Source organism: Canis lupus, chromosome 17, assembly GCF_048164855.1.
Source record: "Canis lupus baileyi chromosome 17, mCanLup2.hap1, whole genome shotgun sequence".
Taxonomy (NCBI): Eukaryota; Metazoa; Chordata; class Mammalia; order Carnivora; family Canidae; genus Canis; species Canis lupus.
The window spans coordinates 23,436,630-23,508,718 of NC_132854.1; the positions used below are offsets into that span (position 1 = coordinate 23,436,630).

At 33.7% G+C, this 72,089-nt stretch overlaps 1 long non-coding RNA gene across 2 annotated transcripts; it reads right to left on the reverse strand.

Annotated features, from left to right (window-relative positions):
- Positions 1–17,064: 17,064 nt before the first annotated feature.
- LOC140608327 (uncharacterized) lies at positions 17,065–47,739 on the reverse strand. Of its 2 annotated transcripts, XR_012010342.1 has the most exons (6): positions 47,427–47,739; positions 45,787–45,864; positions 33,553–33,666; positions 26,572–26,724; positions 17,859–18,220; positions 17,065–17,205 (listed from the first exon to the last, which is right to left on the reverse strand). It is a non-coding gene; the product is annotated as an uncharacterized lncRNA (long non-coding RNA). The 2 variants fall into 2 exon arrangements; XR_012010343.1 differs by lacking the exon at positions 45,787–45,864.
- Between the last annotated feature and the right edge of the window lie 24,350 nt (positions 47,740–72,089).

A 72,089-nucleotide genomic window follows, 5' to 3' on the forward strand; every position in this document is an offset into this window, starting at 1 on the left:
TCAATTTGTTTACTATGTTTAAGAGTCTCTTATGGTTTGTCTCCCTCTGTGATTTTGTTTTATTTTTCCTCCCTTCCTCTATGTTCCTCTGTTTTGTTTCTTAAATTCCACATATGAGTGATATATCATATAGTTGTCTTTCTCTGACTGACTTATTTCACTTAGCATAATACCCTCTAGTTCCATCCAGGTTGTTGCAAATGGCAAGTTTTAATTTTTTGATGGCTGAGTAATATTCCATTATATATATATATATATATATATATATATATATATATATATATATGCCATCTTTATCCATTCATCTGTTGATGGATATCTCGGCTCTTTCCATAGTTTGGCTATTGCTATTGTGGACATTGTTGTTATAAACATTGGGGCGCAAGTGCCCCTTCGGATCACTACATTTGTATCTTTGGGGTAAATACCTAGTAGTGCAATTGCTGGGTCATAGGGTGGCTCTATTTTAAACTTCTTGAGGAACTTCCATACTGTTTTCCTTTTTTTCTTTTAAGATTTTATTTATTTATTCATGAGAGACACACAGAGAGAGAGGCAGAGACACAGGCAGAGGGAGAAGCAGGCTCCATGCAGGGATCCTGATATGGTACTCGATCCCAGTACTCCAGGATCATGCCCTGGGCCAAAGCAGGCGCTAAACCACTGAGCCACCCGGAGATCCCCTCCATACTGTTTTCCAAAGTAACTGTACCAGCTTGCATTCCCCCCAGCAGTGTAAAAGGGTTCTCCTTTCTCCACATCCTCAACAATATTTGTTGTTTCCTGACTTGTTAATTTTAGCTATTCTGACAAGTACGAGGTGGTATCTCATTGTTGTTTTGATTTGTATTCCCTGATGCTGAGTGATATTTAGCATTTTTCATGTGTCTGTTGGCCATTTGTAAGTCTTTGGAGAAAGATCTGTTCATGTCTTTCACTCATTTCTTGACTGGATTATTTGTTCTTTGGTTGTTGAGTTTGATAAATTCTTTATAGATTTTGGATACTAACCTTTTATCTGATACAAAATTTGCAAAAATCTTCTCCCATTCTATAGGTTGTCTTTTGTTTTTGTTGACTGTTTCCTTTGCTATGCAAAAGCTTTTTATCTTGATGAAGTCTCAATAGCTCATTTTTGTTTTTGCTTCCCTTGCTTTTGTAGACATATCTAGCCAGAAGTTGCTGTGTCTATACCTCCCAGAGTAGTCTATACATTCAATGTAAGCCCTATCAAAATACCATCAACATTTTTCACAGAGCTGGAACAAATAATCCTAAAATTTGTATGGAACTAGAAGAGATCCCAAATAACCAAAGGAAAGTTGAAAATGAAACCAAAGCTGGTGGCATCACAATTCCTGACTTCAAGCTCTATTTCAAAGCTGTAGTCATCAAGACAGTATAGTTAGTATTGGCACAAAACCAGACACATATCAACGGAACAGAATAGAGAACCCAGAAATGGACCCTCAACTCTATGGTCAACTGTCTTCAACAAAGCAGGAAAAAATATCCCATGGAAAAAAAGACAATCTCTCCAATAAATGGTGTTGGGGAAATTGGACAGTCACATGCAGAAGAATGAAAATGTATGGTTTTCTAAGACCATACATTATTACTTTTAAATTTAGTCGCCTTAAAATAGATATTTTTCTTAGGCATGTGTGTCTTTTCTGGCTAACAAATCACTTTTAAAATACTTTCAGATTTTCCTTCTTCTAATTGCCTTCCATATCACCAATATACCATGAGGCTGTTTGGTAGCTGTTTGGTAGCAGTTCAGTTTAAATAGTAAATGACATATTTGTGAATTCTTCACATTGGTTTTAAAGGCATTGAAGTTATGGATTAGTTGCATATTGTTTGCTCACTTGTCCATTTTTCTTTATTTGACCTAGAGTCAGTATCAAATTTTGACTTTCAGAAAAATGTGTGTTTTCATTCAATTCAATTATATTGGTTACATATTTGAATGACTATTTTATCTGTTTCATTGCAATGAAAACTATTATCCTTATTATCATATAATATCTTGATGGCTCAGAATAAGATAGGTTTCATTCTATAAATTTATATTTTACATTATAGACAAGTATGATTCTTTTGTACAAAATAAAATATTGAAAAAGATTTAATTTTAATTTCCATGTGAGCTGCTGAAAATGTTATTCTAAAAATATTACTATGGTATCCTTTTTCTTGGAGACTCATTATTAAAATTTTCAAGTCTGCAGTGACTATGATGATATTAACAAATGATTCATTTATTTGTAAAATAACAAGACTGGGAAAAAATAAATAATACAAGAAAAGAAGAACTCAGAGAGTCAACATTTTTATTCATCATAATTATAGTAATGCAACTGTCATGAATTGTGCTTCTTAAATGTGCATTTTTGATCACAATTCTCCAATCCTGACATCTATGCATGTGGAAATATTCTCCCTTTTTTGTATAATTTAAGCTTTATTGTTGATTGTAGTTTTGGCCACCATCTATTAGCCCTAACCTCTGTAACTCTACTGGAAAACACACACACACACACCCACACACACACACAAAAACAATTACATAGACATTTTCATTTCAAAACAATTACTCTGTCTACCTAGAGTAATTATTATATTTTGTAATATTTGATGAATTATTAAGTAATAAATATAAGATGGAAATATGATTTTTAAAAATGTTTCATATATCTGCATCTCTCTATATATTTTTTACTCCTAGAACACTATCTACACATGTTTTATTTAAATGTAAATGGTTTTATCATTCCCTTGGAAAAAAAATCACAGAGATTTATTCTTGGTATATATAATTGATCATTTTAGAATCTAAAATGTATATATTCTAGAAAATCGTGCCAAATTTTATACTGGTTGGTATTTGTTGTTCATTTTTAAAGCAATGTAATTTCAAATTCTGTTCAGGGATTACTTCTAGCAACTGTTTTAGCTGTGTTGCCCTGATATGGCTTCCAAAGAAATAGAAACTTTGTTTTCCTCCTGATTCCCCCATGGAGTCTATGGCACACAACATGAGCCCTATAATCTGCTATAAAGCAATATTGTATAAATGATGTTTACCTGCATACATTTTTTATGGCCATTTGGAGGCTTCGATTCTGCAGGGAACCTATTTCCCTTTTACCCTGGGATCCTTTCTCATCACGATTAAACAAAGGCCGTCTCACTAACACAGCTGAGATAAAAGGATTTGTTGGGCCTCTATAACATCAGGCAGGTGATGACAGATTCCCATCTATTTCAGGAACGAACTTCAAACTAGCCACAGGTGATTTCCTTTCTAAGCTGAATGGCACAGCAGACATTATATTTCCCACCACAGCAATTTCTAGCTTATTATTTAGCTCCATGACAGAAAAACAAGTAAAAACTCAAGATTTTAAAATATGATCTGACACATTTAAAAAAAGGAAATTCATGTAGTGCTCTTTAATCTTCAAAGAGTGTTTCAACAAGGATGTCAACCTATAATATTAATTTTGCAAAGACAATTCAATTGCTTGTTCATCTGTATTATAAAAATATAAAAGGATAGATAAGGTAGGTGACACAGATCACAGATGGATGGATGGATAGATGATAGATGCAAAGCTAAGTGGGTATAATATGAGAAAGATGAATTTCTAAACTTTATTAAAATATGAATGTACTTATTATGAACATAGCAAAGAATAGTAACTTTTAAAATGAACTTATGTAGAACTTAATAAGTCTTATGTGTATTCAAGTTCCCAAGAGAATGTAAAAGAAGCAATTATATTTCAGAATTCATTCCATGATAATCACTGTAAAACTTCACTAGATTCACAATGTGTGGATATACTTCTGTTTTTTTGGATTCACTCTGGCATTTGCTCTGTTTCATAGCTTTTTGAGGTAGGAGCAAACAGAGGGTAAAGATGTTAAACAACTGGCTAAAGGTTGCAGAGCTGAAATATTTGATTTGTAATAAAACATCATTTTGTTTCCTTATGAACAAGAGCATCACTTATGATTTATATCATGGCAGCTCCCTGGCTGGATTATTTACATAATAAATTAGTTTTAAAATTCTTGTATTATTTCTGGCAATATACAGTTTTTGTCCTCAGATTCTGCCTATTAAAATATTAATTCTAACATAATAATAGTCATTACATAATCAGTAAATTTGAGAAACATTATAGTAAGGAAATTTAAGCATATCTATTTGTTACCAGAATTACATGAAATATTCCATTTCTAACATGTATTGTGATTCACAAAGAAGGGCATGCACTCTCCAAAAATTTGACCATGGCAACAGTTCTTTTGTTGTTTCAATAAAACAGATTATTTTCTTGAAGATCTAAACAGTTTAATAACCTTATAAAATATTTTCTAAGATATTGGTAAAATAGTAGAAGGATGTAGGAGGACTCTCTCTCTATGTCACTTAACTTAGCCTAAAGTATGGCCACATATATTACACAAAGCTAAGCAAGTGTTCACTTAGTACGTACTTACCATGAGAAATGTAGATCAATATAATGAACTAGTGGGGGGGGGAATCTATCACTAAATGAGAAGAATGAATTAAAGGGACTTTCTCTAAAAGGTATATTAATTAATATATCCTATTATGCCTTATTCTTGAAGATGACATGATAAGATGTATTATTCAATTCTCACATACTTCTATGTTATAGTGAAACAAGTAGCCTGAACATACTGTGATAATAAATGCCAAGGATTATTATATCCAATTCTGAAACTACAAGTTCCAGAAGTTGTTTACTTATTTGGACATTCACCCACTTAATCATTTATCTAGTGAATATTTTTGGTCATTTATGCTATAGTCTAGTCCTGTACAATGATGCAAATATGAGAGATGAGCAATTAATTAGAATAATAATTCAAAACCGAAATTTTAGTCTTATAATTAACAGTTCTATTCATACAATCATTACTACTACTGATGATTAAAATAATGATTACCAGGGCGCCCCAGTGGCTCTGTTGGTTAAGCATCTGCCTTCAGCTCAGGTCATGATCCTGGAGTCCCAGGATTGAGCCCCACTTTGGACTTCCTGCTCAGCAGGGAGTCTGCTTCTGTCTGCCTGCCACCCCTCTCATGCACTCTCTCTCTCTCTCTCTCTCTTGCTTTCATTCTCTTTCTCCCTCTATCTCTCAAATACATAAAATAAAATAGTCTTAAAATAAAATAATGGTTACCATTTACTTAGGACTTACTACATTAAAATAACTCAAAGAGAAGTACTACTACATCAGTGTTCTTGTTAACATTTTCTCTAAAAGACTTCTTAATAATTTTCTCTTTGTAATTTTAACTTAGCAAACATTTTTAATGGTATTAAGTTTGTTATTACATTCAGAAATAGAGAATGACAAGTTAAAATTCCTGCTTTACTAGCAACAGTAACATTAAAAATTTTTAATTGGAGCTTTAAATATGTGCAGTATCAGTAAAATGTCTTAGCAATTTAATACCCTTCATCATCCTTAGAAATATTAACAAGTTCCTAAGAAAATAATGAATAATGGATAAAAAAGCAAGAGTATAGACATGTCATCCATGTCATCCATACATGTTATTCTGAACACCAGGGTTAATATGTCAAAAATTATATAATAATCTATCATCAGAATGTATCCTCTTGACCTATCTTAGATGAAGTCTTCCTTCAATATGTTAAAATAAACTAACAAAAAGGGAAATCACCTAACTTACAAAAAATAACTTGTTACTCAATCATTAGTGTTGTTCATTTTTTTTGATAATATATCAACATTTAAAATTCTTTCTGTGACTACTTTTAACTCCCCAGAACACAGCACCACAAAAAGGTTAGAAGCATTCCTTATTTGTAAAGACAGGGTATAAGCTACAATTTATGGCAGCTAAATGTAGAAAAGAAATGGGTAGGAGAGTTTCTGGCAGATAATTATTGAGTATATAACATAATATATACTATATATGTATTATATATACTTATAATAAAAATATACATATGTATTTGAAATCCTGGAAATTTATTTCCCTAATTCTTTCCATTGCCAAATAATCATTAAAAAGTTTTCATGTACCTGAGGAGTAGCTCTTATTTTGAAGGAAGCAGTTATCTTTAGTCCTCAGTACACTTTTGTGAGTAAATGAAATTATGTCCATGTATATAGATTAAACAACAACAATGGGTTATAGAGGCTAAGTAATCTACCAAGGTCATAAAACTAATGAGTGACTGACTTGGGATCTGTGCCAATGTAGTCTAATGTCAGGCTTGTGTTCATACCACTACGTGTGTTGGGACAAAATGTGCCTGAACCATCATCATATTATGGTTCACAATGAAAAACACACTTTATTTTAGAAAGAAACTGAATTTTTGCAGGACATCGAAAGAAGTACATTTTGGAAGAGGATGAGATAACTTATTTCATTAATTATTAGATCTAAATTATTCCACATTTTAACATCTAAAACCTAGATGTATATTGCAATTGACAGTATTATACAGTCTAATTTGTAGAGTCTTTTCTTCTCTGGGATACAGAGTGCACATGTATTTTTCAACTGATGACATAAAGTCTAAAGAACAATGAAAACAGCTAAGTCAATCAGAGAAAAACAAATGCCATGTGATTTCACTCATATATGAAAAATAAGAAATGAAACAGATGAACATAGCTGGCAAAGAAAAAAGAGAGGTAAACCATAAAACAGACTCAACTAGAGAGAACACACTCAGGGTTGCTGGAGGGGAGGAAGGTGAGGAGATGGGTTAAATGGGTGATGGGTATTAAAGAGGATACCTGTTATGGTGAGCATTAGTTAAGTATTGTACGTAAGTGATGAATCACTGAAGTTTACTGCTAAAACCAATATTACACGGTATGTTAACTAAGTGGAAATTAAATGAAAACTTGAAACAATAAACAAGCAAACAAACTATAAATATTATACAATATAAATGCAGGGAGCTTGCATGAGATGCTGTGAGGTTTATTAGAAGTAAAAATTAAGAGTAAAAATAAGTAAAAATAAATATTAGAAGTAAAAATAGAAGTAAAATATATAAAAATAAAACTTTATTTTGGTCCTTGTGAATATGTATAAAATCTTATGTGCTATTAAATATAATATAATCTCTAAATTTTATCAACTTGTTAATTAAGTGGTACAGATAATTAGATGATAATTATTTATAATTATTAATACTTCTGAAAAAGGACATAAGTATTTTGTCTTTGTACACTGTTTATATTTTCAAAACTTAAGAAATATAAAAATGAAAAGAAATCTAGATAATCTTTCATATTTGGATGCTTGGATTTTTTAATTCTTCAGTTTTAGTTCTTGTAAAATTAACATGCAGTCTTATGTTAGTTTCAAGAGTGCTGCACTCAAGAGTGCTGCACTCAGGCTCATATTGTGTTTTGGCTGTTCTACGCTTCAGGCCAGTCATCTGCAGAGGTTTTCCTTGCCTGATATGGGCAGTGTTTGTTCCCTGGCATGAACGTGGCAAGTTTTAACTAGGTGTGCTATAGTCTGCTTATGAAATGAGACCTAACACCAACTCCACCAGATGTGAGGCCCTTCAAAACTCTCTGGTGGGGAGACATGCAGTGAGTGGGTGCTGATCTTCTGGGGGAGGGACCCACTGCTCCCTAGCTCCATCCTTGTTGTTGCAAATAGCAAGATTTCATTCTTTTTTATGGTTGAATAATATTCTACTCTATACATACACCACCTCTTGCTTATCCATTCTTTTATGGTTGGGCACTTGGGCTGTTGCAATAATTTGGTTATTGTAAATAAAGACGCTGCAAACAAGAGAGGGCTGTATGTGTGAATTAGTGTTTTTGTATGTGGGGAGAGGGTAAATATCCAGTAGTCCAATTACTGAATCATAAGGTAGTTTCATTTTTAACTTTTTGAAGAAACACTATACTGTCTTCCTTGGTGGCTGCAAAAGTTTGCACTACTACCAAAAGTCCACAAGCCTTCCTATTTCTCCACATTCTCTCCAACATTTGTTTTCAGATTAAACACACACACACACACACACACACACACACACAAATAGCCCCCAACTGAACACATTTATACTCTTTGGCAAATCTATCTATCATCTATCTATCTATCTATCTATCTATCTATCTATCTATCTATCGAGAGATAAGTTGATTTTAAGACACATTAGCCCATAAATTACTGTGTATAGCACCTAGAGGAAGAGGATGTCATCTGTTTAAGTGGAAATAAAATGAAGACACTGTGATATTTAAAGATCTAAAATCCTGACTTTTCAGGTCCAATTATTTTTTCTTTAGTAATAACATCCACTACAATTAAATATTTGTATAAATATGTCATTTAATTTTATTTCCTATTGTTAATATTAGATTTCTGAAAGACAATATTAAGGATTTTATAAATTTTTATTTTATAGTAATTCATATTTTTAATTTCATGAAGTGAACAGGTTTTTGTTTTCTTGTCATACTATTGACACATATTCCTTCATTTTTAAATTACAAATGTTGCCCATAACCAATAAATATACTTAGAAAAATTATATAAAATTACAAAATAGTAAATGTTAATCACATTACCTGAAGACAATCTCTGCATAAAATTTGCCATATATCTTTCTAGATCCTTTTTTTTTTTTACTGTCAGAGAATCAACGTTAATTTCTAAATGGTGTTGATTTCTAAACTACATCCTGCTGAGGATCTGAGCTACCTTTACTAAGTTTCTCAGAAAAGTAATTATAACTTCCTTAAGCATAAAACTAAGATATACGCTTCAAAAGAAAATTTGGAAAGGGGAAAATAAAATGTGTCTAAAATAAATGTGAAAAATTAGCCTTTTGAATTTATTTCATTACAAAAATGCTATATGAGTGATATCATACATATAGAATTACATTTTCTATACCATTACAAAATCTTGTTGCCATTTATCCATGAATATTAATAATAAAATATTTTCAGGGCTCATGTTTCACTAAAAACAGTCATGAACCTACTTACCCTATTTTTTAAATTTTGAATTAAAAATTATGTTTTTAAATTTCTGGGTTGCCCCCCCCCCCATTTGTGCTTGATAGATATTGACAAATTTCCATTAAGTTCAGGAAGGGTTTTTGTTTTTGTTTTTGTTTTTTTTCCCAGAAAGACATACTAGTGTCCATTTACCTTTAATTTTGTAAAAATTTTAAATGCTTATTAGACAGGTTAAAAAAAGAAATGAAAATTAAAATTTAATGAAAAGGAAAAAAATAGAGCAAAGCAATAAAAACAAAAGCTGGTTCTTGGAAAAGACCAATGAAATCAATAAATTTCTAGCTGAGCTATGAAAAGAGAGTGATCACAAACTACTAATATCAGGAATGAAAGAAGAGTCATCATTAAAGATCCAATAAAAATTAAAGGGAAAATAAAGGAATACTATGAACAACACTATGCTCAAAAATTGCATAATCTAGATGAAATGAACAATTCATTGAGAGATACAACCTACCAAAACTCACTCAAGAAACTGACAGTATGAATAGGCCTTCATTTATTAAAAAAAAAAAAAAGAATAATCAATAATACCCTTCCAAATAAGAAAGTACCTGGCTCAGAATGGGTAACTGTTAAACTGTCCAAAACACTTAAGGTATAAATTTTACCAATTCTCCACAATCTCTTTCAGAAAATAGAAGCAGGAAGAATACTTCCTAACTCATTCTATGAGGCCAGCAATAATCTAATACCAAAACCGGACAAATATATTATAAGAAAAGAAAACTACAGACCAGCATCTCTCATGAACATAGATGAAAAAATCCTCAACAAACTGTCAGCAAATCAAATTCAAAAAGCATATAAGAAATTATACACCACAAACTAGCAGTTTATATCCTAGGTATGCAAAGCTAGTTCAACATTTAAAAATTAATTAATGTAATCCATTCCATCAACAGACTAAAAAAGAAATATCACATGACTCTATCAATAGATGGAGAGAAAGCACTTGAAAAAATTCAATACCCGCTCATGATATAAATTCTCAGTAAACTAGTAATAATGGGGGTATTTCCTCATGTTGAGAAAGCCTATCTACAAAAAAAAAAAAAAAAAAAAAAAGGTAACCTACAGCTAGTGTCGTACTTAATGGGGAGAAACTATAAGTTTTCCCACTATAATCAGGTAGACGGTAAGGTAACTTCTTGAAAGGTGACATAAAACGGTCCTTGCTCATCAATGATGTAATTGTAGACTTAGAAAATCTGACAGGATCAATAAAAATAATTGTAACTAATAAGTGATTAAAGCAAGTTTATGTGGTGTGCTTGGGTGGCTCATTAGTTAAGCATCCAACTCTTGATTTCAACTTAGGTCATGATCTCAGGGTGGTGAGATAGATCCCCATGTCAAGCATGGAGCCTGCCTGGGATTCTCTCTCTCTCCCTCTCTGCCTCTCCCCTCCTGGCTGGCACTCTCACTTGCTCTTTCTCTCTTTCTCAAATAAATAAATAAAATTAAAAAAAAAATCAAAGAAACCAATTGTGTGAGATATAAGATTAAGTTATGAAAGTCAATTCCTGTCCTATATACAAAGAGTGAACAAGTAGAATTTGAAACATAAAGCAATTCTATTTGCACCCCGCCCCCCAAATGAAAGTAGTTAGGTATAAATCTTACAAAATACATATGAGATCCATATAAAGAAAACCACAGAACTCTGATGAATAAAATCAAATAACAAATGGAGAGATATTTCAAGTTTGTGGACAGAAAGACATAATATTGTCAATATGTCAGGTTTTTTTTTTTCCATATTGATCTATAGATTCAATGCAAACTCAGTCAAAATCCCAGCAAGTTAGTTTGTAGACATTGACAAATTGTTTCTAAAGATTATGGGTAGAGGCAAAAGACTCAGAATGGCTAGGGTATTATTGAAGGAGAAGAAAAAGGTTGCTGGACTGATGCTACCGAACTTGAAGACTTACTATAAATCTATACCAAACAAAACAGTGTGTTATTGACAAAATGATACACAAATCAATGGAACAAAATAGAAAGTGCTGAAATATACACCCATGAATATAGCCAACTGATCTTTGACAGAGGAAGAAAGACAATGCAATGGAACACAATCTCTTCAACAAATGGCCTGAAACAAGTGGACATCCATATATTAAAAAAAAAAATTATATATAGAACTTACACACTTCACAAAAATTTACTCAAAAGAGATCAAAGACTGACATGTAAAATGCAAAAGTGCAAATCTCCTTGAAGATAACATAGGATAAAATCTAGATTGGGTATTGTGATACTTTTATAGATATGATAACAAAGGTACAATCCATAAAATAACTGATAAACTAGACTTTACTGAAACTAAAAACCTCAGGGGCCCCTGGGTGACTCAGTTGGTTAAGCATCTGCCTTGGGCTCAGATCATGATCTCAGAGTCCTGGGATTGAGCCCCATCAGGCTCTCTGCTCATCAGGGAGTCAGCTTCTCCCTCCATGCTCTCCTTCTCTCTCTCTCTCTCTCTCTCTCTCTGTCTCAAATAAATAAATAAAATCTTTTTTTAAAAAAAAGGGATGCCTGGGTGGCCCAGAAGTTGAGCATCTGCCTTTGGCTCAGGGCATGATCTCAGGGTGAGGGATCGAGTCCCACATCAGGCTACCTGAGAGAAGTCTGCTTCTCTCTCAGCCTATGTCTCTGCCTCTCTCTCTCTCTGTATCTCATGAATAAATAAATAAAATCTTTAAAAGAAAAACTAAAAGCCCCATTAATTTTAAAACTTCTCTGTGAAAGGTAGTATCAACAAAATGAGAAGACAGGCCATATTGTGGAAGAAAATATTTGCAAAAGACACATCTGATAAAGGACTGTTATCAAAATATACAAAGGATTCTTGAAACTTAACAAAAAGAAAACAATCTCATGAAAAAAATGGGTCAAAGACCTTACAGATGCCTCACTAAAGAAGATATACAGATGGCAAATAAGCACATGAAAAGATACGCCACATCTTAATGCATCAGGGAAATGCAAATTAAAACAATGAGATGCCACTACACAGCTATTAAAGTTGCTAAAATCCGGCGTATTGTCAACACCAAATACTGATGTGGATGTATTAAAACAGAAAATCTTGAAATCTGCTAGTAGGAATGTAAAATGTTATAGCCACTTTGTAAAATAGTTTGGTGGTTTCTTAGAAAATAAAACAAGCTCAGCACATGATCCAGCAATCACACTCTTTGGTATTTATCCACAGGAGCTGAAAACTTGTATATACACAAAAACTTGCATGTGGATGTTTATGGCAGCTTTTTCATAACTGCCAAAACTTGAAAGTAAGCATGATGTCCTTTGGTTGGTGAATGGCTAAATAAACTCTGGTACATTCAAACAATGGATTACTATTTAACACTTAAAAAATAGTCTATCAATTCATGAAAAGACATGGAGAAAATAAATGCATATTAATAAGTGGGAGAAATGAATGTGAAAAGGCTATTTATTGCATGATTCTAACTGTATGACATTCTGGAAAGGGAAAAACTACAGGGACAATAAAAATATCAGTAGTTGAAGTGTATGGGTGGCTTAGTCGGTTAAATGTCTGACTTCAACTCAAGTCATGATCTCAGTTCCTGGGATTGACACCAGTGTCATGCTCCCCACAGGAGTCTGCTTGTACCTCTCTCTCTACCTCTCCTGTCTGCTTGTGCATGCTGTCTTGCAAATAAATACATAAAATCTTTATACAAACACATACACACACACACACACACACACCCACATATACCTACCAGTGGTTGCTAGAGGTTGGGTATGGGAGGGAAGAGACAAATAGGCAGAACACAAGCAAACAGGGTAGTGAATTTCTTTCTTATTTAATGTTATAATGATAGATATATGTCATTATAAATTTGCTTCAACTCACAGCATGTACAATACCAAGACTGAAACCTAAAGTAAACCATAAACTTTGGGTGATTATTATGTATCAATGTAGGTTTATCCATGCTAATAAATGTATCACTCTAGTGAGTGATGTTGATAATGGGGGAGGCTATGCAGGTGTGGAGCAAGAGGTATATGGGAAATCTCTACCTTCCTTTCGATTTCTTTTTTCTATAAACAAAACTGCTCTTAAACATAGTCTTTAAAAGAGAAAAAAAAATTCAACCAACTTCAAATTCACAGCAACAGTTTGGCTGTTCCTACATGCCAGTTTATGAATAACATCTTTAGTTTCAGAAAACTTCCAAGAATTTAAGTAGTGAAATTTTCTCAAAACAAAAACGAACTTTGAGTTTCTTCAATCTCTTCCATTAATCTAGCAGTTTTTGACTGGTTTGCTCCTTTCTTGATTCTTAATATGAAAATTTTGAAGTGTTATAAAGTTCTAAGGTTGCATCCTTTGGGGGAATTCCTTTAAATTATGTATTTATAATTCAAATAATAAGTGTTTTTTCAAATATTGTATATATTTATTTGGAGTTTTTAAATATGGATTTTTTTTCTAAAAACATTAAAATTTTACCATATCTGAACAATGAGAGTTCTCAGAGGAAATCAGTAATTATTGAAGACCCTATGCTGTTACAAATATAATTGCTTGTCATTATTTGTTGTGTCTATAAACAAAATCCAGTGCATTTAAATGTCATCAAAACAACGAATAAACATTAACTCCCTAGTATATTCCAGATCCTGATTACTCTATCAGATAGTATCTGAAAATCCTTGGATCTCAATCTAGTTTTTGTTTGTTTTTACCACAGGTGAGTGGTGCTTTGCTAGAACGTAGAAGACACATTTTTATAAAAAAACTTTTAATATCCCATGAAATGGAGTGGGAAATTCAAATAGTTTTATAAATAGAATGTATAACCTTAGGCTTCCTCTTTGACTTTCAAGATATGTCTCCATACATATTTACATGTCTCTGCTGTTCTGGTCAGGCTAATTCTGGTCAAACTTTCTGAGAAACACTGCCAAAAATAGCTAACCAATTCCCCAAAGTAAACTTCAAAAAGCAAATTCCAAAATAGTTCCAGAGTTTCATATTTAATCTCCTGAATTTCTTTCAAAATTTTCAGCTTCTAGTTTATATTTGCTTATCTTCCTTTGTGACATTCAATTATATTTTGTATTATCATCTTTTGCCATGGTCCTAGCATTTCTTTTGACTGAAGTCTTAATCTTATCTGAAATCATGATTTTACTTTGAATTGTATTTTCAGTTTATGAATATTATTCTCTCAAGAAGACTTGGTCTTGCTTTTATTTTTTAAGAGGGGTCAGCACCTCTTTACTTCCCCACAATTACTAATCAGGTCAATGTGTTAGATCACACAATACTTTCTAAATCATAAATATATGCTTCAATATATTTGATTTATGTAGAATAATCAATTTAAAATATAATTATTCTCTCCTACTATTAAATTAATTAAACAAGGTGACCATTAGGGTGAAGTATTTTTAATGCCCTAGCAGCCTATGTAAAGCAAACCAAAATCTAAGCCTGTAAATGACTCAAGGTTACAAAATCAAAATCCAAGGACAACCAATCACTGACAAACAAATAGGCTTTAAGCTATAGACAACTGGCAATTTCCTTACTTTGTTTTTGCCTTTTTTCTAAGTTACTTCCAGTGGAGTGCTCCTAACCACTTCTAGTTTGTCACTGCCCTATATGGTATTATAATAATGATTAGAGGGTTTAAAATAGTCTGAAGGGAGAATGAGAATCTCTATTTCCAGAAACTTCTGTATATATTAATAATAACAAACCAAATGAAAAAGCAGTCTATTTTGAGCTTACTCTAACAAAAGAGTCATCTGTCATATGTATGTTGACAGAGACTCAAAGCCAGTCAGAGGAGTGGAGAGGCTTCCCAGTAGAAGGAAAGAAATGCTACAAGTATGTCCTATTTGAAGGCCACTGGCTTGGGAAAGCTGGAGCTAACTAGAAGCAGGAATTCTATATGATTGGTTAGGGATACATATTTCTCTAGCTCTGGTTAATCCTAAACTGGAAGTGGGGACAAATTTAGGGTAACTATTAGTTATGAATAAATCCTGACCATTTTGAACCAAGTGTTACAGAAGTTATTGTTTGGCTTTCTGGACTGTCACTAAAGATAGCAAGCTGACTTCTGCAAGTCAAACGAATAGCAGACTGGCTTTCTGGGTTCTTTATTACAGATAAAGGAGTTTGTTTTCCTGGCAAGTTGCTGTAGGCTGTGGGTCAAAGTTCTGCTTTTACATGTGATGTGGCCATTGTCCATTGTGTATTCAGTCTCTTAATTCAATTACATGAGATACAACTAGATAAGTAAAGTGTACTTCATTGCACCAAGGAAGCCATAAGACCCATCTTGCTTAATTTCAATGCTGAAATAAAGCTATTTTTTTGGTTATAAACCTTTCCTTATTTTCATATTACTAAATTAACATCATATTATTATTAATTTTTTAGTATGTGCTGATCAATCTGGTAATACAAATTGCACAAACACACCCCACACACAAAAATATATGCTAAAAGATAAAGAAAGGGAAGGAAAATAGTTTATTCTCTAACATAGTAAAAAGAAAGGTAGTTTTTTGAAAAATCTTGTGAAAATTTATTTTTTAACTTTTTATTTAAATTCCAGTTAGTTGACATACAGTGTAATGTTAGTGTCAGGTGTAATATAGTGATTCAACATTTCTGTAAAACACCCTGTGCTCATTACAAGTGTCCTCCTTAACCCCCATCATTTTTTAACCCATTCCCCCACTGATCTTTCCTCTGGTAACCATAAGTTTGTTCTAAGAATCTGTTTCTTGGTTTGCTTCCCTCTCTTTCTTTTCTCCCTTTGTTCATTTTTTAAAATTATTATTATTAAATCACACACAAGATGGGTGTCTGGGTGGTTCAGTCCACCAAACGTTTGACTCTTGGTTTGGGGTCAGGTCATGATCTCAGGGTTCTCAGATCGAGCCCTGCATTTGAGCTGCTTTGGGAGCTCCTTTGCAAGCTCTAATTGGGATCCTCCAATGAATATGGAGCCTGCTTGAGATTCTCTCCCTCTCTCTATTTCTCTCTCTCTCTCCTTCCTGCTTGCTCACTCTCTCAATCTCAAAAAAAATAATATAAAAAATAAATTCCATATATGAGTGAATCATATGGTATTTGTCTTTGACAGGCTTATTTTGTTTGGCATAATATTCTCTATTCTCCATTCATGTCATTACAAATAGCAAGATTTCATTCTGTTTTTATAGCTGAGCAATACTGCATTATATATTAAATCTATCCAGTTTTGTTCATTATATCTATCTATCTATCTAGACAATTTCGTTCATTTTTTGAAGATTGCTTTGTCTATTCGAGGTCTTTTGTGTTTCCATACAAATTTTAGGATTGTTTGTTATAGCTGTGTGAAAAATGATGGTAGTGTTTTGATAGGGATTGCATTAAATGTATAGATTGCTTTAGGTAGTACAGATATTTTAGCAATACCTGTTCTTCCAGTCCGTGAGCATGGGATGTTTTTCCATTTCTTTGTGTTGTCTTCCATTCCTTTCATAAGCATTCTACAGTTTTCAGCATACAAATCGTTTACCTCTTTGGTTAGGTTTATTCCTAGGAATCTTATGATATTTAGTGCAATTTATAAATGGGATTCATTCTTTCATTTCTCTTCCTGGTGCTTCATTATTGGTATATAGAAATGCAACAGGGGTTCCTGGGTGGCTCAGTCAAGTAAATATCCAACTCTTGATTTTGGCTCAGGTTCCTGATCTCTGGGTCATGAGATCAAGCCCCATATCAGGCTCTGAGCTCAGAGTGAAGTCTGCTGAGATTCTCTCTCTCCTTCTGCCTCTGTACCTCCCTTTCTTTGAGTACACTCTCCCTTTCTCTCGAAATAAATAAAATCTTTTTTTTTCAAAAAAGAAACAAAACAGATTTTTGTACCTTGATTTTGTATTCTGCAACTTTATTGAATTCCTTTATTAATTCTAGCAGTTTTTCAGTGGAGTATTTTAGGTTTTCTTTTTTTCTCTCTCCTGTTGGGTTATCTATATAAAGTATCATGTCATCTGCAAATAGTAAGTTTCTTTCTTCTTTGCCCATTTGGATGCCTTTTATTTCTTTTTGCTATCTGATTGCTGTGGATAGAAGAGATTTTAAATAGGGAACAGAGTCACTTCTTTTAGGATTTATTTCAGGACTTCACATGTTCTACTACTAAAACCATAAGATTTGTTGATTATGTTATGCTATTGTTTAATTGAATAGCTATCACATGATCCCTGAAAAGTAATTCATCAGAATATTAATAAATATATGAATTCATAGTCAATCTTATAATGGCAAAATTTAGCAACCTATCTAAACTAACCAAGTGAAAATCTATTTTTAATCTTACATAAGTACTCTGAATACAGTAAATCAGTCTACAAAGAGATTCAATAAGACATCAAAAGATGAATTTGGAAGTACATGAATTTGGAAGTCCTAAGTTTGATCTATGACATCACAATTTATTAAATTGATGAATTTGCATCAGTTATTTTAATCTGAAATCTTCATTTTTAAAAGTTGCAGAATGATAATGACTTGTCTACTCAATGTATTTTTCTTAACAAGAATCAAATGAGATCATGCACATTTAAGTAATTAAGTAAATGATCTACATTAAGGAATCTTGACATGCTATCCAATGTAGGGTTTTAAAACTCTATTTAGCAGAAAGATGAGCTCATCCAAGGCTAAAGACTGGGAATGACAAAATTATAAAAAAATGTATTTAAATATATACCTGGTTATTTAAATCATGTTTCACTAAAGAATGTACTGTTGTTTATATATTTTTTGAGAGTTCTTTTATGTAATATTTCTTCTTTTGGGACATTTGATTAATATAAAATTCACACCAGGCTCTTCATGACCTATTTAGTGCTCCTTGCAACTTTTTAGTATTATTTTCCCATAAATACACAAAACATCCAGTTATATCAGTTCTTAATATTTTAAAACAATTATCCAGGGATGCCTGTGTGGATCAGTTGGTTAAGCTTTTGCCTTTGGCTCAGGTCATAAACCCAGAGTCCTTGCACAGTGATGGGTCGGTCTTCTCCCTCTCTCTCTTCCTGCCACTGCCCCTGCTTGTACTCTCTCCTTCTGTTAAATACATAAATAAAATATTTAAAACAAAAAAAATTATTAATATTAGTTAATATTTTAAAGTACTTATATTTGAAAGTGTTACATAACTGTAATTTTGTAGCTAATCTTAAGGTATATTTATGAGCAGCCTCATTACTTTTTAGTACATTTGTTCTGTACTTTTCCTTAAACCTCGTTTAGGAGATTTATTGCCGTCTGTATTAACTTATTAATAAATAATACAAATGAAATCCTTGAATTATTAATTACCTGACATCAATATTTTGCATTGTCACTATTCTTACTGAAAGAGAGAGAGAGAGAGAGCACCTGCACCCCGGGGAGAGCGAGCCACACCCCGCAGCCAAGCTCCCTAAAGGGCTGCAGCACGGCCCCGCGGCCCGGGAGAAGCTCAGAGGCAGCTCCGGCAGCGGCTCCGCCCGGAGGGGGCTGCGGGGCGGGAGCGCGAATCCAACAGCGCAGGCCCAGGAGCATGCGGTGCCGGGGACACAGCCAAAGATCTGGCCTCCCCTGGGACAGGCAGAGGCCAGGAGGGCGCAGGACAGCAAGGACGCTCCTGCCTCCGGGCGGCCCGGGCTGCGCAGATCAGCGGTCCCGCCCCCGGAGCCTCCAGGCCCTGCAGACCGAGAGCTCCCGAGTTACTGCGGGAGCTGACTCGAGGGCTGGAGAGCTGGCCCCGCCACTGCGGTTGTTCCTCCTGGGGCCTCACGGGGTAAACAACCCCCACGGAGCCTTACGGTGGCCTCACCGGATAAACAGCTAAACAACTTTCACGGAGCCCTGCACCAGGCTGGAGGCTGAGCAGCTCCCCCAAGTGCTCACACTTGAGAATCAGCACAACAGGCCCCTCCCCCAGAAAACCAGCTAGATGGACAGGGGAAAAAAAATTATTGACCAAGCAACACTGGGAAAGTTCCAGGGGAGGTCGAGGGATTTACAGTATACAGAATCAGAGGATACTCCCCCTTGTTTTCTGTTTTCTGTTTGCTCCCCCCCTTTTTTTCTTTTCTTCTCTCTCTCTCTTTTTTGTTCTTTCTTTTTTTTTTTCTTTTTCTTTTCTCCTTTCCCTTCTCTCTTTTTCTCCTTTTCCCAATACAACTTATTTTTGGCCACTCTGCGCTGAGCAAAATGACTAGAAGGAAAAACCTCAAAAGAAAGAATCAGAAACAGTCCTCTCTCCCACAGAGTTACAAAATCTGGATTACAATTCAATGTCAGAAAGCCAATTCACAAGCACTATTATACAGCTACTGGTGGCTCTAGAAAAAAGCATAAAGGACTCAAGAGACTTCATGACTGCAGAATTTATATCTAATCAGGCAGAAATTAAAAATGAATTAAAAGAGGTGCAATCCTAACTAGAGGTCCTAACGACAAGGGTTAAAGAGGTGGAAGAACTAGTGAGTGACATAGAAGACAACTTGATGGCAAAGAGGAAACTGAGGAAAAAAGAGACAAACAATTAAAAGATCAAGAGGATAGATTAAGGGAAATAAGTGACAGCCTGAGGAAGAAAAACCTACGTTTAATTGGGGTTTCTGAGGGCGCCAACAGGGACAGAGGTCCAGAATATGTATTTGAACAAATTATAGTTGAAAACTTTCCAAATCTGGGAAGGGAAAAAGGCATTCAGATCGAGGAAATAGAGAGATCCCCCCACCCTAAAATCAATAAAAACCGTTCAACACCTCAACACTTAATAGTGAAGCTTGCAAATTCTAAAGATAAAGAGAAGATCCTTAAAGCAGCAAGAGACAAGAGATCCATAACTTATATGGGGAGAAATATCAGATTAACAGCAGACCTCTCCATAGAGACCTGGCAGACCAGAAAGGACTGGCAGGATATATTCAGGGTCTTAAATGAGAAGAACATGCAGCCAAGAATACTTTGTCCAGCAAGGCTCTCATTCAGAAGAGAAGGTGAGATAAAGAGCTTCCAAGATAGGCAGGAACTGAAAGAATATGTGACCACCAAACCAGATCTGCAAGAAATTTAATGGGGACTCTTAAAATTCCTCTTTAAGAGGAAGTCCAATGGAACAATCCACAAAACAGGGATTGAATAGGTATCATGCTGACACTAAACTCATATCTTTCAATAGTAACTCTGAACGTGAACGGGCTTAATGACCCCATCAAGAGGCACAGGGTTTCAGACTGGATAAAAAAGCAGGACCCATTTATTTGCTGTCTACAAGAGACTCATTTTAGACATAAGGACACCTACAGCCTGAAAATAATAGGTTGGAGAACTATTTACCATTCAAAGGGTCCTCAAAAGAAAGCAGGGGTAGCCATCCTTATATAGATAAACTAAAGTTTATCCCGAAGACTGTAGTGAGAGATGAAGAGGGACACTATATCATACTTACAGGATCTATCCAAGAAGAGGACTTAACAATCATCAATATATATGCCCCGAATGTGGGAGCTGCCAAATATATCAATCAATTAATAACCAAAGGTAAGACATACTTAGATAATAATACACTTATACTTGGTAACTTTAATCTAGTGCTTTCTACACTCGATAGGTCTTCTAAGCACAACATCTCCAAAGAAACAAGAGCTTTAAATGATACACTGGACCAGATGGATTTCACAGATATCTACAGAACTTTACATCGAAACTCAACTGAATACACATTCTTCTCAAGTGCACATGGAACTTTCTCAAGAATAGACCATAAACTGGGTCACAAATCAGGAATAGCTGATACCAAAAGATTGGGATCATCCTCTGTGTATTTTCAGACCATAATGCTTTGAAATTAGAACTAAATCACAAGAAGAAGTTTGGAAGGATTTCAAACACGTGGAGGTTAAGGACCATCCTGCTAAAAGATGAAAGGGTCAACCAGGAAATTAGAGAAGAACTAAGAAGATGCATGGAAAATAATGAGAATGAAGATACAACCATCCAAAATCTTTGGGATACAGCAAAGGAGTCCTGAGGGGGAAATACATCACAATACAAGCATCCATCCAAAAACTGGAAAGAACTCAAATACAAAAGCTAACCTTGCACCTAAAGGAGATGGATAAAAAACAGCAAATAGATCCTACACCAGCAGCAGAAGAGAGTTAATAAAGATTTGAGCAGAATTCAACGAAATCGAGACCAGAAGAACTGTGGAACAGATCAACAGAACCAGGAGTTTATTCTTTGAAAGAATTAATTAGATAGATAAACCATTAGCCAGCCTTATTAAAAAGAAGAGAGAAAAGACTCATATTAATAAAATCATGAATGAGAAAGGAGAGATCACTATCAACACCAAGGAAATACAAACGATTTTAAAAATATATTATGAACAGCTATACGCCAATAAATTAGGCAATTTAGAAGAAATGGATGCATTTTTGGAAAACCACAAACTATCAAAACTGGAACAGGAAGAAATAGAATACCTGAACAGGTCAATAACCAGAGAGGAAATTGAAGTAGTCATCAAAAACCTCCCAAGACACAAAAGTTCAGAACCAGATGGCTTCCCTGGGAAATTCTCTCAAACGTTTAAAGAAGAAATCATACCTATTCTACTAAAGCTGTTCGGAAAGATAGAAAGAGATGGAAGACTTCCAAACTCATTCTGTGAGACAGAATCACCTTAATTCCAAAACCAAAGACCCCACCAAAAAGGAGAATTATAGACCAATATCCCTGATGAACATGGATGCAAAAATTCTCAATAAGATACTAGCCAATAGGATACAACAATACATTAAGAAGATTATTTACTATGACCACATGGGATTTATTCCCGGGATGCAAGGCTGGTTCAACACTCATAAAACAATCAATGTGATTCATCATATCAGCAAGAGCAAAACTAAGAACCATATGATCCTCCCATTAGATGCAGAGAAAGCATTTGACAAAATACAGCATCCATTCCTGATCAAAACTCTTCAGAGTGTAGGGATAGAGGGAACATGCCTCAGCATCTTAAAAGCCATCTACGAAAAGCCCACAGCAAATATCATTCTCAATGGGGAAGCACTGGGAGCCTTTCCCCGAAGATCATGAATAAGACAGGGATGTCCACTCTCACCACTGCTATTCAACATAGTACTAGAAGTCCTAGCCTCAGCAATCAGACAACAAAAAGAAATAAAAGGCATTCAAATTGGCAAAGAAGAAGTCAAACTCTCCCTCTTTGCTGATGACATGATACCCTACATAGAAAACCCAAAAGCCTCCACCCCAAGATTGCTAGAACTCATACAACAATTTGGCAGTGTGGCAGGATACAAAATCAATGCCCAGAAGTCAGTGGCATTTTTATACACTAACAATGATACTGAAGAAAGAGAAATTAAGGAGTCAATCCCATTTACAATTGCACCCAAAAGCATAAGATACCTAGGAATAAACCTAACCAAAGAGGTAAAGAATCTATACCCTAAAAACTACAGAACACTTCTGAAAGAAATTGAGGAAGACACAAAGAGATGGAAAAATATTCCATGCTCATGGATTGGAAGAATTAATATTGTGGAAACGTCAATGTTACCCAGGACAATTTACGCATTTAATGCAATCCCTATCAAAATACCATGGACTTTCTTCAGAGAGTTGGTACAAATTATATTAAGATTTGTGTGGAATCAGAAAAGACCCCGAATAGCTGGGGAATATTAAAAAAGAAAACCATAGCTGGGGGCATCAGAATGCCAGATTTCACGTTGTATTACAAAGCTGTGGTCATCAAGACAGTGTGGTACTGGCACAGAAACAGACACATAGATCAATGGAACAGAATAGAGAATCCAGAAGTGGACCCTGAACTTTATGGTCAACTAATATTCGACAAAGGAGGAAAGACTTTCCCCTGGAAAAAAGACAGTATCTTCAATAAATGGTGCTGGGAAAATTGGACATCCACATGCAGAAGAATGAAACTAGATCATTCTCTGACACCATACACAAAGATAAACTCAAAATGGATGAAAGATCTAAATGTGAGACTAGATTCCATCAAAATCCTAGAGGAGAACACAGGCAACACCCTTTTTGAACTTGGCCATAGTAACTTCTTACAAGGTATATCCATGAAGGCAAGAGAAACAAAAGCAAAAAATGAACTATTGGGACTTCATCAAGATAAGAAGCTTCTGCACAACAAAAGATACAGTCAGCAAAACTAAAAGACAACCTACAAAATGGGAGAAGATATTTGCAAATGGTCTATCAGATAAAGGGCTAGTATTCAAGATCTATAAAGAATTTATTAAACTCAACGGCAAAGAAACAAACAATCCAATCATGAAATGGGCAAAAAGACATGAACGGAAATCTCACAGAGGAAGACATAGACATGGCCAACATGCATATGAGGAAATGCTCTGCATCACTTGTCATCAGGGAAATACAAATCAAAACCACAATGAGATACCACCTCACACCAGTGAGAATGGGGAACATTAACAAGGCAGGAAACCACAAATGTTTGAGAGGATGTGGAGAAAGGGGAACCCTCCTGCACTGTTGGTGGGAATGGGTACTGGTGTAGCCACTCTGGAAAACTGTGTGGAGGTTCCTCACAGAGTTAAGAATAGACCTGCCCTACGACCCAGCAATTGCACTGCTGGGGATTTACCCCAAAGATACAGTTGCAATGAAACGCCGGGACACCTGCACCCCAATGCTTATGGCAGCAATATCCACAATAGCTAAACTGTGGAAGGAGCCTCGGTGTCCATTGAAAGATGAGTGGATAAAGAAGCTGTGGTCTATGTATACAATGGAATATTACTCAGCCATTGGAAATGACAAAAACCCACCATTTGCTTTGATGTGGATGGAACTGGAGGGTATTAGGCTGAGTGAAATAAGTCAATCACAGAAGGACAAACATCATATGGTCTCATTCATTTGGGGAATATAAAAAATAGTGAAAGGGAACAAAGTGGAAAGGTGAAAAAATGAGTGGGGAATGCCAGAAAGGGAGACAGAACATGAGAGACTCCTAACTCTAGGAAATGAACTAGGGGTGGAGGTAGGGGAGGTGGGCGGGGGGTGGGGGTGACTGGGTAACGGGCACTGAGGGGGACACTCTATGGGATGAGCACTGGGTCTTTTTGTATATGTTGGCAAATTGAACACCAGTAAAAAATAAATTTACAAAAAAATATATATTTACAAGAATAAAACATTTGGGCTCTGGAAGGATGAGGAGATGTCTATACAGATCTCTTTCCAAGGTTTTGCTGCCTACCTACAGGAAGAGTGTTCAGAAGGCAGCCTCCAAATGTCAGCTCTTTCAGGGACTTCATCAGCTGTAGAAAGTCATCTTTCCCAAGGGACTGCCCCTCCTGGTCATCTTTCGACCAAGTTATGATTGTAAGTACTGATCAATTTCAGCTCAACTCTGTCAATTCCAAAGGGAAAATCTGTTTCAGAGCTTCCCACTGAAATAGCTAATCTTTGTCTGATCTGCATCTGAGTTCAAATTTTACTCTGTCCAAGACTACCTCATTCTTTTCATGGGTAACATTCCCTACTAAGTAACTGAAATCTGGACATCTACCTTGACATTTGTATTCATAGACCTGCTACTTTTTCTCCAGGTGATAAGATTTCTGAGCTTAATAATTCAGGGGCAGGCTGACTTTGAAGGCCTCCTTAGTAGTGGTAAGTGGAGCATCTACTACCCATGGCACACTATGGTGAAAGAGTGATGAAGGAAGGGACTGCACCAGTCTGTGTGAGATAGTTATACTAAGTGGAGGCATGTGTGTTATTCCCGAGCCATGGATCTAGAGTGGAAAACTGGAGTCTCTTACACCTGTTCTGAAGCTATTTTAGGATCTTCCCCCAAAGATTGACTGCCCAGATTCCTCTTAGTCTTCTGAGTTTGCAGACACTGGCCTATACCTTTATTTTATTTATTTATTTATTTTTTGGCCTATACCTTTATATTCACAGTTAGTATTTCCTTATCCTGGAAGAAAATTCAGAAGCTTTTTCTTCACAAGAGAACATGTGCTGCTCTTAGAAACAGCTCCCATCTCCCCTCTTAGGCCACTAAGGCTTATCTCACATGGAACTGCACGATACTTAAGCTGAGGATGCTCTGGTTGGTAAGAGAGGAAAAGGCTTTATCCAACAAGACCCACAAGATCTAGCCAGGATGAACTGGAAGAAGGTGGGACATTAGCTATGAGACCTGATTCTGAAGATTTTTAACAAAAAGGTTGATTAGATAAAATTGGATAAAGAAAAATGTGTTGACTTGAGAATATTCTCCCAAGTCACAGCCTTTAACCCCATGATGAACCACAAGAGAAACCTACTGGAAATGAAAGCATCCCAGGCCAAATGTAGTGAAGATGAAGTGCTTAAATTGCCATTAAAATGGTGAAACACTAGACTGTGTGACAGAGAAATAGGCACTTACTTGCCGGATACAGTATGTATGACTAGAAGACCCATCAGAGATTATGTTCCATTGGAAGACTGAGAGAATAAGCCACCTACCATAGGCTGTAAGAGATTTGGAGGGGCATTAAGAAGTTATTGGGGGCTCTTCTCCACAGATTAATATTGACAGCAGAAGAGACCTTAACAGAGTGGGGTGTTTTGCTAGCACATACCTGTTAGTACCACAAAAGAAGAGAGGCTGAAGAATGGCACTTAACTGAGAGTAGGAATCTCAACTTTCAGAATGACTACCAAGATTATATGTGAATATGTTATTAAATAATAAAATAATTATAATTGTAAGATTATAATAAAAACTAATTTAAGTAAAGTGACAACTTATTGGTCAATATAACTAAAAAAAAAAAATCCAAGGGAATAACATATTTCTGCTTCTGCCACCACTGGATCGAGGACAAAATTATTTTTATGGGTCTCATCTGCTTTCTTCATCACTGGCTCTCCTATTCTTTGTATTGGCAAAACCAGGAGACAGATGATCCCTTCTGGCAATGATTATCATCAGCTCCACAAATGCCTCCCATTCTCTTTGGAACACCAACAGAAAATGGAACACATTGCCAGGCTGCCCCAACAATATACTAGTGTTGAATCTCCTTTGCCGTTAGTTCTTGCTTCAGGTTCATGTCTATTCATGAACACTCACTATCACCAGTGTAAGGTAAGGTACCATTTGGCTAGTTCTCAGTCAAATGACCAGCCTTAGAGGCTAGCCTAAGAGTTGCTTTTTCCAAAACACAGAGACTAAGGGAAGAATAGAAGTTTCGCCTCAGCAGTTTTTGATACTAGAAATATCAGGCAGGCAAAAAAGAAAAAAAAAATTACAAGAACATTCAAATGCTTTTTTAAAGAGTTATGGCAGCTTAAAACAGCAAATACAATGTCACTATACCTACACTATTAAAAATAGGGTGTCAGGGCAGCTCCGGTGGCACAGCGGTTTAGCGCCGCCTGCAGCCCGAGGTGTGATCCTGGAGACACGGGATCAAGTCCCACGTTGGGCTCCCTGCGTGGAGCCTGCTTCTCTCTCTGCCTCTCTCTCTCTCTCTCTATGAATAAATAAATAAAAATATTTAAAAAATAGGGTGTCAGCACCAACAAAAATGAGTAGTTGACTGTGTAAACCAGGTCTTTTTATCTACAATTACATGTGAAAGAGCAAATTGTAGAAATATATCATTTAAATTTTGCATAATTCTGTGTTCTATAACTTTAAATGATATTTTGAATCTAAAATACATTTGTTTCACAGCTTGCTTGAAATTATTAAATTATTTACAATATATTATTTTAGTATTAGATGATACATATTAAAATAATTAAGAAGAAACAATTATATTTACACTGACATGATTATTTTTGAATGTTTCATTTCAGCCTATAAACTGATTTAAAAATGGCTCTATTGCCAACACACATATTCACAAAAAAATTCACATTTCAGTATGTTGTTTTATAAATAATTTCATTTCATTCTAATCATTTTATAATTCTTGTTTAAAGAGAACATCTTTTATGTAATGAAATTGTTGTCCTTTTAATTACAACCAAGACATTATGTTAACTAAGGATAGCAATAAAATAGAAATCCAAGGTTTCATCATACTTTTCTCAACTTTTTTTGGTTGTGTTTAATATTCTAGAGCACAACTTATTAAACTATTTTATCATTATCACTTTTATGAGAAAAAATATGCTTTATTATCCAATATGTTCAAAACAAGTTAGTATAAATATAACAATAATTAGAATAGTGGTACTTATAGAATTTTTCCCAAGTTTGTCATATTTATATAACTTACTGGGAGAAAACTGAGCATATGTTGTGTTCTCATAAACAAAGCAATTCTGGAAGAAATTGACACTTTAGGGGAGAGCACAAGTACTCACAGGTTTTAAGTGCTATGTTTAAAATCCGGGTATAATTATAAAAGTTGAAGAAATAAAATGATGAGAAACTTCATAGATCTAGAATAAAGTATGTCTAAACTAATTAAAACACAAGTATTATAGAAAATTGCATAAATTAGGGGTTCCTGGGTGGCTTAGTTGTTTAAGTATCTGTCTTTGGCTCAGATCGTGATCATGTAGTACTGGGATCGAGCCCCACTTTGGGCTCTGTGCTGAGTGGGGAGCCTGCTTCTCCTTCTTCCTCTGACCTTCTCCATTCATATGCTCTCTCTCTCTCTCTCTCTCTCTCTCTCTCTTTCACTGTCTCTCAAATAAATAATATCTCTTAAAAAAAGAAAACTGCATAAATTACCACTACATATTTACATAATACAAATATTCTCTATTTTTTCAATGATAATAATGAAAAGAAAATACCATATTATGGATTTACATAGGACAAAAAGCTATCTGGCAAATATTTATTTCTTTACATTTTAAAATGTCAACTGTTTAAGGTTGCCTTCATCTATGAAAATTAGAAACATGAAACAGAGTGATGACAAAAGAAAATGAAAGCTTGAAATTTTATTTATTTTATTTTATACTATGAATTTTCTAAAATGGATTGAAAATAGATGTTGTTTCAGTCAAATTGTATATCTTTCAAATTTCATTAGAATACAGTCTTCAAAAAAAAGATGCATTCCTTCTTTTAAAAAAATATGCTGGTATAAAATACTAAGTTGCTCCAAGAACTAAATCAGTAATAATAAATCTCTCTCTATAGTAATTTTTAAACTTAACCTGAGGATAATAGCTAAGATCTTTCTTGAACATTATAACCTTTTTATTTAAATAAACTGTGGTTTACTCTATTGTGTTCTAGATTTCCAAAAGACATGAATGTTTCTCACAGCTGAAGAATATAATTTTTTTAATGAGATAGGCTTGTTATACATACATACAAACAACTTTTTTTTTAAAGATCTTATTCATTAATTTAGAGACAGACAGAGAGATCATGCAAGTGGAGTGAGGGGGAGAGAGAGAATCTCAAGCAGAATCCACGCTGAGGGCAAAGCCTGATGAGGGGTTCCATCTCACATCCTTGAGATCATGACCTGAGCAGAAACTGAGTCAGCTGCTTAACCAACTGAGCTACCCAGGTGCCCCTAAGGCTATACATACAAACAACCTTATACAAAACTTGAAATTCTTCATGAAAAAACAAAAAGTCTTTGTTTAACATGATTTGACCACTCCAAAGCCCTAACATTTTGGAATAATCAACCATAAAGCAAGAGCATAATAAATATCTAATAAAGTAAGAAGTCAATTAACAGTAAAGCAGCATTTTTCAAAATTATTAACCAGAGTTCTTTAGTTATAAGCACCAAAAATCAATTATGCATAATTAAATAATAAAAATCAAATTTTTGTAAGAGTTAGCAAGCAGTACACAACATTTCCTGAGAATTGGGAGAATGAATTTTAGAAATAGTTCAGAATCTAGGGTAACAAGCAATGGAAACTGCAGATAGCTAGGTAGATAGATAGATAGATAGGCAGACAGATAGTTTATATAGATATAATAATTTTGACAGTTTTCTTCTTAGCTCTGACATCAATCTGTTCATTTAAAATTTTAAATGATTAAGTTATTGTCTAACTTAGGTCACATCCCTTCATTTAGGTTAAGTGGGCATTTGTCATTTTTTCCTGCCCAGGATTTAATTGAGTCCTCAAATGGCACCCTGATTACTATTTGAAGTATTTTCTCTCTGCATTAAACATTGTCTTTAAACAAGGGCAACCCTAGATGATCTCCTATTAAAATGGCATGCTTAGCTGGTCAGACACCTTGCAGTACTTTGAATCATGAAGGAATGACAAAGAGGAGAAATCATGACTGTAGTCATGTATTACAGCAGAAAAATTTTTGAGTCATAAGAAATTTGGTCATTAAAAAGAACGGCTGATCTTCTCATACTATCAAATGACTTAAGAGCAAGAGAGTAACAAAAGACACACGTATTATATACTATACATATAAGTTAATGTGTATTTGTGCTTATATTTATATATTTATATTCGTTTACTTTGAGTAATTTATTTATTTATGGATTCCTAAATTTTGAAAAAACATGAACATGTTTTGGTCCAAAGGACTGCCATCTATTATTCGGTCCCTATTCCACCAAACCCATTTTATGTGCAACTTTTGGCTGCCTTTGCTTTTTTAATTTTTTCCACAGATTACACAATTATGAGATAGGATAATGACAAGTCCTTGGAGAAATGTGAACTAAAATGAACTCCTGAAGATGAAGCATTTGGGGTGGCTAACCAACAGTATTTCACTTAATAACATTTTATTTGTTTTTATTGAATCTCTTCAAATTTGCTGATCAATTAAGCAAAGCTTAAAAATAACTAAATATTTTCCTCACTCCATAATTATCAGAAAGAGTCAGATGAACCAAACCTAATAAGCTAAATATTTTTAACTGGGACATAAAGATACAGGGAATGATTGAAGAGCTAGGATACCATAAAGGGCATGCTAAGTCATGTGCTTTTACACTTTATAAAAGCTTCCCAGACATCTAACACTCCTTCAGTTCTATATTCCTAAACCTGGCTCTCAAAATTCCATGGACACTTGATATCCTCTCCTCCCAGTAATCTCTATAAATTTCCTTTTTGCACATTTTAGAAAGTGTCTATTTCTTGCTAAAAAAAAATATTTGTTTTGTAAACTACATATATGATTTAAATCTTGTATTCAAAATATATAAGTAACTTAAAACTCAACAATAAGAAAACAACATATCATCAAATAAAATATACAAATAGTAAATATGCATATGTAAAGAAGTTCAACACTGTGTATCATTAGAGAACTGCAAATAAAATGAATACCACTATATACCTATTATAATCACTGAAATCCAAAACACTGACAAGAGGAGCAAGAGGAACAATCATTATTTTGGTAATGGGAACACAAAATGATTTACCCACTTTGGAAGGCAGCTTGGCAAATTCTTTATAGATTTTAGCTATTGCTTAAAAAGCTAAATATAGACATTCCATAGGATCCAGTAATCCCGGTCCTTGGTATTTACCCAAACAAGTAAAACACTCATGTCTACACAAAAATCTACACAGGAATGTTTATAGTATTTTTATCCATAATTGAAAAAAATAAGTAGTTCCAAGATGTCCTCCAATAGGTGAATAAATAAACAATATGTGGTCTATTAATACAATGAATGGGTAGAGCACAGAGAATTTTCTATCAGTGAAACTGTTCTGTAAGATACTATAATAAACAATGCATGATATTGCACTTTAATTAAGACTTGTCTTATTTTTAAGATTTTATTTTTTATTCATAAGAGACACAGAGAAAGGCAGAGACATAGGCAGAGGAAGAAGCAGGTTCCCTGCAGGGAGGCTGATGCGGAACTCAATTCTGGGACTCTGGAATCATGACCTGAGCTGAAGGCAGATGCTCAACCACTGAGCCACCCAGGTGTCTCAAGGGCAGTCCTAATGTAAACTATGGACTTTAGTTAGTAATTATGAATCAATATTGATTCATCAATGGTATCAAATGTACCATACCAATGAGAACTGTCTGTACTTTCTGCTCAATTTTTCTGTAAACCTAAAACTGATCTAAAAGTAAAGTTTGGTTATTAAAATTATTATTGTTATTATTATTATTATTATTATTAATAAATAGTATTTGTAACCAATAGAGTTTAAGTAGGTTATCCCTATTTAGCCCAATAGGATCACAGTTTGCATACTAAGTGACACAATCAAAACAACATCTAAGAACTATAAAAGACACAAGATCAAATGATCACACTCATATGTGGAACTTAGGAAACAAAACATATGAGAATCAGGAAAGAGACAGAGAGAGGAAGATAGAGGCAAATGGAGAAACAGACTCAACTATAGAGAACAAACTGATGGTTACAGAGGTAGGGATTAAATAGACGATGGGAATTAAGGAAGGCACTTGTCTTGATGAGCACTGGGTGTGGTATGTAAGTAATGAATCACTAACTTGTACACCTGAAACTAACATTATATCTTGTGTTAACTGACTGGAATTTAAATAATAATAATAAAAAACCCTTTGTGTCTATGTTTGTAAATTTGCAGTGCCAGAATGAAGAGAGAGAACAATAACAGACTTTTATATCTAGAGAAAAGAAGATTCTCAAAGATAGCTTGTCTTGAGAAGTATGGGATTTAATGAGGTATGTTTTGCTAGTTCTTTTTGCACATGTATAAGACCACAAAAATGTTAAGACCATAAATCAGACCATGCTCACTAAGAGTCTAGAAGGTAGGCCAAAGTAAAAATCAAATAGTTGAAGTTAGAAAGTGTTGATAGTGAAGGAAATCAGAATATATCACTCCAAAATAGTCAACTTTGTCCAGTAATTATTTTGAATTAAAGGCACTTAAAATTCAGCAAATACAAAAGGAATGCTCTGACTCTCCTTTTGCTTCCTGAAAGCAAGAGATAAAACTCTTGTGAAAGGTATCCTGTCTGTAGTAGAAGGAAATAAAAACATTCTTAGCCTTAGCCTGTGATGGGGAATCTGCACAAACAAGTTCCCTCCCTTGTATTTACTTTCCCGCAGTTTACCACCATTGGAAGCCTGGAACTACTTTTTTTTATGGTTGTTACTGGTTTTTGTCCTGGTATTTCTCTATGAAATTATTGTTCTTTGTTGAAGATGCTACGCAAATTTAAATATTAAGCCACCATCTTAGTTACTTTTGGCCTCACACAATGTGTTTCCCCCACTCGATGTATACTACACATAAAAAAATTGCTTGCTTTTCTCTTGTTACTCTGCCATTTTATAAAGATTCCCAGCTGAAAACCTAAAATGGGAAGAAGCTCTGTCACCTTTACAGCTGCTTTCCTCATACTCATCCGCTTCCTACCTTCTTACCTCCGAAAAGGCATACATCCTCCTCTACTTAGTCATATTTTTGCCAAAGATAACCACGGTAGTGCTGTTCCCGTTGCCAGTGATTAGTTTATAAATGAAATGATCAAAATCTGGTCAAAGCGATACAAGGGGATTTCAGTTAGGGCGGATCCTAGGAAAAGAAAATTAATTGTGTAATGATTCACTCAGGTATACTGGAACTGTTTTGAAATGATTCTGTATTTTTGTGATATATTTTGAAATTGGGAAGTGCGATGTTTCCAGCTTTTGTCATATCTTGATGACTTTTTTTTTTAAGGCAGAAAATGTTGGTAAGGATGTGAAGAAATTGGAAATCTTGCATACTATTGTTGGGAATGGACAATGGTGCAGCCACTATGGAAAAAGATGTGACAATTCCTTTATAAAAAAAAAAAAATTAAAATAGGACTACCATATGATCCAGCAATTCGACTTCTGGGTATTTATCAAAAGAATTGAAATCAGGATTTCAACATGATATTATGATTCCCATGATCATTATAGCACTATTCATAATAGCTTAGATATAGAAACAACCACAACGTATATGGATACATGAATGGATAAAGAAATTGTGGTGTATACATACAATGGATTACTATTCAGCCTTTAAAAAGAAGGAAATTCTGTAATATGGAATGACAAGAATGAAACTTGAGGACGTTATGCCAAGTAAAATAAGCCAGCCACAGAAAGACATATAGAGTGTGATTCCACTTATATGAAGTAACTAAAATAGTAGAATTTATAGGCTCAAAGTAAAATGGTTATTACCAGGGACTGGGGAAAGGGGGGAAAAGGAAGATACCAATTAATGGGCATAAAGTTTCAGTTAAGCAACATGGCAACATTCTAGAAAGTTCTAAGTAATAAGCTAAGCAAGATGAATAAGTTCTAAACAACATTGTCTTATAGTCAACAACAAGAATGGTACACTTAAGGGATGCCTGGGTGGCTCAGTGGTTGAGCATCTACCTTCAGCTCAGGTAGTAATCCTGGGTTCCTGGAATTGAGTCAGGGAGCCTGCTTCTCCTTCTGCCTGAATCTCTGCCTCTCTTTTTGGATCTTTCATGAATAAACAAATAAAATCTAAAAAAAAAAAAAAAAATACACTTAAAATTTTGTTAATAAGGTGGATTTCATGTTCAGTATTGTTGTCACTATAAAATAATTATAAATATATAGATATTGGAGAAAATACCAATTGTCAACAAATTCTTTCAAATTTAGGAGGGAAAAGTCATTCCCACAGTTCATTTTATTATGTCAGTGTTACCCTGCTGCCAAAACTAAAAATATTGCAAGAAATGAAAACTGTTGATACACATCTATCATTAAGTTGACAGAAAAATTCTTAACAAAATAAGAAACAATTAATCTGGCAGTATAAAAAGGGATAAAATGCCTGCAGGGAGCCAGGTGCAGTACAGGTTCCCAGGACCCTGGAATCACAACCTGAGCCAAAGGCAGATGCTCAATCACTGAGCCATGCAGGTGCCCCCTTTCTAAATTTATTTTTTGTAATATATTTTAGAAGAAACATTCAAACTTCAGTTTGACCTAGGATATACTTACAAATTAAACATTTTTAAAGCTAGAACATGGCATTTTGCAATTCATGATCTAATACTCATTCCAGGATTTGGGATTTTCTTTGTCAATTAAATCAGGTCTTTTAGATTACATTTATAAATCCTTTTGTCTACAGCTAAAAGTCACTTTTCTTTTTAAGATGTCACAAGAATCCCTCATACACTTGACATCTATTGATCTCATCTACTTAATGGTTTTCTTTTCCACTATAAATCTATGTCCTGGTCTTATTTCAAAATGATAATGACTCTCTCAATTTTCTTTTATCATAAAAAGAATTAACTATGATGTTTTAACATTCAAGCTGGACAGAAGCATAATTAGAGATCATTTCAGCTACTCAAGTAAATTACCCTGTTTTTAACAGGAATATTGACAAACATTCCAGAAATAGCAATCAAATATTTAAGAATGGAACAATGTCCATTTAATATGGACTGGGAAGTCCTACCAGTGACACCATATATTATCTCATGCCTGTACCTTAGTCCACAAGGTCCTCCTCAAAAGTCTCAATACTTAACTATATATATAATTCTTACAACTTTCCAATATTTCTTCCCTCCTTATGAAGGAAGTGGGAAGTGAATATTATAATGAATTTTGACCCTGCTATTTGGTAGCTGGACCAAAATGTCTTCCTATGCAACTTGGGGATTTCAGAACCAAATAATGGATTTAGGAAAGTAGAACTTTCTGCAGTCATTGTAACAGAAGTTATTCCAAGGTCACTAGGAAGAAGCTAAGAAGCAAGTGATTTAAAATGGAGGAAATTCTGTAGAACTTTCCTTATTTATTGTTTAAATAGTTGTAGAACAAAACTTACATGGAGAGAAAAGTAAGATAGATAGGTGGGAAGGAGCTGCTGACCCAAACATGACTGCAAGCTCTCTTTCCAAATCCATCATGGTGATAAAGGTTAAAGGTACACAGCTAATTGGTGCCTGGTGGTTTGAAGACCATGTCAGTTTGGCAAAGTGTCTCCTTGCCATTATGCTACTATTTCCTTACACAGTAGGTCATAGTATTCAAAATAACAAAATATGTATAAAAAAAGAAGATGATAATTAAAACTAAGAAGGTTAATTCACATTCCAGAACACTGGTTGGTTTCCAAGTCATGGACAGTATCAATTGTCTTCCATCCATAAGATTGAAATGGAAGTAGAAGGTAAAGAGAGGGAAGATGAAATCACAGAAAAAAAAAATCAAATTTCATTAGTCATCAATAAATAAAATAAAATGAAAGTCATATTGCATGTACACATTTTTTCTAAAGTCATGACTAAAAGTATATTTGCAATCATTGAACATTAAAGTTTTTCTTAGAACAGCTTTTTAATGGGGCACATGGGTGGCTCAGTGGTTGAACATCTGCCTTCGGCTCAGAGCATGATCCTGGGGTCCTGGGATTGAGCTCCGCGTGAGGCTTCCTGAGCGGAGCCTGCCTCTCTCTCCGTGTCTCTCATGAATAAATAAATACAAATTGTAAAAAGTTTTTTAAAAAGGAACAGGTTTTAAAACACTATAATAAATAAATAAATAAATAAATAAATAAATAAATAAATAAATAAATAAATAAATAAAACTATTCTACTTATTCTTTTCTGTTCATAAAGAGAAAGGTTCTGACCTTGAAAATTTGTGTTTGATGCATTCATACTGAATTCTCATAGTGATGTCACCAGGGATCCATGATTTAAACATTTCAAAAAGGGCATCTGGATGGCTCAGTGGATCAGCTCAGGTCATGATCTCAGTGTCCTGGGATCAAGTCCCACGTCTGGCTCCCTGCTTAAAAAGGTAACTACTTCTCCCCCTTCTCCCTAATTATGCTCTCTCTCGCTAGCTCTCTCTTTCTCCCACAAATAAATAAAATCTTAAAAAATAATAATAAGTAATTCAAACATTTCCTACAGAATAATAAAAGTTTGTAAATAAAAAATCTGTAATTAATACTATCTTAGCCATTTAGACGTTTTTATGTGGATATATTAAGATATGATGTCTGAGATTCATATTTGTTCATTTGCTTTCTTGGCACTTGCATAACAATTTAACTGTAAACATTTCTCATATTTACAAATAGTTTGTTATTTGTATTTAACTTAAAATTGCATGTAATTTTTTAAATTTATTTTTTATTGGTGTTCAATTTACCAACATACAGAATAACCCCCAGTGCCCGTCACCTATTCACTCCCACCCCCCGCCCTCCTCCCCTTCTACCACCCCTAGTTCGTTTCCCACAGTTAGCAGTCTTTACGTTCTGTCTCCCTTTCTGATATTTCCCACACATTTCTTCTCCCTTCCCTTATTTTCCCTTTCACTATTATTTATATTCCCCAAATGAATGAGAACATATAATGTTTGTCCTTCTCCGACTGACTTACTTCACTCAGCATAATACCCTCCAGTTCCATCCACGTTGAAGCAAATGGTGGGTATTTGTCATTTCTAATGGCTGAGTAATATTCCATTGTATACATAGACCACATCTTCTTTATCCATTCATCTTTCGATGGACACCGAGGCTCCTTCCACAGTTTGGCTATTGTGGCCATTGCTGCTATAAACAATGGGGTGCAGGTCTCCCTGCGTTTCATTGTATCTGTATCTTTGGGGTAAATCCCCAACACTGCAATTGCTGGGTCGTAGGGCAGGTCTATTTTTAACTCTTTGAGGAACCTCCACAGAGTTTTCCAGAGTGGCTGCATCAGTTCACATTCCCACCAACAGTGTAAGAAGGTTTCCTTTTCTCTGCATCCTCTCCAACATTTGTGGTTTCCTGCCTTGTTAATTTTCCCCATTCTCACTGGTGTGAGGTGGCATCTCATTGTGGTTTTGATTTGTATTTCCCTGATGGCAAGTGATGCAGAGCATTTTCTCATGTGCATGTTGGTCATGTCTATGTCTTCCTCTGTGAGATTTCTCTTCATGTCTTTTGCCCATTTCATGATTGGATTGTTTGTTTCTTTGGTGTTGAGTTTAATAAGTTCTTTATAGATCTTGGAAACTAGCCCTTTATCTGATATGTCATTTGCAAATATCTTCTCCCATTCTGTAAAATTGCATGTAATTTTATAAGTTTGCTTAGATATGCTGGAGAAAAATAAATTCTGGAAGTCCTGGCAGCTGACAAATCTTATACCACATTATTATTTTTCTCTCTACTTGCCACATATAGTTTCTCTTTTCCAGAAAAAGATATACTTTACATAAAATATGCTTTAAGGGTTAATGCATTCTTAAAATCATTCAGTAATCATTTATTAATTATTTACCATATATTATCCACCATTGTAAATTCTAGGAATATGAACATACTTGCACTTTCATAGAGTTTATATTCAGAGACAGAAACTGATTCCAAGTAGAACAAAGATCAGCTAGATTTTTGTTTGTGTTTTCAAAATTGAACTGAATTTGAGATCTCTTGTGGCATCTGAAGTTCCACCATTAGAATAAAAAGAAATGATTTGCTAATAAGTGATCTCTGTGTCATTCTTAATTATACAAAATAGTACACAAAATTATTGTGAGAATTATAGTAAAATTTTCATAATCTTAACCATGGCATGCTTTTATATTGCCCTCACTGAGATTTGATATAGAAGCAGAAAAACAGGTGAAATGATTAAATCGGTTATCCATTAATAAATGGTCTAAATATTGCTTGACAAATTGCCATTACTGACATTGATAACAAGCTGACTTTTTTTGTAGAACTTAAGCATATTAGGGAATAAATTGACTAAATCAATAATTATTTTTTAAAAAACCTTGTAGGTGTCTTAGGTGACAGAAAGAGGGAAAACAATTTGAAATAAGAGCATATAATATGTACCTTTCAAAGTACCTTTCATAGAAACAGGAAATAACAGAGAAAACATTTGTGAAAAAGCGACTTTGAACCTGAACCCATAATGAGCTAGGGTTAGTTGTTAAAATTAAGGATTAATGGAATAATACTCAAGGTAAAGGAAACAAAGGGGAAGTTTGTTTGTTGCTTACCAGAAATTTAAAGCAGCAAGAGTACCCTTGAATTCACAATATGACAATAGATGTCCAAGGAGCAGACAATAGCCAGATAAAGATTTCTAGACTATATTAAGGTTTGTTTTTGTTTTGTTTTCTTTTTAGAATTTATCTTAAGTATAACAGCTGTCAAAGAGTACTGTAAAGCAGAGAATTGATCATTTTGTCTCTTTATCCAAAAAATATGTCATTGACTACTCTGTAAAACTTGATTAAAATTGAGAAAAGTGGACATATGAAAACAAATTGGGTGATTATTACAACAGTATAGGAAAAATATGATGAAAGCTTGAAGTAGTGGCAGTGGGAATAAATAGAAACTTCTAGATAAAAGGAAAGAGTAGGAAGGAGGTGGTACCTAGGTGGCTCAGTTCATGTTCCCAGGGTTCTGGGATTGAGCCCTGTATGGGGCTCCCTGCTCCAAGGGAAGCCTGCTTCTCCTTCTCCCTATGCCTGTCACTCCCCCTGCTTGTGTACTCTCTCTCCCTCTCTGTTAAAAAAATAAATAAATAAATCTCAAAAAAAAAAAAAAAAAAAAAAAAAGGAAGGAAGGAGTCAGGAGATGTAAGAGTGGCATATGGGGCTCTGGTTATATGCCACCATTGTCCCAGATAGGAAACTCTTAATAAGGATTTGAATAGATAAAAAACAAGTTCATCTTGACTGAATCTGAGTTGACTTCAAGATACCAAAAGAAGATCTGAAGTGTTTGCCTATATGGATTAAAAAAACAAACAAATAAACAAAAAAAAATCCCACAAATGGAACTAGCATTGATACTATCAATAGAAGGATTATAGATGGAATTTGAAAACATGGGAATGGTTAGGATTACCTAGATGAAGAGACACTAATGCTGAATCTAGAGACACAGAAAATTGTCAAGACTGGTTTAAGGAAGGTGGTAATGAAAAAAAAAAGTTAAAAAATGCAGCAATAGGAGATTAGTATGGTGACATGGAATTCAAAGAAAGAAATCCACGAACTTAAATGGATAGTCATAGTACTATCAGCTCTAGGCCACTCAGGCTCTCATCTCCTTGGCCAAACCTACTTTCCCTACTGGAGTGGGCCATGTAAGTCAGTCCTTACTATCTGAATGTGATTGCGGTTGTCACCACACTAGGGTTTGTAGAACATTAATTTCTTGTGTCCTTTGCTTCAGCAACACAGGAATTTCTCAGAGTGAAGTAAACAAAAACACACTTGGGCAGCCCGGTGGCTCAGCAGTTTAGCATCACCTCAGCCCAGGGTATTATCCTGGAGACCTGGGATCGAGTCCCATGTCGGGCTTCCTGCACGAAGCCTGCTTCTTCTCCCTCTGCCTGTATCTCTGCCTCTCTCTCTGTGTGTTTCTCATGAATAGATAAATAAAATCTTAAAAAAAAAAAAACACTAGCTCCAGATATGAGTTATTTAGAAGAAAGGTGTCAGTAAAGAAGGCAATGATCAATATTTTGGTGATGTAAGGATGACAGTTAGGATAACTGAAATTATAAGTACAACTGAATAGAATAAAGATGCAATTAAAGACAGTCTTTCAGAACATCAATGACTTCAGAGAAAATATAAACAAACTTGGGAACATTTTTGTTTGTTTCTCAGTGGATAGCCATTAGGTGAAATTACTTGAAGTGTCATGAAAATGAAATTACATAAAAAGTTCATGCCCTTATGTATCAATTCAAAACATAACATGTTTTGGCCTCCTTGAATGATATGAAGACATGTTCTATTTGTACCTTTTTATGCAAATGTATGTCATGATGGGTCATGATTATATGAAGTTTATCATATACTTAAAGAGGGAAACAAAGAAATAAAATTATCAGAGACTATCTTCCAAACTCAACTAAGAGTTGGTTGCCAGATTGATATTATTAATTCTTATATGGCACACAGTGGTACGCTCATTAAAACATTAGAAAAATGTTCACTTAATAGAGTTTTGTGGAAGAGAATGAAGTGTCCAAATCTGAAGATTGTACCACTATCCCATGAGATGGAACTGTCTAAATCGCTCACATACATATTTTGTGTGAAACAAGTAATAGGTACATGGAAAGCATCTTAACCACATTATGCAACCACAATTTCTATAGCCAAACACTGTCATTATCAAAGATAATGAGAAAATAAGGAGGAAAGTAATAGGCAGGGGACCTTGGTATTTGTATAATATGATACTACATACATAAAATGTGAACAACATGTACAGTGGCACACTTTTAACAATTTCAAAACCACAAGTTTTGAAATACTACCATTTCTGTCAACTGATATTGTTAACTGTATGACTTATAAAGCTTGAGGTGTTTTTCAGCAAAAGAGAGCAGATAAAAGTGTCAAAATCCTTCTGAAAATTAGATTTCAATTCCAAGATTATCAAGGATTTTAAATTTCATAAAAATGAAGAATGATATTTGATAAAACTATAAATTTATCTTATGTTTATTTAAACTTCATCTGTGTTTTTTCACATGGCCATTTTGACATAAAGTGACATAAGGTGATCGTTTCTTTTTTTAAAAAGATTTATTTATTTATTTACTCATGAGAGACACAGGCAGAGGGAGAAGCACTCTCCACGCAGGGAGCCTGATGCGGGACTCGATCCTGAGACCCCAGGATCACGCTCCAGGCTAAAGGCAGATGCTCAACCGCTGAGCCGCCCAGGAGTCCCAAGGTGATTGTTTCTAATAAAAAATAAATATTCTAGGGAAAAAAAAAAACTAGTATTCTTTACTTAATATTCTAAGCAGAGTGTCATATCCTGGTGCATTTCATATTAACCTGATATCTCCAAAAATTCTCTTAGGGCTAGGGTTCTTTTACATCATGAAAGAAAAAAAATTATATATAAATATATGTATATACATTATATATATGTGTATATATTACTGTTTTGCATAGCTGCCTAGAGGACTTTGTAACTTCAATTTCTAGGTGGAGAATTGTTTTCCCTTTTCCTAATTTTGGTCCTCCAGATTACAGTCCCCCCTATCTACACATTTTCAAAGATATCCTCACATGCATCGCTTATATCCAGTAATTACCAATGATAATCAAGTGTCCTTTTACTGCTAGATTCCCTATCATTTTTTTCTACTAACATCATTAAATTCTCCTTTTCCCTTATCTAGTTTAAACAGTTTCACTTTACAGATTATAAGTAGTATTTGTAAATCTGCATATTATTTTCAAGAAACTGCCATTAATTTAAAAAATGCATTTAATTGTAAAACTGATTAGTAGATGGCTGTGTATCAATTGAATTAATAGCTTTCAATATGTTTAGGACTACCTGGTGGGATGTTGGATTGTTTTAGAATGTAATTTCTGACTCCTTGCTAATATGGACATATATTGCTTAAAATCTGATCAATAGTTATTTCTTATATTCCATTTTTGTGTCTCTTGAATAGACCTGTATTTTAAAATAAGTAATTCTTATAATTTTATAAAGAAACTATAATATACAACATCAAAAAAATTAATTGCAGTGTCATAATTCAAATTTCTACAAATATACTTAAATATTTGACAGGAGTTTCTTATATCCAATCTGTAGACCGTTATGATGGTGAGGCATTCTTATAGTGGTAAGTGATATGGACCCTCAGAATTGCATACTGTCTCATATATCTTTGCTAACTTCCACTGTGTATGTATGGTTAATTTGTTCTCTCCTGAAAATGTGTGCCTACAGATGAAATCTGTGGCCCATGAAATCCTTTTACCTTAGTCAGAACCTAGGGATTTTCCCAGGTCAACATTCACCGATGCTGTCACTGGTAGCAAAGTTTCACCATAAGCCGATGGCTCAATTTCTAGCCCTTAACTATTAGGTCAGTATGTTTCATTCTGGTTAACTGCTTGGGAAGCCTGTCAGTAAAAACAGATTATTAATCTTTGCCTAGGGTCTATGGAAACTTCTCCCACACCACACATTTGCCAACAGAGAGGAGCAGGAACTCAGAAACTCTTTAAACATCATATAACCTCCTTTTCTTATATCTGCCCCTATTTGATAAAGGAATCCAAGCTGATCTGATCTCTGTGATTTTCAAATACAGAACAGAGCACATGTCTTGTCTGCATTTGACTTGCTTCCAAAAATCTGTAAACTTTTGTACAAAAGGGTTCTGTACAAAAGGGTAAAGCCAGGACATGTATCTCACTAGCTGCTTCCTTTAACCTTTCACTTTTTCTTCTCCCTTTTCACTATGAACCTTTAAAAAAAAAAAAAAGTGGCTTCTTTTACTTCCCCTTCCTGAACTCAAGCTCATCCTCCATCTTTTTTCTTTAGGAGTTAATATATACTCCCCTATCTTTCCTATGCCTCAAATAGTGAAATAATTGCTAGGAAAAGTAAAAGATTTGGGAGCAAATGGAAAACAAAATAAAACCTAGCTTTGTTTTTAAATTATAGAAATCATCAATCAATCAATCAATCATAAATATTATCTCCATTACACGACACTCCCTTTCTCTGGAAACATAATCTTCTAGAGTAATGACCAAGGCCTACATAATCTAGTATAAAACAAGCACTTCAAAAAATTGATGAAGTAGTTGGGACAAATTAAAAATAAGACAAATATACAACCATACAGTGATTATGTTGTTTTTATATTTTTCAAAGAATAATTTTCAAATATTATTCACTGTAGTTTATTTATTTATTTGTTCATCAGAAATCACTATTATTTCCTCACTGGCGATACATATTTTATTTTTAAATAAAAGCTTGTTTATTTTTTCAGGCTGGATAAATATTTCACAGAAACATTTGGCATTGTTTAGCAACTTTAGCAACTTATAACCCTAAAAAAGTTAACAACAAAATAAGTCACTCAAGGTAACGTAATTTAATAATAATCTGACAAGAAATAAATTATCTTTGTGGATAGACATAAGAGCACAAAAAAGCATGCTTTTCTTTTTTCTGATTGAAATTTCATTCCATGCCAAAAAATTACTACATTATAATTTGTGGGGGTGTTTATCTAAGAGAAGCATAAGATATACTTGAAAGATACCTCTGCTCTTTTTAAATAATTTGATAGTAGATTATGCAATTAAAATTTAAGCTTCACAAGTGAATCTTCCATGCATCACATTAAAATTGATATTTTGACAATATAAAGGCTTATCCCCATTTTATAGTCAGTTAATAAAAATTTGAGAACTTGCCAAGGCCAAGATTTTGGCTTTTTCAAGGAGATAAATGTCTTAATAAAACTCCCTTTCATCTTTATTTAGTTTAGAATGCATCCCTGGTACTTCATCTGAATGCAGACTTTTGCATAACAGTAATAACTGTCTATAAAGTCTAATTTCTTATATCCCTACACTACACTAGTTGCTGTAACCAGTGATAATTAAGCAATGACTTTAAAACCATATAATTTGAAATTGAATATTAAAGAAATGGACAAAAGAGTGAGTTAAATATCAATTCTTTAAAATTACTGTGCTAAAAAAATAAAAACAAATAAAATCACTGTGCTAATAATGTCTCCATTTTACGAATTAGCTGTAATGATCCATTTAAATGTACAAATAGATTACTGGCTAGAATCATGTAGACATATATATAGCTTTTAAATTCAACCATGTTTTAAAATACTAAATTATTTTGTGTGCTTTCATGGCTAACAGCATGGGCACAGAATGTTGCAGGAATATTTTTTTACAGGATGCCTGGGTGGCTCAGTGGTTAAGCATCTGCCTTCAGCCCAGGGAGTGATCCTGGAGTCCTGGGATCGAGTCCCACATCTGGGCTCTCTGCATGGGGCCTGCTTCTCACTCTGCCTGTGTCTCTGCCTTTATCTCTCTCTGTGTCGCTCATGAATAAATAAATAAAATATTAAAAAAAAGAAATACTTTTTTACTACCCTCAATTAGTTAAATGATTACACACACACACACTGGAATATTACTCAGTCATAAAAAAAAAACAACAATGAAATCTTGCCCTTTGCAAGCAAGTGTATGCAACTAGAAAGTATTATGCTAAGTGAAACAAGTCAGTCAGAGAAAGACAAATACCATATGATTTCAGTAATATGTGGAATTCAAGAAACAAACCAAATGAACCAAGAAACAGATTCAACTATAGAGAAAAGAACTGGTGGTTACCAGAGAGGAGGTGGTGGGAGGATAGGTAAAACAGGTAATGGGGATTGAGGTGTATACTTGCTGTGATGAGCACCAAAGAAATGTTGAATCACTACATTGTGCACCTGAAATTAATATTACACCATATGTTGACTAAATGAAATTTAAATAAAACTTTAAAATAAGATATAATTCTGGTTTCACTTGCCTATAAAAAAATACCTCATTTTTTTAAAGATTTTATTTATTTATTCATGAGAGACACAGAGAGAGAGGCAGAGACACAGGCAGAGGGAGAAGCAGCAGGCTCCATGCAGGGAGCCTGATGTGGGACTCGATTCCCAGTCTCCTGGATCACACCTTGGGCTGAGGATGGCGTTAAACCACTGAGCCACCTGGGCTGCCCCAAAATACCTCATTTATTTTACTTCTCTATTTGTACATTTAAAAAAAAATTACACTATGTACAAATTGTAAAATTGCTGTTAAATATTATTGTTAAAATATCATTTACTATTGCTCTGTACTTTCTTGCTAGGAGTAAAGAAAATTTGCTCCATGTTGCTCCAAAACTAATTGACAAAAAAAAAATGCCTTTAATATCTGATGATGTTTAATAAAGTGGATTTTTCAACTAGACTATAAATTTAGGTTACTCTCAGGCTACTGTTTCCCCTCTTCTAATATTGAAATTGTGAATAAATTATATTTTAGTATCCTATCAAGTTTTAACTGTCAGATTTCACATTTCTAATATATACTCAAACTTCTGCTTAGAGCTGAAATACCTCTTTCCCTAGTTAAATGCTGCCCTCTAAAGATGATCTCAAATCATTTTCAACTGGAAATCAATTTTTTTAAATGTTGTTGTCTTCTTCATGTAACAGGTTATTTTCTAATTTGAACATAGGCTTATATATAGAATTACATATTTTTGAATAAAAATCAGTCTCTACTGGTTTAAAAATGTATTTCTAATAAATAGTTTAGTTATTAGCATAATACAGTATTTTATTTCACTTAACATAATAGAATATCTTTCTTGAGGAATGATTAGAATGAATTGAGTGAATCATTAATAGTATGATTTAAAAGAATTAACAGTTTATTATATATGCTAGATATGATATATGTAAATATTTTTAAATATACATTTTGTGATGTTAGCTTTGAAAAATCCAATAAATATAGAAAAATAGACATAGAATGGCTAAAATTAACAAGCCAGGAAACAACTATTGTTGGCGAGGATGCAGAGAAATGTGAACCCTCTTAAACTGTTGGTGAGAATGAAGCTGATGCAGCCAGTCTGGAAACCAGTATGGAGGTTTCTCAAAAAGTTAAAAACAGAACTAAAAAAAAACAAAAACAAAAACAAAAGCAAAAAAACAAACAAACCAAAAAAAGAACACAGAACTACCCTATGACCCAACAATTGCACTACTGGGTACTTACCCCAAAGATATAAATGTAGTGATCCAAAAGGGTACCTGCACCCTAATGTTTATAGCAGCAATGTCCACAATAGTCAAACTAAAGAAAGAACCCAAATATCTATCAACAGACGAATAGAAAAAAAAAAAGATGTAATATATATATATATATACACACACACATATACTATATACACTATATTTATACTATATATAGAGAATTATGAAACTACTTTTGGCATTATAGTGAATATAAAGTGGCATATATTCATTGTTTAAGAAATCTATTAGACAGTTTTAATTGGGAGATATGTTATCAAGTAAAAACTACAGGAGTTAATTTCACAAAGGATTTTGTTTAGGGACACTGTGAATTATTTAAAGAAAAAGAACTCTATTTTACACTTTTTAAAATGCTGACTTATGGGGTGCCTGGGTGGTGCAGTTGGTTGATCATCTGACTCTTGATTTTGGTTCAGATCATGATCTCAGGATTGAGAGATCCACTGAGCTCTAAACTGAGCATGGATCCTCCTTAGGATTCTCTCTCCCTCTCTCTCTTTCTCTCCGCCTGCTCTCTCTCTCTCATAAATAAATAAATAGTTTAAAAATGCCAATTTATGGAATAATACCCTTAATTGAAACATGCGATAGCATGCTGCTTTGATCAATTATAATTCATACTCTTTAAGGTCTGAGTTTAATTTTTAGTAGACATTTTCAAATAAGATGGCATTTTTTGTACTTTAATACTCAGTTTCAAGAAAATTAATTGGATTTTTCAACTTTTGAATATTATGAAAAAAACTTCTATATTTTTAACTGATGAGTAATTTCCACTATTCAAGGTACTACTCACAAAATGTATAAAAAGCTAGGGACTTACGAGACTGATTTGTTTGTTTGTTTTTATAAGTTCTTGTAGATTGTGTAGCTTTTTTTAAAGATCTTATTTATTTATTCATGAGAGACACACACAGAGAGAGAAATATTCTATACAAACTTATATAGTTAAACTCTTAAAACAACTCAATTTCATTATACCTCTGTGTGTGTATTTCTGACAAAGGTAGAAATAGTATAAGTAGTTTAGTGGGCTTGGACTTTATGATAACATTTAATAATAAAAGTTAACTAAAAATATATTCTGAGATCAAACAAAATGTGAGGAAAAAAATCAATGTATCAATCTGTTATACAATTTTGCTTTCATTTAAATATTTTGATTATCATGAAATAAGTTAATAAAGTTCCTTCCTCTCTGCCTCTCTTTCTCTTTTTTCATTCTGTCCTCTAGTTTGTATAACAAACACTACTATTGAAAAAATAAATCATATCCATAAAACCTAGTGTAACTTTATGATTATTCAGTGTCCATGTACAGCTATGAATTGATAAAATGCATAATAATCTATTGGTTTCAAAATCTTCCAACAAATGTTTTGAAATATATAACATGTATTTGCTCAATAGTTTAGAATTTATAGCACACCAAGTATACGTTACTCATTTTGTTTTCCCAATAGTATGTGTGCTAGATACTATTGTCATCTCCATATTTTAAGTGCAAGAACAAATATATAAAATGTCTAAGTGATTTGTTAACACTTATTAGCAGTAAAAATAAAGAAATCAATTAAACAATAACAAAAATCCACTTACTTTCTTCAACTTTCCACAGAGGAAATGGTAATTATTTTTCTCATATATTAAAATGCATAGATTTTTATGAATTTTTTTTATTTTTTGATTTTTATGAATTTTATAAAAATTAGCAATTCAAAAATTATTCAGTTTGCATATAAGCTGGACACATTAAGTGTACTTCAGGTATTCCTGTATGAAAAAGCCCAATTCTTCTCTCACTTGGAATTCTTAGCCAAGAGACATTTTATTAGAAAAGTAAAGTATAAGGTTATTCTCCTCACTCTATGAAGAAGATTAAATAGCTACTGTATGAAAGCATTAGGGATGAGATTACTTTAAGATCCAAAAAAGAACCTCAGACAGCTCATAATAGATTGGTTCTAAACCTAAGTAGGCAGGAAGCTAAAAACAAACTCAAGATTGATTTAGTTGTAGAACTAGCTGCAAGATAAGAACAAGACAATAATACTAATTTTTCTAAAGGTTGGCAAGAGGTTATAAGTGTTTTGTACATTACTGAATACTGATCAATTTTTATTTGTTTATAAAAAGAGAGTTCAGAAAGCAAATAGTAATAAAATTGTTTGGATTACTGAAATAATTTTATAGATAATACATCCTTGTGCATGGCTTCAAAATTTAAATTTCTTTGAATACATCAAACTTAATAAGATAATTTGATGTTATAGATTTTATTTTTTAAAAGATTATATTTATTTATTTATTCGTGAGAGACACAGAGAGAGAGAGAGAATGAGAGAGAGGCAGGGACACAGGCAGAGGGAGAAGCAGGCTCCATGCAGGGACCCTGATGTGGGACTCGATCCTAGGTCTCCAGGATCAGGCCCTGGGCTGAAGGTGGCATTAAACTGCTGAGCCACCTGGGCTGCCCATATGTTTTAATTATAATAATCAATAGCTAGTCTTTCAGAAGGAAATACACACTGCCTTCAATGAAAACCTGACAATATTATTACAAAAAAGCCATAACCATTATCTTAAAGACATTTATTCTGCATGAATTTCTTTAAATATATTTCTTCAAATGACGTATATTTCTACTAAGAGTCTAGGATATGTTAAATACAAAGTAGTGTCAAAAAACAGAAGGCAAAATATGTTTTGTTTTCCTCATAGAGAAAATACTTGTAAAACACATACTTGATAAGAAGCCCTATACATCAATAATAGTAAGATTAACAACAGAATAAAAAAATAAAGGCATCTCGGTTGCTCAATTAAGCATCTGCCTTTGGCTCAATTCAGGATTCTGGGGTCCTGGGATCAAGACCCTGCTGAGCAGAGAGCATGCTTCTTCCTCTCCCTCTGCCATGGTCCCACCCACCCCTTGCTTATGCCCACTCACTCTCTCATGCTCTCTCTTTCAAATAGATAATAAAATCCTTAAAAATAAATACATAAATAAGTGGACAAAACATTTTACTGATGAAGATATGTAAATAGTTAATGGGAACATGAAAAGATACTCAAAATCATTAGTTAATGGGGAAATGAAAGTCAAAAACTACAATAAGATCATTTTCTACCTATTAGAATGGCTATAATTAAAATACTGGTTAGGATATAAGAAGATGGGAACCATCATACACTGGTGATGAGAATTTAAAATGGTGTAGCCTCTTTGCAAAATAGTTTTGTGAAGAATCAAGCATATAAATACCATAAAACCCAGAAATTCCAATTCTATGTATAAATTTCAGAGGAATTTAAACACATGTGCACATAGTTGTGTACATGGATGTTTATAAAAGCATTATTCATAGTAGCCAAAAAATGGAAACAACCTAAAGTTTCATTAATTGGTAACTGGATATACAAACTGCAGTATATATATACAATAGAATATTATTTAGCAATAAAACAGCATGAGCTACAGATGGATAGTACCTCATGGAAGAACTTCAAAAACATCACATGGAATGAAAAGGTTAGGTATATGAGTCCTATGATATAATACCATATTATATGAACTGTCCAGAAAAGTCAAACTTACAAACAGAAATTAGATCAATAGTTTCCTGAGGCTGGGCTGGAAATTGAGTGTGATTCTACATAGATATGAGAAATCTTATTCTCATATCTATGCAATGAAAATCTTTCTTATGCGATGAAAATGTTCTAAAACTGATTTGTGGTCATGGTTTCACTGTTCAGCAAAGTTACTGAAATCATCAACGTGAACATTTAATGTGAGTGAATATTATTATATGCAAATGCACCTCAAAAATTGTCTTGTGAAAAAGAAAAAAGGCAATGGTGTCCAGTTTAAAGATATAGAAATGCCTCCTATAATACAGTAGCCATTAGACTTATACGGCTGTTTAAGTTTAAACTAATTTAAATACAATGAAATTAAAAATTAGGTTTTTTGGTTGTACTATCAGATATCAAGTGCTCAACTGCCATAAGTGGGTAGCAACTATACTAGAGACAGCAAATGTAAGATATTTCCATAACTAAAGAAATACCTTGTGGCGATTGCTGTTAAAAAATCAACAAGATAATGGTGAGTTAGTGAGAAGTGCTGATGCAAGACACAGTCTGAAGATAGAATATGTGAATTATTGTTTATAGGCATAAGACCAAAGGAGATTCAAGCAAGACTCAAGGTTTTGGCTGAAGGTAAAAACACCACAGAATTGCTAAGAACATGATTTTAATGGCACTGATAAACTGACATGAAAATAAAGAATCACTGAATCCCAAATTGAAATGAAATAAAATTAAGAAAATGTCATATAATTCAATCTGAAAGCTAGTTTTTAAATAGAGGGTGTCTATGACATCTTGAGACCACAAACTTCTGCTATAATAGATGAATGGTACTGGTGTAGGAATGAGGTAGAAGCAGATGCAGCTAGGCAGAAAATAATAAGGGAAAGGCCCCAGAGACAGGCTCCTACGCCATCCCAAGAAAACAGATAAGACAGTAAAAACAGAAAAAATAAACCTGGCTCCCTAGTTCCAAAATGTTAGGGGATATCCCCCTTTAACAGTTATTAAGTAATCACAGAAACTCACCAGACTACAAAGAAATATGTCATTAAGGTGTTATCAATAGTTCCTTTTCAAACGAAGACAGCACAAGAATCTCAAGGCCATGATCGGTTCACAGAAATCCCAGATGTAGAGAAATATTACGGAAGAGATATTAACCAGAGAGAAAGGAACACCTTGTTTGGGCTCATGATATTTACAAAAACATTTTGTTTGTTATTATGATAGTTACAAGTTGACCTTGTTTGTTCTAAAGATCCACCCTGATAATGACAAGATATTTACCAAGTTCCCTGGTCAGTTTCCTATAAAAGATAGACCATAAAAGCCCTCAGTGGCAACCCTTTCCGGACTCCTCTCCCTTTTGAGAGTGTTTTCTGTACCTCTGCTTACTAAACTTCTATCACTTTGCTCATTCTTTGTTGTCTGCAAGATTCATTCTTCGAGTCTGTGAAACAAGAACCAAGCTCTCCTTTATCAGTATAAGGGAAAAAAGAGTAAACGCAGTCTTCCCAAGTGGGTAATCCAATAAAATACCAGAGCAAAAGCCTGGCTTTCAACTCTATAATCTGTCAATGTAAAAACAAATGGTTAAAACCAACCAACAAGGGCAGCCACCGGTGGTGCAGCGGCTTAGCACCGCCTGCAGCCTGGGGTGTGATTTTGGAGACCTAGGGTCGAATCCCATGTTGGGCTCCCTGCATGGAGCCTGTTTATTCTTCTGCCTGTGACTCTGCCTCTCTCTCTCTCTCTGAATAAATAAACAAATAAAATCTCAAAAAAAAAAAAAGCAAACTAGCAAACAAACAGATAAAAACCTCTGAATAAAATAATGGCAAAAGTTTTTGTATTGCCTTTAGTGCTGAGGGGGTGGGGCAGAAACATAAATTAAAAGCAACAAACAAACATTCCTGCTAACAACTGATGAACACAAAATCAGGCTTCACACATTTTTCAGGTTTTCAGAGTGGATGTGAGATTCCAAAACATACAAGTAGAATATTTAATTTTATTTGGTTTTGTGTTGGTAGCACTCCCACCTTTTCCTTGTAAAAGCAAACACACTTCCCACCTATAGAAACTAAGATTTTACTCAGCCTTCAATAAATTACTCCAGGAAAATTTTCATAAAGTTAAGTTCTAAAACCCCCAAGAAATCAAGGCCACAGGAGTAAAACTTAGGAAAAATAAAGGTGGGACATACAGGAAGACCATTGGTACTTTTAGATATTGGAGTTATCAGCAGAAAACACAAAATGACAATGTTTTATACATTTAAGAAGAAACAAGAAGCTAAAATATATAAATTAGGAATCAAAGACTATAGGAGAACATATAACTTACAGAAATAAAATATGCAATAACTAATTAAAATTAACTGAAGATTTTGCACATCAGAAGATATAATTAGTTAGCTAAAGTTAAAACTGTAGAAATTATGCAGAATACATGACAAAAAGAAAATGAGATTTAAAATATAAGTTTAAAGGTCAGTGATGAAAAGAAAATCCAGTAAATTACAATTAAAATAAACAACACACATTTATACACACACATACACAGGCATACTGGTGCATACACAGACCTGGATACATTCCAGTTTAATTCAGAACCCCAAAGAAAGAGAAAATAGAGATTATCTTCAGATCAGTGGCAATTACACATATAGCTGAGTTATCAAAAGCAACAAGGGAAGACAGAACATAAGTGTTGTCACAATAAAGCTGCTGATAAGTAACTGAATACCTAATAAAAATACAAAATAAAACTCAGTCAATTTTGATGGAGAAATGGACTCACTTTCAAACAAAAATAGAGAACTGACCACTAAAAGTAAAGTACTCTATAGGAACTTTGAACTAAATGAAATTCTCAAGAATATGCTTCAGACAGAAAGAAAATTATTTCAGATGGAATGCTTAGGAGGTAAAAAAGAATTGAGAGCACTTGTATTGGTAAGAATGTTGGAGACATTAAGCAGAGTCATTGTTTCAAATAATATAGTAATAAAGTATATCTGTTAAAAAATACCAGAGTAGACCTACAATGGTTTTCAAAAATAGTATGTTTATTTAGGTGAGGGTGATAGTAACCAAATATTCTAAGATCTTTGTGTTTCAGAGCAATCAGCAGTACAAATTCACATTACTATAGATACCACAGTACCAATTCATGCACGTTTTAGGCAGAGCGCTATTTGTCCACCAAAATATATTTTTTCATGGGATGCCTGAGTGGCTCAGTGGTTGAGTGTCTGCCTTCTGTTCAGGGCATGATCCCAGGGCCCTGGGATTGAGTTCCACATCAGGCTCCCTACAGGGAGCCTGCTTCTCCCCCTGCCTATGTCTCTGCCTCTCTCTGTGTCACTCATGAATAAATAAATAAAATCATAAAAATATATTTTTTTATTTCAATAGGAATACAAAAAAATTACTTGTCAATCTGAAATATCAAATAAATTATGATTTTCAGTCTTCCTTGCAATTAGGAACAACTATGATTGCAATTAGGTACAACTCAAATCACATTATATCACTAGGTTAATGGAAACTGTCTCGACATACTCTCTCCCTCTTTTCCTTCCAGAAAAAATGAGTATGTGTCTGTGAAACATGCCTGACCATGCACATAAAGAATTAACTTGGGTTGGCAGAGCAACAAGAAGGAAGGTATCAGAATTTTAGAATAATCTTGTGAAACATAGCTCCAACCTACCTAAGCTGCCCTCATTCCACTAAACCAAAACAAAAAGCTCTATTTTAAAAAGCCAAATCAAAACAAACACACAACAGTCACTTATATTCAAAATTCAGTATGTTATAGAAGTTTAGCTAATATTCTCTACAACACAATGGTAAAACTGCTAAGGTTGCCATTAAAATAGTAGAAATAAGACTTAATATCTAAAAGTAGAAATAAGAAATATAAAAAGATAACTCTTGATAAAAGAAGACAAATATATAACCACACAATGAAACAGTAGAAATCATCTTAATTAATCCATAAATATAGTAAATACATGAGAATAAACTTCCCAAGTAAGAGGTAAAGATTGTGAGACACACTTAAGATTAAAACACAAACACACATTCACATACACACATGATGTTTACAGGAAACTAATATCTAATAAAAGGCTTAAGAAATTGATATATATCAATAAGGATCAAACCAAAGCATTGTGGCTGCTCCAATAATATCAGATAAAAATGTTAAGGCAGAAATGGATAAAGTAAAGAAAGTGATTCTATAACAATTGAATTGTTCAATAAGTTAGGAATATGGAAAAATCTACCCTGATATTAATGTAATTATATGTTTCAAAATATAAAGTACACAATTGTACAATATAAACAGAATTAGAAATATATGCCAGCATAGTGAAGGTTTTAATATATCTTTTTCAGAAATCAGTAAAACAGGCCAAATTTTGAAAAGTACAATAAACAGTGTTGATCTAATAGATCTATATCATGTATCATAACATGTACACACATAAACATTAGAAGAGAATATACATTTTAAGTACATATAGAAATCTATAAAAATTATGCATATTTTACACTATACAAACTCAGTACAAAAAAAAGTGATGAATATTGTACTGTTTACATTAACCATAGTACAAGGAAGAGTTACCTCAGTAAGTAAATAATAATTAGAAAAAATACATTCAAAAACTTACAAGCACTTCTGAACTTCTAAACTTTTTCATCAAAGAAACAATCATAATGAACATTAAAATGACCTAAAATAGGGCAGCCCCGGTGGCTCAGCGGTTTAGCGCCGCCTTCAGCCCAGGGCCTGATCCTGGAGACCTGGGATCCAGTCCCACTTCAGGCTCCCTGCATGGAGCCTGCTTCTCCCTCTGCCTGTGTCTCTGCCTCTCTCTCTCTCTCTCTCTCTCTCTCTGTGTCTCATGAATAAATAAATAAAATCTTAAAAAAATATAAAAATAAATAAAAATAAAATGACCTAAAATAGAATCATAAAAATACTACACTTCATCTCCCCTTCTTCATCTGAGATGCAGCGCAAGGGTTACTTAGAGGGATTGTATACCTTTAAATCTTTACATTAGAAAATGTAAAGGCTTAGAAGTCACTCATAATCTAAGGTGTCAGAAATCAATGAGTGATACAAGGATTTGCATGCATGTAATTCTTTGGAAGATCACCCCAGTAAACCAAAATGAGAAAACTAGGAGTGAAACCAGGTATCAGATATGAGCTCACCCAAAAACAAAAATAAAAACAGAACAAAACCCCAAAACAACAACAACAACAACAACAACAACAAACGAAACACCCCACACTTTTAAAGGGGCTACCAGGATGGGCAATCACTCCTATCCAGAAGCCTTAAAAGCAATTATGAAAATGTACCTCAGAATTACACCCTTCTGAAAAGGAAAGGCTGGGGCTATCCTTCACTGATGCACGTTCTTCATGCTCTCGTCTGCTGACTTAAGAGGTGACTCTAGTTGCATTGCTTTTATTATAATTCTGGGCCCTGCTAGCTCATGAACTTCTGTGGATTTGGAGAAAATCCTGAAGCAGGAAAGCTTAAAGATAAAGTACTTGCTTAGACACTATCAGAATGCTTGGATATTTCCTGCTACAGTTATATCTATCTATATTCAGAGGTAAATAGATAAGACATGATGTCTCATTTTCCCCAAGGCTGAAACCAGGGACATATTAACAGCTGTGGGAGACTGCAAATGCAGCCTTCAGTGCTTGACCACATTGAAAAATAGGCAGAACAAGAAGAAATGCATCTGAGGAAAAAATTACCTCAGAACTTGCAGAAAAAGGAATTCATGCATTATTCCTTTTCCTCCAGTGTAATGTCATTAATGTAGTGGATCAGTGTTTTATCTTGTGGGATCATGATGAATTCAGACTCCCAGGATATTTTGTGATACAGCATGAGAGGAGAAATACATCTAAAGAATACCATAAATTTATATGTTTTCCTTCCCATATAATAAGAACCTGCAAGCAGAGACTGTGTTTAACATGAAATAAAAAAAATGGTATCTATAACAAAAGCAACAATTGAAGTCACATATGAATAGGCTTATGATCATCACCATTGTCCTAGACTCAACCATCTAGGACACCAGTCCATAAAAAAATATGAAAATCCAATAGCAGTACACATATTTACAACTCTTTTATGTTCCAAACACTCATGCAGATTAATTTTGGTTTGTTATTTGATTAAAAAGAGAGGTAGAAATCTTCTAAATATTGCCTTATTACCATCCATGCTAATTCCTACAACTCAACTTCAAGGAAATAATCTGAGGATCCTTAAAGGTTCTGCATTTATCCAATGTACACGTAGGAACTGAAAAACTAGCCACGATTTCTGCGGGGGCTTACTGACTTTATTAGAGCAAAATTCTTTTGAAACCTAAATGATCTTAAGCCCCCACATTGTGAATGGTTAGTCCCAAATCACTACCCAATTACCCTCAGAATTTGGTTATTTCTCCTTCCTCACTTAAGGGTAAATTGACATCTCTTATTAACAAATGCTAGAAGGAAACTGCATAGTAAATAAATATAAAGCTACTGAAGAATCTTCTCTCAAGAGTACTTGAATCTCCTTTCTTTTAAGGGTCATTTACACATATTTGGATGTTGAAACACACATGTAATTTTTTAATCCAGAAAAATGCCTTAGTCTACTGAAAATTTACTTGTCAATGTTTAAAAAAATGTAGAATTGTCAGAGATTAAATTAAAAAAAAAACTAAGAAAACATTATAGCTATCTTTCCTAACAATTTGATATAAATGTGTACAATTACAAGAGCCATTGAAAAGAAATGTCATAGAGTATAGATAATGCTCTTACACTGAATTTGAATGACCATGTCTAATAGCTCTAATCTGTGTCTTTATGAGATATACATCACGAAGTGTAAAGGGATCTGATTCCTGACAATTCACTGGGGTGATGCCTGTGAACCAACATGTTTCTAAAGTACTCGGATTGAGCTTCTCATATAATAAGTCTATTTATAAAACTGATAAAATTTTTAACTAGTTAAACTTATAAAATATTTAATTCCTTTAGAAAATTTATCTGCTAAGTCATACTATTTCAATTTGGCAATTATGCCAGTAAATATCAGCTATTAATCTCTGTTTAGCTATTGCAGATTAGAGAGGATAAACCACCTCATAATTTTGACAATGGTATTCTAGAAAACTTTTTCTTCTTTTAAGTAGCTACTGAATCAAAAGAATCACTAGTGGCATAAATTGAACACTTTATTTTCATCCTTATAAGCATCACAAGCAATTAATTTTCTCTTCATACTCTAAAGTTACCTTCAAGGATAACAGAATTAACAACCATGAAAATATTCATAGACAGCTGTACTCCATGAAAAAACAAATGAATTAGTACAAAGGGCTATTAAAACTTTAGTGGTCCCATTTTCAATTTCCCATTTGATTGTTGTAGGTTGAATATCAGTATCTGGTATAGAAAGTGTATTTAAAATTAATAAATATTTCAAGAATAAGTAAAATCAATTATATAAGCATTTCATGATACTGCTGTTACTAAAATTGTAACGAACACAGGAAGACAATGTCATCACCCCCGAGAAGGCTTTCTTTGACTTTACAAATTGAAAGTGATAGTTTTTTGGTTTTTTGCATAGCCTTCTTATAATTTAAACAACTCTCTATGCTTTATATTATAATGCCATGCATACATTAGGAACTTTCTCTCCACAACCATTAACCCCCTCTCCTCATGTAAGGTAAGTTTCTAAAAGGTAAGGAACAATCATAGTCATTGTTCCTTCCCAGGTGCTAGTAAAGTGCAGTTATTTAATAACGGAGAAGTTCAGTATAGGTAGATATTAAATTAAAGTGAAGAAGAACACAGAGAAGAGGTATGAGAGAAGAAAGGAAGGAAATAATCAATACATATATCACTCCTACCCAATGTGTTTCTTTCCACACCACCATCATTGTAATATGCTTAAGTGAGGAATACAAGTCACATGATCAAGACCATCATCAATGTGGCAAAGTAGGTTGTTACCTTGCAGAAGGGAATAAAAAGTGAATGACAATAACCCAATCTACTACAAGCACTAATGTTATCCCTACATACACACAGAAATGATATATTTTGGATTCAACACCTTTAAACATTCACCACAAATACAATGGCACATGTATTCAGACACTACACCACACACACACACTCACACGCATCTTTTGTTCTACTGTTAGTCTAAGAGATGGCATTTCCTAGATATTTTATAGAAATTACTAAGTAGATTTCATGATTTGGAAAAAAAGAAAAGAAATTATATACAAGTCTTTATTCATCACATAGTACAAACAACAGAGCCTCAGATCTGATGACTATCATTTCCTAATGTCATTGGTAAAGCATTGTAACCACTGCCCTGACTTGCTCACTTATAAAATGAATATTTTTACATGTGAAATTGTGCCATATATAGATTCTTCTCCGTTTTTCATCTCCTACTATTCTTATCTTCCTCCAATCTGTTTGAAAATGGTATCACCAGATGCTGATAGTCTTTGCTAGCCTGATGCTCTGGGAATATTTCAGGGGAACAATCTGAGTTTTTATTTATAAACAAGTACCCAAATACATGAAAGCTTATTGAGGGATCATTTAGGGTAATACCTAAGGCAATCATTTTATAAGTAGATAAAAGAAAATGAGATTACATATTCCTCTAGTACTATACTTTTAGATGCAATTATTAAATTAATTTAGCTTCCAAACAAAATATATAAAGTATACTCAAGCATTGAAGAAAATTTTCATAATTTATAAAAATGTAATGAGATCTATTATTAAAGGGAATTAGACATTTTAAGCCATATTCTTGTGTTATTAATTTAGGCAATACCAATCATTTCAGTTCTTTGAAAACTATGCTTTTTATATATTAGAAAATATATTTTTCTATATATTTACCAATTTATTGAGTGTTATTAATTTAGCAAATTTAAAAGCTGTTTCACTGTGAGGGGGAATATTTGATTCATGGTTTTCCCACATTTTTAGTTTCAAGCAGGAGTAAGAGAAGTATAAATTCTAAATTTCGCTTCAAATATGTCTTTTTTAATTTAAATGAAGTTTTTATTTTCTGAATAATAAAAATACTTAAATATTTGGTTATTAATTTTTAACAATTATTTATTGTCTATTCTGTTATAGTTTAACTTCAACATTGCAGCAATTAAAAAAAAGTAAAAAGAAACATGTACCTTTTCTCCACTGCCACAAGCTTGCCAGTGGGGGAGACCCTGCAACCAACAGCCAACAGCCATGGCCCTTCAGCTGCCTGTGCCCTGATCCAGCCCTGTCTCTGCACCACAAGGCCCACCTGCAGCCAGGCACTTTAGCTATGCACCTGCTCACCCTCAGCCTAATTCCAGACACCAGCCTCCACTATCCAGAAACGATGGCAAGACCCAGCATCCACAATAACATAACACTGACAGCCAGGGCCCCCATGCTGCCAATAAGCCTGCAATTGGCCTTGGTGTCTGCCAAGACAGTAACTAGATTGGGAGGCTGACTGTAGTTGAGCCCAATGGTGTAGCCCAGAGACAAGACAAAAGGCTGAACAGGGGCCCCTAGGCAGCTGCAGAGGCACTACTTGTCAGCATGCACTCTTGCAAGTACAGGATCTCTCTATAGGCACACAGATGTCAGTGGAGGCTGATGACAACAGGCCAGCAGTGTACAAGTACATAACTGAAGGGCCTTACCCCAAATGTGTATATGGCTGTGGAAATTTACAGGTACTAGACTAGCATCTTGTACTCATACAGCCACTGAGGCCTGAGCTCAGTGGATCTCAGTCTTGGCAAGGGCAGAGAGACTCAAGTGGCTGAAATCTGCTAATGCAAATATTTCTGGGGCAAATACTGATTAAATCTGCAGGGTGGGTGTCTATGATAGTGTGCTGTCCCTTGGTTTCTTCAGTAGCAATAGCTGCTGGGGTCCTTTGCAGAGCAGGTCACCGGGAATCACAGCAGCTCCTGTTTGGCGGCTCTGTTCTTTGTACCTGTTCTTCCTTAGCTTCTCTATATCTTTCTATCTTTGCTGATCTCTGGGTGGGGTGAAACACAGCACAGCACTGAGCTGTGCCAGCTTTGGGGATAGGACACTGAAAGAAATATGAAGCTGTTCTTCTTTTCTCTGGGGGGCAGTTTTTCTCAGGGTTTTTATTGTTTTACTGTGTTGTTGAAGTCTCTTAAGTGGACTCCTTAGCTCTCTCAGAGATGTTTGTGTTCTTGGATAGCAGTTTAATTGTTGATGTCCATGGGCTTGGATTTTAGGGCCTCCTATTTTGCCATCTTGGTGACACAATCCCTCAACTTGACTCTGACTTTTTAAAAATCACCTTGACATGAAATGTATTTAATGATCACAGACCTAACAGGTCTCTTGTCATGCATACTAATTGAAGAAAAAAAATAAAACCCAAATTTCATCAGTTTTCATATTGATTTTCATTGTTTTACAAATCTGTTAAAGATATGGCTCTTTAATATATTATCATTTATGCTTCTTGAAATTTTACAAGTAGAAATAATCTCCCCAGGCATTGCACCTCAATATTTATGTTATTTGGCAACAACTGTTAAAATCATAACCTTTTCTTTTTCTAGATGTTCTAGAAAGTCAAAGATATTACCAAGTTTGTTTAGTTTCAGTAATTTATCTATGGCAAGCAAAATGTTCCCAAGTACTCCATTTATAAAGTTCATTTTAAAAGGTCCCAATACTGCTGATACTTATATAACTTCTCTTTGTTTTGTTCTTGCAAAATCCAGAAGGCACTAGGGAATGACTGCAATGGATCACAAACATGAATATTTTAGTACTTTAAAGGCTCCTCCTCAGCATATTGCAGAATATAAAACAAAGTGCTATTTAAACCAAGTTAAGGAAAAAAATACCACGTATAAGATTTTCCAAAATGAAGCCAACAAGGAGCAAATGCTTTTTTAAATCAAGAGTTATTATGATAATATAATGGTATGAAGAATGATTACTAAAGTGGATCTAACATTTTTCATAAACAGAAAAATGAGAATTTTTTTACCATTTTGATAATTCTAGAAAAGGGAAAATCTTGAGCCCACTGAAGGGTTGGGGGAAGAGCAGACTGTATATTTTCAGTCACCTTTGTACATCAACATGTCCATTCCTGTTACGTTTGTTAATAGTTCTAATTTGAAAAAAAAAAAAACTCTAATTTGACACCTGACTGGTATTTAAAACATTTAATTATTGTTTCCTTAATTTAAATATTCAACTAAAAACATAAAAATAAATGATAATGAGACTAAAAACAAAATATTTGAGAACCCTGTAGCTCACTTATTTTTTCCTGTCTCTCTTTGTTGGGAGATCAAGTAGAAAATAGATTACATTGAAGTCATAGAAAATTCCATGATAATTTAAAATGAGATGCGTAAAAAATTCATGATCCTTTAAAAAGAACTCCTAAACAGAATAGTAAAACATTTGAGAAAGCCATTCTAAAGAGCATATACTTAAGATAAACCTAATAATGGTACTTGAGAATGGGGAAAAAGCAGCCCAAGTTAAAATACCTTAAATTGTAGAATAAGGGTCACATAAGGAGAAATGTGCAGATGGCAATGATAATTCAATATTGAAAAACTACTAAAACAACATGGAATTTCCTTTTTTGAAGATGTTTAGACTAGGTTATTTTCATTATAAAATAAAGGAGTGTGTGGCTGTATATAAACATTATCTCTTAGACATAGTGCTGCAAAGTATCTTTAGTGATAACTGGATGGAAGTTCTTGTAATAAATTAATTGCTTATCAATAAAAAACCAAAAATGTGTGTGTGTGAGAAAAAGAGAGACTTCTGTTTCTATTGTATTGTAGATAGTTGCAATAGAATGTTGCCTTCACACTAACAACACAACAAGCCAGATCTGCTAAAATATCTTAGCTTCCCTGAAGTCATCAGACAACTAATATGTAAAGAAACATAAAGTGATCTGCCTTTCATAAGAGAGTAGAGACCTATGGTTCTTCTCATTACTGGCAGTGTCGACAGGAGGAAAATCCACCATGGATGGAGGTAACAGGTAGATGACAGAAAAGCTGAGAGAAACCCATCTTACACAGTCCATCAAAATAATGTCTCCAGGCACAGAAAGCATAAGTCAAGACTAAAGAGAGAAAAAGGATTACCCATTGAACAAAAAGCTGACAGTAGGTAGGATATAGAGCACACAGAGAATTATAGTGTGGAAAGTAGAAGCTCAGCTGTAAAGCATAAAAAAAAATCTGCCGAATCTTATCTTTTCTCAGATATCAAGTCCCAAAGATGGGAAAATTTTGATCTTATTCTCAAAAATATTTGAACCTAGTGGTAAAATAAATCAAGTTAAACATTAAAAAATGCCCAGATCCTATTCAAGACTGAATCAATCTGATTAGATTGATTCAGCTCCCCACTTAAGTAATCTGGCTCAAGGAAGAACATGTCATCAAAAAATAAGAATAAGAATAACCATATTACACTAGAATCACAATATACATAAGTAAATAAGAAAATTCGATACAAGGTCATAAGAAAAACTGTCAGTAGAAGCACACACAAAGATTTCCCTGAAATTTGGGGCCCCTTGGTGGCTCAGTGGTTGAGCATCTGCCTTTGGCTCAGATCGTGATCCCAGAGTTCTAGGATCAAGTCCCATATCAAGCTCCTTGCTGGGAGCCTGCTTCTTTCTCTACCTATGTCTCTGACTCTCTCTCTGTATCTATCATGAATAAATAAAATCTTAAAAAAAGATTTCCCTGAAATTATTAAAATGACATTAAAGTAAATAAAAATCCTAAAACACATACTGAAAATTGTGGACAATATGCACTAAGATATATGAAAATTCAACAGAGATAAAGAAACCAGTGAAAAGAAATAATGTGGAATGGGATATTAAATTAAAAATATAATATTGTAAATAAGTCACTGATAATTTTTAAAAGAACGTCTTGAACAGTTCAAGGGAGTACTTGAAGTCAACTAAAATTTATATCTATACTGAAAAACAATGAGGAAAAAAGACTAAGAACCAAAAAGTTTCAGATTTATAGCACAACATGATATGGTCTAGCACATATGTAGTTTGGTTGCTAAAATGGAGAGAAGAGAGAAAGTGGGGCAGAAGAAATAAAAGCATAACAAATGAGAGTCTTCAAAAATTAATTAGACATCCATTACAAATTTAAGGTTAGGAAACCCAAGCAGGATAATTAACAATACATTGCCCTGGAGATGGTTAATTTTATGTGTCACCTTAACTAGATGAGGGAATTTTTGGATGGCTGGTAAAACATTATTTCTAAGAATGTCTGTGAGAGTGTTTCCAGAAGAGATTAGCATCCGAATCAGTAAACTGAATAAAGGAGATTTTCCTCACCACTGTAGGTGGGCCTCATCCATTCCTTTGAGGGTCTGAAGAAAAGACAGGGGGCATAGGACGAGTGAATTTGCTTCTGACTTAGGGCATCTATCTTCTGCCTTTGGACATTGGTGCTCCTGGTTCTTGTTCTTCCAGGTTTAGACTTGTACCTTACACCACTAGCTCTTCTTGTTCACAGTCCTTCAACTTTGGACTGGAGCTATACCACTGGCTTTCCTGAGTTTCCAGCTTACAGATGACAGATTTTAGGACTTCTCAGTCTCTGTAATCATATGTGTAAATCACTAATAATAAATATCTTACTATAGAGGTGCCTGGCTGGCTCAGTTGATTGAGCCTCTGACTCTTGGTTTAACTTTAGATCATGATCTCATTGGTTGTGAGATTGAGCCCTGCCTCAGCCTCTGCATTCAGAAAGGAGTCTGCTTAAGGATTCTCTCCTCCTATACATTCCCCAACTAGCATGTGCTCATGGGTGCGTGCATGTGCTTGCTCTCTCTTTACTAAATAAATAAATCTTTTTAAAAAATCTTCCTATATATATGTATCTCATTCTGTTTCTCTGGAAGTCTGACTAATGTACCCTAAATAAGTATATACCCAGGTGTACACATATGCCAAAACTCATCAAACTGAACAATTTAGATCTTTGCACTTTATTTTATGTAAATTATACAACTAATTTTTAATAAGGAAGTGAGAAAGAATGAATGGTAGAATAATATCTAAACTCATTAACATTATATATTCCCCTTAGCATGGTATAATTTAATTCCTGAAAGATAATCAAGTTTCCAGGGCAATAAACTAACAAAATTTAAATTACATTGAAGAAAAAGAAATTTAGAAAAAAAATGGATAACAATGAAAATCAGTGAGAGGTGGAATATTATGATGGGACTAATTGACAGTCATGAGTCAAAATCAGGCAGATTATCATCTGTAAACACATCCTCTAAAGCTCAGGAAACAAAAGAAAAATGTGAATTGGAGAAAGGCAGCAACCTATTCATATTTCTGTTCTTTTCCAGATGTCTCATGCTAATATATTTAGATATCTGCCTGGTTGACACTTTGGCAAATTAGTAAATATTTTGTTTTCCTGGCTACTGATATAATTCTATCTTCAGAATGAGCAAACATGTATCAGTTCAGGGCATCTGGTTTTCTTAGACTTTAAGATCTGAAGGGCCTATATGTAAAGCAGTTACAGCATTGTAAGACTCATCTTATTTTTTCAAACAATAGTTTCAAATAATATAATTTGTGTTCTTTCACAATAATCAAAAAGCTGATATGTGTTATTGGACAGGTTGCAACACAATACCCATGTACTGCACAATTTTAAGTAGAGTTGATTATTTTTTTGCTAATCTACCAAGTGGATGCTTTTCTTGTATTTTTAATGGAGACTTGAAAAAGTAATTATCTCCATTGTACAATGAAATCTGAGAAAAGAGCTTCATTTTTTTGATGATCGTTTTATCCCATAGCCTGGTGACAAATGACAAATAGTTGCCAAATAATAGATGACTTGGACAAAAACTGTTTGGAAATACCTTTTTAGGGACGCCTAGGTGGCTCAGTGGTTGAGTGTCTGCCTTCGGCTCAGGGTGTGATCCCGGGATCCTGAATCAAGTTCCACATCAGGCTCCTTGCATGGAGCCTGATTCTCCCTCTGCCTATGTCTCTGCCTCTCTCTTTATCTGTGTCTCTCATGAATAAATAAATGAGATCTTTTTTTTTTAAAGATATTTTCAAAAAAAAAAAAAACTTTTTACAGTGTCCTTCATCATAGCCAGAGTATTTAGATTATTTGGATTGTAGATAAATAGAGCTTATTTGAATCATAGTAACTCTTTCAACTATGTTTCTTTTTTTTTTAATTTTTTAAAAAAATTATTTATGATAGTCAGAGAGAGAGAGAGAGAGAGAGAGAGAGAGGCAGAGACACAGGCAGAGGGAGAAGCAGGCTCCATGCACCGGGAGCCTGACGTGGGATTCAATCCCGGGTCTCCAGGATGGCGCCCTGGGCCAAAGGCAGGCGCCAAACCGCTGCGCCACCCAGGGATCCCTCAACTATGTTTCAAATTAGATCATAAAATTCTAGATTTATTGACATTTTCAATAGATAGCCTGTACTCTAGAAATACATATCAAATATCAGACCTGTGTGTTTTCCAATATAAGGCTGTATTTGTTCTTCTGTGACATATCTCTCTTTAGAAAATATCAGGATATTATAAAATTACTGGGAATAAAATGATTATTATAATCATTTTAATATATATTACATAATACTTGATGGCAGATATCTGTATTTTATTTATTATTGATTTTCCATACTTAGAATAGGAAAAAAGATTTTAAATAATCTTTTCCTAGTAAACAAAACATAAGCTTCCCACAACTTCTCTAATGTTACTCTCAATGTCTCAGATTCTGAAAATACTACTAAATTATTCCAATGAATATTTCAATGGAAGTATTTCTGAATTACTAACTCCTAAAATGAAGACAGTCAGTAAGGATGTAAAATGAGAAAAAAGAAATTACCACCTTTGAAGTGCAGTTTCAGACAACTCCACAGTGATTTGAGTCAGTAATACTAATGTCATTGTGAAAGAAAATGTCAGTCTTCTGCACAATAACAGTGTGGTGATATTATGGGCTTTGTAAAGACAGTAACAAGTTAGTATTTCATCTGAAGCATGTCTCTGGACTTGAGCTTAAAATGGAGGATCACAGATACTATCCATACCTATAGTGTTAAAAATATTATTTTATTTTATTTTTAAAGACTCTTTAGATATATATTTGCTTTTACATCTAGATTTATTAAGAAGGAATAATCTATTTAATACTCTGCAGATAACTAGCAGTGAAAAAACGCAAATATTTTGTCACTTAACGAAGGTTGAAGGCAAGTCCCCTCGTTATTTATAATCCATAAACATAGCCTCATTGCTGCTCTTACTGAAAGTTCCAGAACCCGAAGGAAAGACTAATAATAGACTGAATGGGGAAGAGGCCTCCTGAAAGTGTATTGTCTTACTTGACTCTTCTATTATGATACCAGAAAAAAAAAAAAAAAAGATTTAGCAATCCTTTAAGGTAACAACCTTAATGGGGAATACACCCATCACTTTATTCTGTGCAAATATATCACACGTTATGGATATCCAAAGTTACCGGAAGTTATAAAAAGAAACATGCAACATAAAGCAATACAAATTTTATTCACACTTTAACTTTTCCATCTACCTTTTTAATAATATCTATAACTTCTTTTTTCACAGGTTTTCAATGTAGCCTGGCAAAAATGGCTCAAAGCTCTTTGTTTTTAGAGATCATAAAATTTAACATGGAAGAAGATGTAAAGATTAAGAGCATGTTTTGCAATGTTTAACATGATTTGGATTAGGAAATTTTAAAGACGATACTCTAATTCATCTAGAAATAATAGTGACAAGAAAAGTAGGGGAGTGCATTTTGTGAACTACATGCAATTTAACACATAATTGTGTATTACATACATGAGGGGTTGCATTTATAGAAGATGCTGGTGTGGAATTAGTAAAAAGGCAATATAAAAGAAAATTACTTCTATCTTTTGTGGCAATCAGCAGACGGAGATAAACAAAAAGTAGCTTATGGAAATCTGAGCATCTTTTCTTCCAAAAAAAATTATTAATCAGTCTAACTGTATATTGATGGGTATTTCAACTTTGTTCTATCCTTATTAATTGAACAATTAGAAGAATGTATTTCAGAAAAAAAATATTTTTTGTTTTTGTAGAACTGAAACAATGAAGGCATCTCATTTAGAATTTATTTTAAAATATATTTTACAGAGAGTTTTAAGTTTATATTTTTGTGATTACACACAGGAAATTATTTTAAATACACTACCTCTATAGATCCTCATTTTCTTTTTCCCAGAATCAGTACAGTATTTTTCTTTTTGATGGTAAAGTAAGATCAATTAAGATAAAACATGTCTCAGAGTTTGAGGTGTTTATGTGTGTGCATGTTTTTATGAGCATATACACACACATCATTGCATATTTCTACATGCAGTTTTTTTTTTTTGCTTTTTTTTCTACATGCAGTTTTACAAGAATATGGTAACTTAATATAAAGTTTTGGACAATTTCCTCTTATATTTTAAGAAACCTACTTATTATTATTAAAATTTGGATCACCTAGAACTAAAAAAAAAAGGCCAAAAATACTTTTTGTTATTGCAAAAGTTTCTATACAGGAGTTTTTTGGGGTCTTATGCAATACACAAATGTGTGTGTGTGTTTATGTGTGTTTGTGTGTGTGTGTGCACATGGATGCATGTGTACAGAGCTGGATAAATAGGGTAGCAGAAAATTACAGAACATTAAGGTCTGCAAAGATTCACTGGAATCTGCTTATGGTGGATTAAGGATTTGGATGAAGTTTGAGGGAAAGTCCCTAATCTTCGGAGTGCTTTAATGAAATCTAAACAATTTCTTTTACGATCCACCTTATTCACTTCTGCTCTAAGAGCCTTCAGATACCCTATGCCAGTTGATAATATCAACTTAAACTATGAATTTCCTCACAGAAATTTAAAATGTAAATACCATCGAAACTAGATCCTAAATGGTTGCTACTACATATAAGTTCTGAAGTCTCAAGGTCTCCCTTATATATATATATATATAAATATATATATTTATATATATATATATATATATAAAGGTTGACTTTTCCCCTTTTCATAGTCTTAATCGTTTTTCCTGGTCATGACTGGACATACAGAATACTCTCTGATACAGTTGCATGATTGCTTAAGAATACCATGTACCCTCTTGCTGAGAAAAAAATTTAACGTGTTAACTGTGGCCAAAAAATACCTAGAACTTATTATTCATTCCCCATATTATGTATAGAGATTCTTAGAAACAGATTTAGCTACTAGTGACCTTCTTTAGAGAAGGGTAATGCATAAATAAGAGAATATTTAAGAGGAAAAGATAATAAATTCTCCCTTAAGACAATGTACAGAAAATTATATAGCAAGCATCCTACTTCATTCAATTAATCTCACTCTTTGAGTCATTCATTAAATCATACTTTTATTCAACAAATGAGTATTAAATACCTACTCTGTGCCAAGAATCTAAGTTACTTAGAATGATAAATGTGCTGGCATAACAAAGTCTTCATCTATTATAAAATCTTAAGATGACAAAATTATTGTGGGTGGATACATTTATAACTGGTTTTAAATTTATCTTTCTAATTCATCTGAAACTCATTAAGTATATAGTATGAGGCAGAAATGTAATGCCATTTTTTTATTTAGGGCTTTTATTTTTATTTATTTTAATTTTATTTTGGTAAAACTGATTAGACAGTTCCTCCACACCATATTTTTCAGTAGTCTATAAATTCCTCATTGACAAAAAAAAAATGTGATATTTATCATACACTAAGATGATGCAGCATCCTGGTTTGGGACTCAAATTTTGAAGACACATTTCTTAGGTTCAAATCTTGGTTAAGTATTTGCAAAGTCATTTTGGTTAGGTTATTTAACATCTCTATGCTTCCATTTCTTCATTAAAAAGGAGAAAGAGAAGTAGTTCTTAAAATTTAGAATTATTTATATAATTAACATATAAAATATATACAGAGCAACATTTGACATAAAAATAAAAAAAACGACTATTTTTATTCCTGGATTCACATATATTTGTGATTATTTTTATGGGCTTTTGAATGTTGCATTTATTTATTTTACATTCTTATGCTTAAACTGAATTTATTTTGATATCAATAGGCTTAGTCTTGCTTCTTTGTTGTTGTTGTTGCTCTTTTGCAAATTTTTCTGCTGTGCAGCATCTTTCCACCCACAGTCAAACATCATTATCAACTCAACTAGTTCATATGCATGTGGAAATCATGTATTAATTTTGGATGGAACTGATATTTCTCAATATTAGTTTTAGGAACATGAATATAAAGTTTTGCTGGTTGATTTATTTCTTATTATTTTTATTTTTTGCTGTTTGATTTAAAAAATATATTGCATAATTATTCTCTTAAGTTTAGTGTTGGTATTTGATAACTTTATTTTCATTTTGAAATGAGACAATTCTCTAAATATTTTCTAACCAACAATTACAGACATGTTGGAAATCCAGTGTTTTTGCTTATCTGTTTTAAGCACATTGTACCATCTCTTTAGATATAGATATTTCCACATTAATTTGTAAATCATTTACATATTGTTTCCTCTGAATAATTTAAATAATTTAATATCTTATAAAACATTCTAGGACTTTGGTTGGGGTGTCATTTATGCATATAATTTCCTCTTGTTCCAAGTACAATACCCACTTTTTCCAGGTTTCTTCAATTTAGCTATGCTTCCCTGTTTCCTTATTTGCTTAATTACAAAGAGAAATAAATAATTTCATACTAGTGATTTATAATCATTCTAAACATAATGAACTACTCAAATATCTGTACATGTGGCACACAGCTTGGCCTCTACTGTGATGCTCTGGAGAATTTGAAGTGAATAGACATGGTATGGCAGCTCCTGAAGAAATAGTACAAGTGAAATAAATGGATTTACATAATTTCAGAAGGCACTAAATTACATAAACCCAAACCTGTATGAAGGCTGCATATTTAAGTTTTATTGACAGAAATAGTTATAAAATGGAGCCTCATTTATAACAATCAGGGATAAATTGTTCATCAACCTAGAACTTCCAACTTCAACTGCTTTATGAAATTTTCCTTTTCCTTTTAGATTAATAAAGTGCTAAGAAACTACAAAATTAGATTCTTTTTTTTTTTCAAAATTAGATTCTTATAGAATTACTGGAAGTCTAAAAATACAAAAATTGCAGCTTATAGAAGGTATAAAAATACTGAGAAATATAAAAACAAATTCCTCATTTTTACCATTTTTGCTTTATGTGTACATTATTTTTACACTTAGAGTGTGCATACATTTGCTTTTATTAGCTTCCTAAAGTATGTACAGCACTTAAGAAAACTGAATTCATCTGCTCCAAAATTTTAATTAAATATACAGAACACATTGCTAAATAATTTTGTAATCAAGGCACATGTATTTAGAAAATTTTAGTAAATTTAACTGATACTTTTTATTTAATAAATGCATTTTAATATTTAGGAAGATTTAAATTACTTTGCGCTTAAGTAAACATTAATCATTTAAAATCCATAAGCCTTATAAATTCAGTATTAAGAAAAAACATCACAGTAATGAGTATTTTTTTCTTTTTATATTAGATTCCTCTGTACATTAACTAATCTATTGACATCTTTTCAAAAGTATTTAATATTAATATTTTAGAGCAGCTGTAGTGGCTCATGAAGACCAGACGTAATTTTCATATTGCATTTCTTCTGACAAATACAAGCTGTAGCTGAATGTCACTTCCTTTTCCAATATATTTTTTTAGATAGTGTGTTTAATAGCAAAATTATGCTATAGAATTTACCATGATTAAAACCCACTAGGCCAATCTCCTTAAGATCAAATCTCATAATAGAGAGTCAGTGAATTGTGAACACACGTGTGAAAGCAACTATTGCTTTTTTCTGCTTCGCATAAGCCAGAAATTAATATTAAATTTTCTAATGCTGAAACATTTCACTGTTTTGAAACTAAATCCATAAAGAAATTGTATGCTACCTTCAAACTTTTCCTCTGTAGCTTTCTCACCTCTCAGGCTTCACAGGAAGACGGTTAAGCCCCAGCTCTGAAATAGGCTTTGGCTTAAGGGAATATTGTGACTGGTTTGATCTTCTATCCAGCCCACTAAACCATCTTTTGCATCAGCAATAAGATCATGCACTTTCCTACCATTCATGTGTTCACTGGAGTAGCACTTTTAATTTCCTTCAAAAACTTTTCTTTTGTATTCATAAGTTGGCACTGAAAAATAATTACAATAGTAACATCAATACTCACTGATCACAGATCACCACAAATTATATAATCATGAAAAATTTTCAAATATTGCAATAATTAGCAAAATATGATACAGAGACACGAAGTGAACAAATGGTTTTGGAAAAATGGTGCTGATAGGATTGCTCGATGCTGGGTTGCCACAAACCTTCAATTTGTAAATCACAAAATGTCTATAGAGCGCAATAAAGAGAAGCATAATAATACAAGGTACTTCTATACCATACTCACCCTTCTTCTTGTAACGATGTGATGATAAAATGCCTAGACAATGAGATAAGGTGAGGTGAGTGATGTAGGCATTGTGACCTAGCGTCAGGTCATGTACACAGTGTCAGGTCATGTTCGCAGCGACAGGTTATGCACAAACCATCAGGAGGGTCCTGTGCTTAGGCAGGTGTTTTACTCTGGGTAAATGAAACCCTGCATAAGAGGGAACTACTGTATTTCTAGCAAGAACCTGTATAGATGTGATTGTGAGGGAAAAACTATCAGGGCAAAACCAAACTCCATCAAAAAATAATAAGCTTGGTAGACAGCCACCCAAGAGGCCAGAGATCAGTGCTGATATGAATGTTACATGTGAAATAAAGCTTTGACAGCCACAGACATGCTTTATGACAGAGACTCCATTCTGCTGAGGGCTAAAAATGTTTTTATTATTCTAATTTGTAGGAGTTAGCATGGGTCAATATAATGTTTAGGAATGTTTCCCTCTTTTAAAAAGTGTAGGACTGGATTAGATATCCTAAAAAAAAAAAAGATTGAATTTTTAAATATTGTATTTTTTACCAATGATTATTATGTAAAATATTTTATGCAGTGAAATATGTGTGTATTAGAGAATAAAAAAATCTAACAACACCAAATGTAGGGTATATCAAACAATGTCTTAACATAGTCGTGTAAGTAGAAGGATAATTTTAATTATAACATGTGCTATCTCACCAAGTGAGGCATTCCTAGGGCAGAAACAAATGACTGGAAACTCATAGCCCTCCTTATACTTTTTTGACAAGATAGAGGTGAGTAGGAGATGATTTATTTCTCTCTCCATTCTTTTATATGGAAAATAGACAGAAATATAACAGTAGTGAAAAATAAAAATATAAATATTTTAGTATAAAAGTAAACAGAAAATATAACAGTAGTAAAATCTAGTGATA